At 45.3% G+C, this 72,089-nt stretch overlaps 1 protein-coding gene and 1 pseudogene across 5 annotated transcripts; one reads left to right on the top strand and one right to left on the bottom strand.

The window, feature by feature from the left end:
* The first annotated feature begins 8,458 nt into the window (after nucleotides 1–8,458).
* Nucleotides 8,459–8,831, top strand: LOC113200165 (small ribosomal subunit protein uS19 pseudogene; annotated as a pseudogene).
* A 36,574-nt stretch (nucleotides 8,832–45,405) lies between these two features.
* Nucleotides 45,406–65,999, bottom strand: Pcmtd2 (protein-L-isoaspartate (D-aspartate) O-methyltransferase domain containing 2). Of its 5 annotated transcripts, XM_077800260.1 has the most exons (7): nucleotides 65,887–65,969; nucleotides 60,686–61,016; nucleotides 56,386–56,488; nucleotides 55,579–55,750; nucleotides 52,083–52,203; nucleotides 50,320–50,443; nucleotides 47,822–48,045 (listed from the first exon to the last, which is right to left on the bottom strand). In XM_077800260.1, the coding sequence occupies exons 2-7, from the start codon at nucleotides 60,990–60,992 to the stop codon at nucleotides 47,919–47,921; spliced, it is 954 nt and encodes a 317-aa protein (XP_077656386.1). In that variant the 5' UTR covers nucleotides 60,993–61,016; nucleotides 65,887–65,969; the 3' UTR covers nucleotides 47,822–47,918. The 5 variants fall into 5 exon arrangements, with proteins under 5 accessions (XP_026269285.2, XP_077656384.1, XP_077656383.1 ...); XM_026413500.2 differs by lacking the exon at nucleotides 52,083–52,203 and having other exon boundaries at nucleotides 45,406–48,045; XM_077800258.1 differs by lacking the exons at nucleotides 52,083–52,203; nucleotides 65,887–65,969 and adding an exon at nucleotides 63,866–64,451 and having other exon boundaries at nucleotides 45,406–48,045.
* Nucleotides 66,000–72,089: the final 6,090 nt, after the last annotated feature.

Genomic DNA, 72,089 nt, shown 5'->3' with positions numbered 1-72,089 from the left:
ATTACATTATGTTAAAGACCACAGAATGGGTATAATATTAGCTTTGGATGCTTTAGTATGGATATTAGTGTTGAAAGCCACAGGGCAGCTATTATATAACTTAAGGATCTAAAGCATGGATATTTCCCATAGTATTAAAGGACACAGAGCAGATATTATATTAGTAGCAATAGTATGGAGATCATTTAGCATTAGGGGCCACGAGACAGCTGTAGTATGCATAAGACATTAGCATTAAAGGCCACAGAACAGCTGTTATGCTAATTTTAGAGGCTGTGGTATACATATCATTGGTATGAACTATCATAGGCCCCAGGGAAGTTACTGTATTAGTTTTTAATGAAACATTATAGATATTTCATTAGTATTAGAGGCTAACAGTCAGGTATTATTTGGATTTACAAGCTATAATATGCTAGTATGCATATTATATTACTATTAAAGACCAAAGTTCAACTAGGCACAGTGGTGCCCAGCTGTAATCCCAGGGTCTCAGCAGGCTGAGGCAGGAGGATTGTGAGTTCAAAGCCAGCCTCAGCAAAAAACAAGGTGCTAAGCAACTCAGTGAGACCCTGTCTCAAAAACAAAAAATACAAAATAGGGCCGGAGATGTGGCTCAATGGTCGAGTGCCCCTGAGTTCAATCCCTACTATCTCACCTAAAAAAGACCACAATTCAGTTATTAGTTTTAGATTTTATATTATGGATATTAATTTTAAAGGCTACATGGTAGCTATTATATAAATTTTTGATGCTATAGTATGTATACAATATGAATATTAAAAGGCCATGAGACAGCTATTATACTAATTTTAGAGGCCACAGTATTGATAGTATATTAATGTTAAATGCCACAGGGCAACTATTATATTAGTTTTAGTAGCTATAGTATGGATATCATTAATATTAAAGATGACAGGGAAGCTGTTATAAAATTTTTAGGTACACAGTGCATATCAAATTAGTATGGAAGGCCATATTATATTAGTTCTAGAGGCCACAGTATGGATATTATATTAGTCCTTATAAAAAGACACAGGACAGCTATAATATCATTTTTAAATATTGTATTGTAATTATTATATAACTATTAAGGGCCACAGGGCAACTCTTATATATTACTTTTAGATGCTAAAGTATGGATTATGTTACCATGAAAGGCCTTAGGGCAGATCTTATATTTCTCATAGATGCTAATGTATGGATATAATGTTAGTATGAATGGCTACAGGGAAGCTTTTATGTTAGTTTTACATCCTGGTGTATGAATATCATATTGGTATGAAAGGCCACAGGACAGCTTTTATATTAGTTTAAATATTATAGTATGAATATTATAAAGATATTAAAACCATAGGACAGCTCTTTGTCACCTTTAGATGGTATAAGATAGATATCATATTAATAATAAAGGCTACAGGGCAGCTATTAGTTTGACATGTTATGTATCAGATATCATATTAATATTAAAAGACACAATACAGATATTCTGTCAGTCTTTGATGCTATATTATGGTTATCATATTAATATTAAAGGCAAGGAGGCAGCTATTTTATCAGTTTTTGACGTTATAAAATGTATTTAGTATTAGTATTAAAGGCCATAGGGAAGCTATTATATCAGATTTAGATGCCACAGTATGGCTATTATATTAAAATTAAAGGCCAAAAGGCAGCTATGAAATTAGTTTGAGATGCTATATTTGGATATAATAATGTATTAAAGGCCAGAGGGCAACTATTATATTAGCTCTAGATGCTATTCTATGGATATTAGATTACTATTATAGGCTAAAGTTCACTTATTTTATTAACAATGCTAGAAGATGCATTTTATATTAATTTTTAAGGCCAGACGGCAACTAAATATTAGTTTAAAATACTATAGTATGGATATTACATTAATAAAAATGCCATAATAGAGATATTAGTTTCAGATGCTATAATATAGATATTGCAGTCATATTAAAGGCCAACGGGCAGCTATTATATCAGTTAGATAGTATTGTATCAGATGGTATAGTATGGATATCATATTAGTATCAAAGGCTACAAAACAGCTTTGTATCAATTTAAGATGCTATAGTATAGACAATATATTAATATTAAAGGCAACAGGGCAGATGTTATATTAGTTGTAGATGCTACAGTATGCATATTACATTAATATTAAAAGCCAAGTGGTAGTTATTAAATTACTTTTAGATGGTATAATATGGATATCATATAAGTATTAGTTATCACAGGACATCTATTATATTAGAAGCTACATTATGGTATCTTTAGTATTAAAGGCCACAGGACAGCTAATATAGTGGTTTTAGATACTATTTTGTAGATATTCATATTAAAGGCCAAAGGGCATATATGTAATTAATTTTAGATAGTATACAGTGGGTTTTATATAGTATTGAAGGCCACAGTAAAGCAATTATATTTTTATATGCTACAGATGTATAATGTATTAGTATTAAAAGTCACAGGGAAGATATGTATATATATACATACATACATACACACATACATATATATATATATATATATATATATATATAAGATTCTTTCTAAATCTAATACAATATCTACTTCCTTGATTCTATAGTATGAGTGTAAAATTAGTATTAAAGGTCACAGGGAAGCTATTGCATTAGTTTTAAATGCTATAATGTAGGTATCACATGAGTAATAAAGGTCAAAGGCAGCTATTTTAGTAGTACAGAAGCTAATTTATTAGTACAAAAGGCCATAGCACAACAAGTTATTATATTGGTTTTACACACTATAGACAGGATGTTATGTTAATATTAAAAGCCACAGGACATCTATTTCATTGGTTTTGGAGGCCAAAATATGAAAATAATATTGGCATTAAAAGCTACAGCACAGCTATTATATTCATTTTACATACTATAGTATGAATATCACATTAGATTTAAGGGCCACTGTACAGCTACTATATTCATTTTAGTTTCTATAGGTTGTATATCATATTAGTTAAAGGCCTCTGAATGGCCTGATATCTATTTTTGATGCTATAATATGGAAATCATATTAATATTAAAGGCCACAGAACAGTTATTTGATCAGTTTTCCATGCTATAGTATGGATAAATCAGTAATAAAGGCCATGGGACAGCTATCATATTAGATTTAGAGGCAACAGTTTTCACATTAATGTTAAAGCCCTCAAGGAAGCTATTATATTAGTTTTAGATGCCAAATTATGGATATTATGTTAATATTAAAGGCCACAGGCTACCTATTATATTAGTTTTGGATATTACATTTTGGATATCTCATTAATATGAAAGATCACAAGACAGCTTATATATTAGTGTAACATGCTATATATTATAGATATTACATCAATATTAAAGGTCTCAGGGCAGCTATTACATTTTTTAAGTCCTTGAGTATGGAAACTACATAGCTATTAAAGGCCACAGCTCAGTTATTATATTAGCATTAATGCCTTAGCATGGATAGCATATTAGTGTAAAAGGCCACAGAACATCTGTTAAGTATAAGATGCTATAATATAGATATTACATCAGTATTAAAGGCCACAGGAGAGCTATTATATTTATCAGAGATGCTGTACTATGGATATTATATTAGTATTAAATGCAGCAGAGCAGCTATTATATTAGTTTTAGTGGACACAATTTGGTTTCCATATTAATATTAAAGGCCACAGGGCAGCTATTATAATAATTTTAGATGCTTTCCTATGTATAAGCCACAGGGCCATCATTATGTTAGTTTTAGAAGGTATAGTATAGATATCTTTAGTATTAAAAACCACTGGGCACCTGTTGTCTTAGTTTTAGATGCTACAGTATGGATAGCATTAGTATCAAAGACCACACAGCATCTACTATCATATTTTAGGTACCAGGCTGGGGATGTGGCTCAGAGGTAGAGTGTCTTCCTGGCATGCCTGAAGACTTGGGTTGGATCCCTAGTACCACAAATAAATAAATAAAGATATACAACAGTGCTTCCTGCTAATGATAATAATATTAATGATTATTATATTTTAGCTGCCATAGTGCATATTATATTAGTATTGAAGGCCATAGAAAGACATTATATTAGTCTTAGAGGCCTCAGTATAGATATTACATTAGTATTAAAGGCCACAATGCAGCTATAATATCAGTATTAGATACTATATTATGGATATTATATTACCTTTAAAGGCCACAGGGCACCTAATTATGCCAGATTTTGTTGTTGTTGTTGTCTTTGGTTTTGGTGTTTTTTTGTTTCTTGTTTTTGGTACAGGAGATTTAACCCAAGGGTGCTTAAAAACTGAACCACATCTCCAGCTCTTTTTAATATTTTATTTAGAGACAGGGTCTTGCTAAGTTGCTTAGGGTCTTGCTAAGTTGCTGAGGCTGGCTTTGAACTCACAATTTTCTTGCCTCAGCCTCCCAGGCTGCTGGAATTACAGGCATGCACCACCACGCCTAGCTATTATACCAGCTTTTGATGCTACAGTTTGGATACAATATTAGTATTAAGAGGCCAGAGGGCACAATCCCAGCAGTTTCTCTGCCTGACCTCAGACAACTGCAGATCATCTGGCTGTGAGTCAGGGACACCAGCCCTGGGCTTGAAAACAATATCAGATAATCTGCCTGAGCTGTATAAACTTGGACAAAGACAACCTGGCCTCTGCCCTGCCTTCCAGCCCCTTCGGCCCATAGGGAATGGAGGCTACTGGCCACAAAATTTATTTTAACTTAAAGTTGACAGATCTATATATGCAATATATAAAACATATGTAGGCAATATTACTTAGCTTAACACAGATACTATGAAGATTTAAATTACATGAAAAGTTCATTTAAAAATGTATATATCATTTATGTTAACTAATTTATTTCTGAAAATTATTCTTAGAGCATCTGTGAAAATCAGAATATATTAAAGAATCATAATCATTAAAAAAAAGAGGCCAGAGGGCAGCTATTACATGAGTTTTAGAGGCCATAGTACTGATGTTATATTAATGTTAAAATCTACAGGCAGCTATTATACTAGTTTTAGATTCTATAGTATGGATATTATATAATAGTAGTAAAGGCCAAAGGTGAGGTATTAAATTTGCATTAGATGCTATACTGTGCATATTACATTAGGCACACAGGGAAGTTGTTATAGAAGTTTAAGATGCCATAGTATACATGTTATTTATATTAATAATAAAGATCAAAGGTCAGCTATTATATTGGTTTCAGATTGTATGTTATAGATACTATATTACTACGAAAGGCTACAGGACAGCTATTATAAAGGTTTAGATGCTATACTATGGAGATTATATTAGTATTAAAAGTTCCCTGGGAAGATATTATATTAATCTTAGATGTTACAATATGGATATTTCATTAAAATGAGTGTGAATATTATATTAATATTAGAGCCCACAGGCAGCTATTATATTACTATTAGATGTCATATAGTAGATATTATCTTAGTATTAGAGGCTACAATATGAATATTATATTAACATTAATTTCAAACATCAGATATTTTATTAGTTTTAGAAGCCACAGTTTAAATTTGATATTAGCATTAGAAGCCACTATTGGCTCTTACATTTGTGTAAGATGCAATCATATGGATATTATGTTATAGTGACAGTATGAAGAATATATTAAATTAAATGCCACAAGTAAAGATTATTTTAGATTATTATTAAAGATTATTATGTTAGATGCCACAGAATAGATATTATATTGGTATTACAGGCCACAATGTAGATATTATATTAAAATTAAAGGACATAAGGAATACATTATACTACTGTTAGAGAACACAGTATGGACATTATATTAGCATTAAAGGACACAGAATACCTATTAAATTAGTGTTAGATGCAACTGCGTGGATTTTATATTAAAATTATAAGACCATTGTGTGGCTACTATATTAGTATTCATTGTAAATATGTGGATATTGTAAAGTCCACAGGGGAGCTACTGAATTAGTGTTAGAGGCCACAATGTGGATTCTGAATTAGTGTTAGAGGCCACAGTGTAGATGTTACATTAATACTAAGGACCACAAGGCAGCTATTATACTAGTATGAGAGGGCTTAGTGTGCATATTGTATTAGAGTCCACAGTTCTGCTATTACATTAGCATTAATGGCTACCATGTGCCAGAACGGTGGCATATGCCTATAATTCCAGTGGCTTGGGAGGCTGAGACAGGAGGATCTCAAGTTCAAAGCCAGTGCTACACAACTCAGTGACACCCTGTCTCTAAATACAATACAAAATAGGGCTGGGGATGTGACTTAGTGGTTGAGTGCCCTGAGTTCAATTCCCAGTACCCCCCCCAAAAAAAAAAAAGAAAAAGAAAAAGGCCATCACATGAATATTATATTGGCGTTAGAGGCCACAGTGTGAATTTTTTTTTTCAAATTATACTTTTTTTTTTTTTTAAAGAGAGAGTGAGAGGAGAGAGAGAGAGAGAGAGAGAGAATTTTTAATATTTATTTTTTAGTTCTCGGCGGACACAACATCTTTGTTGGTATGTGGTGCTGGGGATCGAACCCGGGCCGCACGCATGCCAGGCGAGCGCGCTACCGCTGAGCCACATCTCCAGCCCACACAGTGTGAATATTACATTAATATTACAGGCCACAGTGGGAACATCATGTTAATATTAAAAACCATATGGCCACTCTGTGGACACTATATTAGTATCAAAGGCCACATGTGGACACCTTAGTATCAAAAGCTACTATATATAATGCACTAGCATTAGAGGCTGCATGTGGATAACACATTAGCATCATCACCCCACCATATCAGTATGGGGTCCAGGAAGGCAGCTCGCCCTCTGGTGGCTGTTGGGACTCAGCACAGAAGGCAGTGTATGTGCCCCCTCCTGGCCATCCTGAGAACTGGACGAAATTCAGTAGTGTATCTAGATTATTCAAGACAATGATTTTAGAAAGATAAACTGAAATGAAACCCATTGATTCATGATTTTTAAAAAAGTAGTGGTTGAACAAATTTTTGGAAACTATATTGAAATAAATATAGGCAAACTGAAATGTCCATAAAAATTAACTCATAATAGTCTTTTGACTAACATTTGAGAAAACTAAAAAATTCTAAAAGGAAACAGAAGAAAATCTATGTAATCTATGTAAACTTAGACTTAGTGATGTGTGTGTGTGTGTGTGTGTGTGTGTGTGTGTGTGTTTTCTAGTCCTTGGGATTGAACGTACGGCCTCACACACATCAGACAGCTCTCTATTACTGAGCTAACTCCCCAGCCCTTGGTGATGAGTTTTAACTCACAATACCAATTGACAGAATAAAAATATTGATAACATGGACTTTATAAAATTAAATTTTACCAAGTTCAGTGTTGCATGCCAACAATCCCAATTGCTCAAAAGGCTGAGGCAGGAGGATTGCAAATTTGAGGCCAGCCTCAGAAACTTAGCAAGCCTCTAAACAACTTGGTGAAATCTTGTCTCAAAAAAATAAAAAGGGCTGGTAATGTGGCTCAGTGGTTAAGTGCCTCCAGGTTCATCCCTACTACAACAAAAAAAGTAAATATCTTAACAGACACCTGACCAAAGGAAATATAAAGATGGCCAAAAGGTTATTATACAAAGTGATGCTCAGCATCACATATCATTAGGGAATGACAAAACAATAATGAGGTAGCATGGCAAAGCTATTAGAACTGCTAAACTCTAAGAAGTGTCAGTACACCAACAGCTGCAGGATGCAAGAGATCAGTAGTCTTGTACACTGCTTGTAGAACATGTGGCACAGACACTTTGGAAGACAATGTGCCAGTTGTTAATGTAAGGCAGGGCTTGCAGGAGGGGAAGGTCTGGAGAAGGGGCAGGGCCTGGAGAAGGGTTGGGTCTAAAGGAAGGGCAAGAGGGACCATAGATGGTAAGAAGCAGCAGCCTTGGTGGTCTCTAGCTCAGGGCGGCTCAATCTTCAGCTTTCCATCCTGACATCCTACCACGGAGAAACTGCTACTGAAGCTGCCCAGATCACTCCACCTTGGCCTCTCCTGTCCATCTGCTTCTCACCTTTGGCCATTCTACCACAGCATCTCCTGGGCCAAGTCATTTACACAGGAAAGAGAGATAAGGGGAAGAGAGCAGGAGAACAAAGGAAGCCTAGGACATATAACAAAAAAGGCAGAATGCTCTCACTTCTTGGGATATCACGACATAAGCTATGGCCCCCTCTCCCTCCTGGGAGAAGTCTATGTTATCCCCTTTTTAAATAAACCCTGTTTGCCTTGGCGTGCTTCTCTAATGCTATACTTCAACATGTGAGGAAGCAGGACTCGTCACCAATAACCAGCAGTATCATAAGACACATGAAGATGCTTCCTAAATTTGACAAGTAGAAAAGAAAGTGTCTGTCTAAAAATGTTTATTTTTATCCGCAGAGCAGGCAAGATGGCGGAAGTGGAGCAGAAGAAGAAGCAGACCTAGCAAGTTCACCTACCGCAGTGGGGACCTTGACCAGCTGCTGGACATGTCCTAGGAGCAGCTGATGCAGCTGTACAGGGCAGGCCAGCAGAGGCTGAACCGGAGCCTGCAGAGGAAGCAGCACTCGGTGCTGAAGCGCCTGTGCAAGGCCAAAAAGGAGGAACCCCCGATGGAGAAGCCAGAGGTGGTGAAGTCACACCTAAGGGACATGATAATTCTGCCTGAAATGGTGGGCAGCATGGCTGGCATCTACAATGGCAAGACCTTCAACCAGGTGGAGATCAAGACCAAGATGATCGGCCACTACCTGGGCGAGTTGTCCATCCCTACAAGCCCGTGAAGCACTGCCTGGGCAATAAAGACACACACTGCTTAAAAAAAAAAAAAAAAAAAAAAAAAAAAAAGTTTATTTTTAGTAAATGTATTGATATAGTATAGATGAGGCTGGACCCCCAAGGAATTTTCAGGAAGCAGGGTTTTTTAAGTTGCAGTGGTCTAGAAGGGCTAATGCCTAAAAATATCTGGCCCCCAAGTCTGGAAATTCTTTAAACTTTATATTCAGTGGGATGGTTACATGTCAGTGGGTGGGTACAAAACAGTTACCCTTTGTCCCATATTCTTAGGCTAGACAGAGGTTTTGATAGCTTTTTACCAGGAAAACAGAGATAGTATCTTTTGCATAGCAACAAGCTTTCTTTAAGACAGGCCCTGTCACACCTTTTTTCTGCAAACCTGGCACTTATAAGTTGAGAAAGCTTCAAATCACAATGCCCTTGGCAGAAACCCTGCCGACATTCTTTGTAAATATCATTCTGACAAAAGAAGTTTAATTATGGCAAGGGTCTTTTAGGTGGAGGTAACTGGTCTGCTTCAGTATCTGAATTACAAAAAGCAGACTTGTCTCCTACATACTGACTTGTCTCTTACATACCTAATGATTTGAGTCCTAAGGAAATTTCATCTACAATGGTTTTAAGTACCATGAACTATCAATAGTTAATATTAAAAGATCACCATCCACCATCCTGCTTCTGTTTTCTAAAACTGATTTGAAATTTTTGCTTTGAATAATTACATCCAAATCTGGAAGGGGTATTGTGATGTATGTGTATATGTATATATGTGATCCCTTTAACCATGCCTCTGGATACCTCTGACGCTTGAGTCCTGTCAAAGATGTCATCTGTGTGTGCGGGTCTGTGGTGCTGGGATCCAACCCAGGACCTCTCACGTGCTAGGCAACTGCTCTGCCACCCAAATGCACACACAGCCCCCAGAGATATCTTAATAAATGGAAATTAATTAAAATAATTTAACATTACCATGAAAAAGTTCAAACAAGATAATTCTCTCAATCAAAAACAAAGTAAACTAAAAGTATTTTTAAAATAATGTTGATGAAAACAGCAGAAAGATTAAGAATTCTGTAGAAAACTAGAAAGAGGATAAATTAAAAGTTCAATAGTACCTAGATGTCCTTCAACTGATGAATAGATTAAGAAAATGTGGTAAGGGGCTCAGGTTGTGGCTCAAGTGGTAGCACACTCACCTGGCATGTGTGAGGCACTGGGTTTGATCCTCAGCACCATATAAAAGAAAATAAAGACATTGTGTCCACCTAAAACTAAAAAATAAATTTAAAAAAAAGAAAATGTGGTAAATATATACAACGGAATGTTAGCCATAAAAAAGAATGAAATTATGGCATTTGCTGGTAAATGAATGGAACTGGAGACTACCATGGTAACTGAAATAAGCCAACTCCAAGAAACAAAGACCAAATGCTCTCTCTGATAATGTGGATGACATTCACAATAAGGCAGGAGGAGAGAAGATTAGATATTCACTGGATTAGACAAAGGGAAAGATAAGGGAAGGAAGCTGGGAATAGAGAAGACGGTAGAATAAATTGGACATGATTTTTGTATGTTTATATATGAATACACAACCAGTGAAACTCCACATCTTGTACAATGGCAAGAATGGGATCCAAACTAAAATAAGTTATACTTCATATATGTATAATATGTCAAAATGCACTCTACTAACATTTCTATCTAGAAAGAACAAATAAAAGTTGCACAGAGGAAGAAACCTACTGCATGGAACCGGAAACCTGGAGGAGATGGGAGATTTCCTAGTAAGTACAGACATTGCAACAGGACTCTACAATAAGACTATAAATCAATCAATTAGCATAGAAAAGCTTAAACGGGTGCTTAGAGATCTCCCACTAGAAAAGACCCCAGGGTCACTGGGTCTCATGAACTGTCACCTTTAACAAATTTGGATTTTATTTCAAGTGTCCATGATCTAAAGAAAAGAGAAAATAGGTGACTTTCCTAAATTCATTTTATAATATTCCAAAGCCTGATACAGTCAAGAAATTTTATCCGCGGGACTGGGGTTGTGGCTCAAGCAGTAGCACGCTCGCCTGGCTTGCGTGCGGCCCGGGTTTGATCCTCAGCACCACATACAAAACAAAGATGTTGTGTCCGCCGAGAACTAAAAAATAAATATTAAAAAAAAATTCTCTCACTCTCTTTAAAAAAAAAAGAAAAAAAATTTATCCAATGCAGGATATCAATGTTTGTACGACAGACATTGTTTTGTACACAGCTGCAAACATACTGCCGACTGGTAGCAGTGGGCTGGCTACTCATCCTAGCCCAGGGAGAGTGGAGGGGTTATCTTAGAAGAGGGGCCTGGATATGGTGGGGCTTAGAGGAAGGGCAGGTCTGGAGAAGGGGCAGGGCCTGGGAAGGGCTGGGTCTAGAGGAAGGGCAAGAGGTGGTAGGGCCTGGGTGGTCTCTATCTCAGGGCGGCTCAATCTCCAGCTTTCCATCCTGACATCCTACCACAGGGAAACTGCTGCTGAAGTTCAACAGAGGTAGTGACTGCCTACCTGACCCGCCATCGCACTAGGCACCAGCAGCTTCCATGAATCCAGGGTCAGTAGTCCCTGGGCCACCCACCACCACTACCCACTGTGTACCAGCTGCCTTAAAGTACTGCCTAAGTGGCAGGTATTCATTACCTAATGCTGAAAGAGGAGAGGAACCAGACAAGATGGCCCACACCTGTAATCCCAGCTACTTGGGAGACTGAGGAAGGAGAACTGCAAGTTGAGACCAACCTGGGCAAGATCATGTCTCAAAATAAAAAAGAACTGGGGATGTTGCTCAGTGGTGGAGCACTTATCTAGGATGCACACTGGGCTCAATCCACAGTACTACTGCGGGGAATGGGGGGCATGGATGCATTATTACAATAAAACCCATTTCCTTTTATTCTGTCTTCATCTTCATCATCATTTTAATGCATTTTAATGTTCATGGACAATGAACTATTTAGCAGAAGCTATAAAGCACTTGATTCTAAAATGGAAGGTGCTATTTATTATAGATTAACAAATTCAAAATTCGGGATTTCTTAAATGAAGATGTAAGTCAGTGGAAAAGCTAGACTGGGCTCATAGAAACTTAACTCACCAACAGGTACCAAATTCCTTATTAAGACCCATAAAATTAAATGAATAAAATCAAGACTCAATAAGTGATACAGATTCAAATTAAAAAGCTCTGCACAACAAAGGAAATAGGAGCACAAAGAGAGACCCTCAGAATGTGAGAAAATCTTTGCCAGCTACTCTTCCAAATGGGGATTAATATCCAGAATATATAAAGAACCCAAAATACTTAATAACTAAACAATTAATAACTCAATAAATAGCCAAAAGAACTAAACAAACATTTCTCAAAAGAAAAAATACAAATGGCCAATAAATATATGAAAAAAATTGTTTCAACATCCCTGGCAATCAGGGAAATGCAAATCAAAACTACATTGAAATTTCACCTCACTCCAATTAGAATGGCAAACATTAAGAATACAAATAATAATAAATGCTGGAAAGCATGTAGAAAGAGAGGTACACTCATACATTGATGGTGGGACTGCAAACTAATGTAATCACTATGGAAATCAGTATGGGGATTCCCTAAAATATTAGAAATGAAACCATCATATGACCCAGCTATCCCACTCCTCGGTATTTGTAAAAAAAAAAAAATCAGCATATTATAATGATACAGGCAACACAATGTTTATAGCAACACAATTCACAATAGCCAAGTTATGGAAACAGGCCAGGTGTCCATCAAGAGATGAATGGATAAATTATATATATAAATGGAGTTTTACTTAGCCATAAAGAATGAAATTATGGCATTTCCTGGTAAATGGATGGATGTGGAGAACATCATGCTATGTAAAATAAACCAGACTTGAAAAGTCAAGGGTCAAACATTTTACCTCATATGCAGAAACTAGACAGAGATAAGGAAGTATAAAAAGGGGAAGATTCCATAAAGATAAAAGGGAGATCAGTGGAACAGAAGAAAGGGAGAGAGAGGAGGTATGGGAAAACAGAAAAACTGCAGGATGAAATTGACCAAATGATTCTATATACATATGTGAATAGACCACAGAGAACCCCACCTTTATGGGTATCCAAAAAGCACCAATTTAATAAAACAATAAACAAAAGTAAAACCAGTAGAGGAGGGGGAGCAGGGAGTGGGAGGAAGAAAAGCCAAGTAGAAGTATGGGGATGAAATGAAGTACATCACATTCTACACATGTCTGCATACATAAAAATGGACTCCACTATCATATATACCGAACTGCACTAACAAAACCATTTTTTAAAGAGGGAAAATAAACATGTACTGTCAATTAAACTGACTTTCTCAGCCAAAGAAAACTGTGGTCAATGAGTCTAGTTCCATGAAAGCCATGGAATAAATGTTAAATTCTTAGTTAGAAATAATACATTTACTTAAATAACTGGGACTAACACATGTACTTTTGAATTTTTCAAAATATTTTCTACTACTTTAACACTCCAATAAAAAACTGAGCCATAAGAACATTAAGGAAACAAGTAATGGGGTTCACTGGGGCCTCATCCCCTCAGGCTCAAGAACCTCCCTCAGCATTCTTCCTTCCTCCCTGCCAGGTTACCCAGAAACTACCAGGGTCACCGCGTTTAGATGAGGGGCAGACAGCCTGGGGAGGGTGCTGCTGCACAGGGAGCCTGGATGAAACAGTGAAAGACGGCAGGGGTCCGCCAGGCTGCTGGCTCTCAGGCCCAGGTCAGGTTCTCTCCTTACTCTCCCCACCTTTTCCTCACCTGCTGCCTGGTTATTGAGAAGCTTCTGGAGAACCTCCTGGAGTCTGCTCTGAGAAGGGAGTGCCTAGAATCCCTACAGACAGGACCACAGTGTCCCCAAGCTGGGTGTGTGCCCGAGACTGCTGTGCCAAGGACACTCTGGGCACCCTACAGACAGGACCAGTGTTTCCAAGCTGGGTGTGTGCCCGAGACTGCTGTGCCAACGACACTCTGGGCACCCTACAGACAGGACCAGTGTTTCCAAGCCAGGCGGCCGAGGCTGCTCTGAGAAGGGAGCTCAAGAGACGTGTCAGAAGACATGACCCCCAGGGTCTCCAACCAGTGCCTCCCTCAGGCAGCTCAAGAGAAGGGAACTCCAGGTGACCCTGCACACATGACCCACAGGGTCCCCAAGCCAGGCATCTGCCTGAGACTAGTCTCCCTCAGGCTGCTCTGAGGAGAGGAAGCTTTTAGAGACAGGACCCACAGCGACCCCAGGCCTGGCGTCCCCCTCGGGCTGCTCTGAGGAGAGGGGAACCCGGGCGTCCCTAGAGACAGGACCCACAGCGTCCCCAGGTCGGGCGTCCCCCTCGGGCTGCTCTGGGGAGAGGGGAACCCCGGGCGTCCCTAGAGACAGAACCCACAGCGTCCCCAGGCCGGGCGTCACCCTCGGGCTGCTCTGAGGAGAGGGGAACCCGGGTGTCCCTAGAGACAGGACCCACAGCGTCCCCAGGCCGGGCGTCCCCCTCGGGCTGCTCTGAGGAGCGGGGAACCCCGGGCGTCCCTAGAGACAGGACCCACAGCGTCCCCAGGCCTGGCGTCCCCCTCGGGCTGCTCTGAGGAGAGGGGAACCCCGGGCGTCCCTAGAGACAGGACCCACAGCGTCCCCAGGCCTGGCGTCCCCCTCGGGCTGCTCTGAGGAGAGGGGAACCCGGGCGTCCCTAGAGACAGGACCCACAGCGTCCCCAGGCCGGGCGTCCCCCTCGGGCTGCTCTGAGGAGCGGGGAACCCGGGCGTCCCTAGAGACAGGACCCACAGCGTCCCCAGGCCTGGCGTCCCCCTCGGGCTGCTCTGAGGAGAGGGGAACCCGGGCGTCCCTAGAGACAGGACCCACAGCGTCCCCAGGCCTGGCGTCCCCCTCGGGCTGCTCTGAGGAGCGGGGAACCCCGGGCGTCCCTAGAGACAGGACCCACAGCGTCCCCAGGCCTGGCGTCCCCCTCGGGCTGCTCTGAGGAGAGGGGAACCCCGGGTGTCCCTAGAGACAGGACCCACAGCGTCCCCAGGCCTGGCGTCCCCCTCGGGCTGCTCTGAGGAGCGGGGAACCCCGGGCGTCCCTAGAGACAGGACCCACAGCGTCCCCAGGCCTGGCGTCCCCCTCGGGCTGCTCTGGGGAGAGGGGAACCCGGGCGTCCCTAGAGACAGGACCCACAGCGTCCCCAGGCCTGGCGTCCCCCTCGGGCTGCTCTGAGGAGCGGGGAACCTGGGCGTCCCTAGAGACAGGACCCACAGCGTCCCCAGGCCTGGCGTCCCCCTCGGGCTGCTCTGAGGAGAGGGGAACCCGGGCGTCCCTAGAGACAGGACCCACAGCGTCCCCAGGCCTGGCGTCCCCCTCGGGCTTCTCTGAGGAGAGGGGAACCCCGGGCGTCCCTAGAGACAGGACCCACAGCGTCCCCAGGCCTGGCGTCCCCCTCGGGCTGCTCTGAGGAGCGGGGAACCTGGGCGTCCCTAGAGACAGGACCCACAGCGTCCCCAGGCCTGGCGTCCCCCTCGGGCTGCTCTGAGGAGCCAGGAACCCGGGCGTCCCTAGAGACAGGACCCACAGCGTCCCCAGGTCGGGCTGCTCTGAGGAGCGGGGAACCCCGGGCGTCCCTAGAGACAGGACCCACAGCGTCCCCAGGCCGGGCGTCCCCAGGCCGGGCGTCCCCCTCGGGCTGCTCTGAGGAGAGGGGAACCCGGGCGTCCCTAGAGACAGGACCCACAGCGTCCCCAGGCCTGGCGTCCCCCTCGGGCTGCTCTGAGGAGAGGGGAACCCCGGGCGTCCCTAGAGACAGGACCCACAGCGTCCCCAGGCCTGGCGTCCCCCTTGGGCTGCTCTGAGGAGAGGGGAACCCGGGCGTCCCTAGAGACAGGACCCACAGCGTCCCCAGGCCGGGCGTCCCCCTCGGGCTGCTCTGAGGAGCCAGGAACCCGGGCGTCCCTAGAGACAGGACCCACAGCGTCCCCAGGCCGGGCGTCCCCCTCGGGCTGCTCTGAGGAGAGGGGAACCCGGGTGTCCCTAGAGACAGGACCCACAGCGTCCCCAGGCCTGGCGTCCCCCTCGGGCTGCTCTGAGGAGAGGGGAACCCGGGCGTCCCTAGAGACAGGACCCACAGCGTCCCCAGGCCTGGCGTCCCCCTCGGGCTGCTCTGAGGAGAGGGGAACCCCGGGCGTCCCTAGAGACAGGACCCACAGCGTCCCCAGGCCTGGCGTCCCCCTCGGGCTGCTCTGAGGAGAGGGGAACCCGGGTGTCCCTAGAGACAGGACCCACAGCGTCCCCAGGCCTGGCGTCCCCCTCGGGCTGCTCTGGGGAGAGGGGAACCCGGGCGTCCCTAGAGACAGGACCCACAGCGTCCCCAGGCCGGGCGTCCCCCTCGGGCTGCTCTGGGGAGAGGGGAACCCGGGCGTCCCTAGAGACAGGACCCACAGCGTCCCCAGGCCGGGCGTCCCCCTCGGGCTGCTCTGAGGAGAGGGGAACCCGGGTGTCCCTAGAGACAGGACCCACAGCGTCCCCAGGCCTGGCGTCCCCCTCGGGCTGCTCTGAGGAGAGGGGAACCCGGGCGTCCCTAGAGACAAGACCCACAGCGTCCCCAGGCCTGGTGTCCCCCTCGGGCTGCTCTGAGGAGAGGGGAACCCGGGCGTCCCTAGAGACAGGACCCACAGCGTCCCCAGGCCTGGCGTCCCCCTCGGGCTGCTCTGAGGAGAGGGGAACCCCGGGCGTCCCTAGAGACAGGACCCACAGCGTCCCCAGGCCAGGTGTCTCCCTCGGGCTGCTCTGAGGAGAGGGGAACCCGGGCGTCCCTAGAGACAGGACCCACAGCGTCCCCAGGTCGGGCGTCCCCCTCGGGCTGCTCTGAGGAGCGGGGAACCCCGGGCGTCCCTAGAGACAGGACCCACAGCGTCCCCAGGCCTGGCGTCCCCCTCGGGCTGCTCTGAGGAGCGGGGAACCCCGGGCGTCCCTAGAGACAGGACCCACAGCGTCCCCAGGCCTGGCGTCCCCCTCGGGCTGCTCTGAGGAGAGGGGAACCCGGGCGTCCCTAGAGACAGGACCCACAGCGTCCCCAGGTCGGGCGTCCCCCTCGGGCTGCTCTGAGGAGCGGGGAACCCCGGGCGTCCCTAGAGACAGGACCCACAGCGTCCCCAGGCCTGGCGTCCCCCTCGGGCTGCTCTGAGGAGCGGGGAACCCCGGGCGTCCCTAGAGACAGGACCCACAGCGTCCCCAGGCCTGGCGTCCCCCTCGGGCTGCTCTGGGGAGAGGGGAACCCGGGCGTCCCTAGAGACAGGACCCACAGCGTCCCCAGGCCTGGCCTCCCCCTCGGGCTGCTCTGAGGAGCGGGGAACCCGGGCGTCCCTAGAGACAGGACCCACAGCGTCCCCAGGCCTGGCGTCCCCCTCGGGCTGCTCTGAGGAGCGGGGAACCTGGGCGTCCCTAGAGACAGGACCCACAGCGTCCCCAGGCCTGGCGTCCCCCTCGGGCTGCTCTGAGGAGAGGGGAACCCGGGCGTCCCTAGAGACAGGACCCACAGCGTCCCCAGGCCTGGCGTCCCCCTCGGGCTTCTCTGAGGAGAGGGGAACCCCGGGCGTCCCTAGAGACAGGACCCACAGCGTCCCCAGGCCTGGCGTCCCCCTCGGGCTGCTCTGAGGAGCGGGGAACCTGGGCGTCCCTAGAGACAGGACCCACAGCGTCCCCAGGCCTGGCGTCCCCCTCGGGCTGCTCTGAGGAGCCAGGAACCCGGGCGTCCCTAGAGACAGGACCCACAGCGTCCCCAGGTCGGGCTGCTCTGAGGAGCGGGGAACCCCGGGCGTCCCTAGAGACAGGACCCACAGCGTCCCCAGGCCTGGCGTCCCCCTCGGGCTGCTCTGAGGAGAGGGGAACCCGGGCGTCCCTAGAGACAGGACCCACAGCGTCCCCAGGTCGGGCGTCCCCCTCGGGCTGCTCTGAGGAGCGGGGAACCCCGGGCGTCCCTAGAGACAGGACCCACAGCGTCCCCAGGCCTGGCGTCCCCCTCGGGCTGCTCTGAGGAGCGGGGAACCCCGGGTGTCCCTAGAGACAAGACCCACAGCGTCCCCAGGCCAGGCGTCCCCCTCGGGCTGCTCTGAGGAGCGGGGAACCCGGGCGTCCCTAGAGACAGGACCCACAGCGTCCCCAGGCCTGGCGTCCCCCTCGGGCTGCTCTGAGGAGAGGGGAACCCCGGGCGTCCCTAGAGACAGGACCCACAGCGTCCCCAGGCCTGGCGTCCCCCTCGGGCTGCTCTGGGGAGAGGGGAACCCGGGTGTCCCTAGAGACAGGACCCACAGCGTCCCCAGGCCGGGCGTCACCCTCGGGCTGCTCTGAGGACAGGGGAACCCCGGGCGTCCCTAGAGACAGGACCCACAGCGTCCCCAGGCCGGGCGTCTCCCTCGGGCTGCTCTGAGGACAGGGGAACCCCGGGCGTCCCTAGAGACAGGACCCACAGCGTCCCCAGGCCTGGCGTCCCCCTCGGGCTGCTCTGAGGAGCGGGGAACCCCGGGCGTCCCTAGAGACAGGACCCACAGCGTCCCCAGGCCTGGCGTCCCCCTCGGGCTGCTCTGAGGAGCGGGGAACCCCGGGCGTCCCTAGAGACAGGACCCACAGCGTCCCCAGGCCTGGCGTCCCCCTCGGGCTGCTCTGAGGAGAGGGGAACCCGGGCGTCCCTAGAGACAGGACCCACAGCGTCCCCAGGTCGGGCGTCCCCCTCGGGCTGCTCTGAGGAGCGGGGAACCCCGGGCGTCCCTAGAGACAGGACCCACAGCGTCCCCAGGCCTGGCGTCCCCCTCGGGCTGCTCTGAGGAGCGGGGAACCCCGGGTGTCCCTAGAGACAAGACCCACAGCGTCCCCAGGCCAGGCGTCCCCCTCGGGCTGCTCTGAGGAGCGGGGAACCCGGGCGTCCCTAGAGACAGGACCCACAGCGTCCCCAGGCCTGGCGTCCCCCTCGGGCTGCTCTGAGGAGAGGGGAACCCCGGGCGTCCCTAGAGACAGGACCCACAGCGTCCCCAGGCCTGGCGTCCCCCTCGGGCTGCTCTGGGGAGAGGGGAACCCGGGTGTCCCTAGAGACAGGACCCACAGCGTCCCCAGGCCGGGCGTCACCCTCGGGCTGCTCTGAGGACAGGGGAACCCGGGCGTCCCTAGAGACAGGACCCACAGCGTCCCCAGGCCTGGCGTCCCCCTCGGGCTGCTCTGAGGAGCGGGGAACCCCGGGCGTCCCTAGAGACAGGACCCACAGCGTCCCCAGGCCTGGCGTCCCCCTCGGGCTGCTCTGAGGAGCGGGGAACCCCGGGCATCCCTAGAGACAGGACCCACAGCGTCCCCAGGCCTGGCGTCCCCCTCGGGCTGCTCTGAGGAGCGGGGAACCCCGGGCGTCCCTAGAGACAGGACCCACAGCGTCCCCAGGCCTGGCGTCCCCCTCGGGCTGCTCTGAGGAGCGGGGAACCCGGGCGTCCCTAGAGACAAGACCCACAGCGTCCCCAGGCCTGGCGTCCCCCTCGGGCTGCTCTGAGGAGAGGGGAACCCGGGCGTCCCTAGAGACAGGACCCACAGCGTCCCCAGGCCGGGCGTCCCCCTCGGGCTGCTCTGAGGAGAGGGGAACCCGGGCGTCCCTAGAGACAGGACCCACAGCGTCCCCAGGCCTGGCGTCCCCCTCGGGCTGCTCTGAGGAGAGGGGAACCCGGGCGTCCCTAGAGACAGGACCCACAGCGTCCCCAGGCCAGGCGTCCCCCTCGGGCTGCTCTGAGGAGCGGGGAACCCCGGGCGTCCCTAGAGACAGGACCCACAGCGTCCCCAGGCCAGGCGTCCCCCTCGGGCTGCTCTGAGGAGCGGGGACCTGCGCCCCTTCCTGCAGGTGACCCACCAGGAGCAGAGGCAGGTCTCTCCCGCTTGGGTCTGGAGGAGGAGGCTCCTGCACCCTGAAGGAGGTGGGGCCCGCGGGCTCCGCCCCTTGGCCACGTCCCGCGCAGGCGCCGCCCTGCGGCCGGGAGGCGGAGCGGCTCCAGGCCTCCTTCCCCCCCGCAGTACTGCGCAGAGCGTGCTCCCGGTGGTTCCCCCGCCTGCAGGGTTCCTGTGGCATCTCCAAAGCGGAAACACAAGCGAGGAGAAAAAGGCGTCCAGGAAACCACCTCCCAAGACCCTAGGCCAGGCGCTGCGGGAGCCAGGGCCAGGCGGGCAGAGGAGGGACGTGCACACCGGCAGTGCCCCCAACCCTTCCCTCGCACGCCCAGGGGCTTAAGGGCCAGAAACAGGCCGCTGCAGAGGCACCTGGGAAGTGTAGTATTTGTGACGAACTGTGGGTTGCCAGAAGGTGAATGGCAGCCCACTGTGATCACTGTCAAGGTGAGGAGAACCTGCTGCTCAAGGGAAAATTCCCAGCATCCTCTGGGAGCTGCAGGATGCACCCCACTACCATGTGGGAGATTCTAGAGAATTCTTAGAGGCCTCTGGGAGCCCCAGGCTGCATGTCCACTTGTTCCCAGAGATTCTGGACAATGTATTCTGATGTTCGGCCCACACAACCCTTGCCTTGAGGACTATGGGAGCTGTGTGCCGCATCCTGGCCCAGGAACTCCAGAAAACTCTGGATGGCATCCTGCCTTCACCCCAGAGGTCTCTAGGGATGCGAGTCACAGGCTTGCCTGGTACTCCAAGTACCCTGGGTGAAGTGTAGTCTGGCATTCTACAGTGCAGCCCTGACTGCAGAGGTTGCTGGGATGTCAGGTTGCACATTTGCCCACACACCCCTAGGAATTCTGGGTATTGTAGTCAGTTCTATTCAGGCAGCCCTCTGACCTCAGAAGTTTCTGGGAACAGCAGGCCACTGATTATTCTGGGTAGTGCAGCCCCTCCTACCTAAGTGGACCTCACATGGAGTCTCCTGGGAACTGCATGCCACAAGCCTACCAGGACACTCCTGAGGAATCTGGGTAGTAATTCAAAGCTCTGCCCTTGTAGCACTCCACCACAAGTGTCTGGGAGATGAAGGACACCGTAGGGCTTCAGGGTAGTGTAGTCTGACCTCTGGGAGTCGCAGGCTTCCTGCTCACCTTGGCACCACCCCCTGTGTAGCATTCTGAGTAGTGAAGTTCAGATCTCTGCCTGCAACCCTCACCACAGAGGATCCTGGGAGCTAAAGCCCCTTAAGATTTGTGGGAAATGTAGTTCTGTGTTTTTCCTGCTCACCAAGAAGATCCTTGGATTGGCAACCCTGAGGATTCTGGTGATGTAGCCCAGTATTTTGCCCACATACCTCTTCTTCCTGTTCTTAACCTAATACCACAAGGATTCTAGGTAGTCTAGTCAAGTGCTCTACCAAAGCAGCCCTCATCACAGAAATTTCTGGGTATTACCAGCTGCACATTCATGCAGGAATCCCCAGTGATTCTGGACAGTGTAGTCTGGTGTTTTGTCCTTCCTGCCTTCACCACAGACAATACTGGGAGCTGCAGGCTCAACTACACTACTCAAAGTTCTTCTGCCCGGGTAGGTGTGCAGCCTACAATTCCTTTAGACCTCCATGGTGAGGGTTGTGCACTGAAGGAAATTTAGACTACAATGTTAAGAATCCCTGGGGGAGCCAGAGTGAATGTAAAATCTCCAGCTCCCAGGATCCTCTGTGGTAAAGAATGCAGGACAGGTAGTGTAGTCTGTTGACCAAACTCACACAGCCTTCACTACAGAGGCTGCTGAGAGCTGCAGGCCCTAAGGATTATGGGGTAGTGTGGACTGTTGATACACTGACACAGCCTTCACTGCAGAGGCCACTGGGAGCTACGGGCCCCCAAGTATTCTGGGTAGTGTGGCCTGTTGACCCACTCACACAGCCTTCACTGCAGAGGCCTCTGGGAGCTTCAGACTTCCAGGGATTATGGTTGGTATGTCCTATTGCCTACTTACAGAGCCTTCACTGCAGAAGACTCTGGCACTGTAGAGGCCTCTGGGAGCTGTAGGCCCCAAGGATTATGGGTAATGGGCCTGTTGACCTAGGCACACAGCTTTCACTGAAGAGGCCTCCGGAAGCTGCAGGCCCCCAAGGATTATGTGTGATGTGGCCTGTTACCTACTCACAGCCTTCACTGAAGAGATCTCTGGGAGCTGCATGTCTCAGAGGGTTCTACATAGTGCAGTTCATCCTATCCATGCATCCCTCACCCAGAGGCTCCTGGGAGCTACACGCTACATGCTTGGCCAGTCCACCCTAAGGATTCAGGAATCTGCTGCTCAACCCTGACCATGAAGGCTCTGGAAGCCTCAGCCCACATGCTTTCCCTGATACGCTGAGTATTCTAGGAAGTGTAGCCTAGCGACTGCCAGTCCAACATTCTCTGCAAAAGCCTCTGGGATCTGTAGGCCACATACTTACCCAGGAACTTCCAGGAATTATGGGTAGTATAGCTGTTCTGCCCCTGCAACCCTTCCTGTGAACTGTGGGCCCCTGAGGATTCTGAGTAGATAATCAAGCATTCCATCCACACAGCCCTCACTTGGGGTTCCTAAGAGCCACAGGCCACATGCTGGCCCTGGAATCCAAGGATTCTTGGTAGTGTAGCCTAGTGACTGCCTACACAACCATCACCACTCCGGCCCCTGGAACTTGCCAGATGGCCCACCCCACTGTGAATAGACTCACTCAGCAAACCCCAGCATCATCTGGTTCCTTCCATAATTATTAATCACATAATGGAAAGAACTCTTGAGTACAGTCACAATATTGACACACTGAAAATAAGAGTAGTTCCTTAAAATCAAATGCCCACTTAATAAGCAGACTTCTCCAATTATTTCAAATAAATTTCATAGTTAGGTATTGTAAGGGTCCAGCGGAACGTCGGAGTAAGAGACCACAAGAGACTGTCTTATGCAAAAGCAGAAGGGTGGGTTTATTTGGAGACCAGCATGCTGGGGCCCGAGCTCTCTATGGCAAAGAGAGATAGAGCCCTGAGAACTGCTTGAGCAGAGCTTATATACTTTTCTTGGAGAGGGCAGGGAGGGAAGTTCATTGATGGGTCAGGGTGAGTGAGCAGTTTGCCTGCAACCGAGTGAGGGAGTGCATCCTGCAGTTTGGCAGTTGGGGACAGCACATCCTGGGAACAAGATTAGCAAACAGTTCACAGTTGGGGACAACACATCCTGGGAACAAGATTTCAACAGTGTTCTGTTAAGCATATAGAAAAACAGAGTGACAAGTACCTATTTTATTAACCTTTCATTCCCCACTTCTTTTTCTGGCTACTTTTAATCATAAAAGTGATCATTGGGGGGTGTCACATTCTGTGTCTGCTAGTGGGGTATATTGTTGTCTGATTACCATAAGTTTGACTTGTCTAATTTTGGGCTTGGAGAAAGGAAACTGCACAGTTGAGCAAATAGAGTCCTAGAGTTAGCAACAATATAAGAACTATTAAAGGACCGGCTAGGGCTGATAAAAGCGTAGTTAACCAGGGGGACTGTGTGAACCAAGACTCATACCACCCTTTTTGGGTCTTTCTCTCTCCTTGACGCTCTTTAAGGCGTCTTTTTAATTTATTTATAGATTTTTTTTTTATAACTTTAGTATGGTCGGCATAAAAACAACATTTTCCCCTTAATGCAGCATAAAGGCCTTTCTCTCTCATAAGAGGAGGTCTAACCCTCACCTGTTCTGTAAAACAACTTCAGAGAGAGAGGTTAAAGATTCCTGCAAAGCTGTGATGGAGGTTTCTAATATTTTTAAGTCCATTGCTGTTTCTAATTGGGTCATTTGTTGTGTCCTATAGACCAGGGCAGTGGTCCTTGTGTCCACCCCTGCAGCAATTCCCATTCCTAATAAGATGGCTAAAGTGAGGGATACAGGTTCCCGGAGGAACCGGGTTGTATGCCCCCCTATTTGATCTTTAAATGAACCTGTGTCATGATAGAGCACTCTGGGAAACATCTGCACCATTACATAATTAATTACATCTGTTGACCATTTTATGAAAACATAAATAATGTTTAAGTATATAGAATTATATTGTTGTAGGGACGGATAAGGCAAGGCACCTAAGATAGCACTGAAGACAGGGAATCAGTTCTATTTGGTTGTAACCGGATTTAGAGGGCATTGCTTCTGTTGTAATCAATTAATCCCTTGAATCTCAAGTTTAGGTAGTTTTAGAATTTTGTACTCAGCATGTAAGGGAAGGGGCTTAGAAGTTCACAGTCTGCAGAAGTTCACAAAAAGCAGTTTTTGTTTCTGTTATTATTATTATTTTTTCTGTTCTGGGCAAGTTAACTTTTCAAGGACACCTGGGAGGGGGAGAAGTCTTTTTTTTTTTTTTTCTTTGCTAGCTGTTACCATGGAGCCCAGTTGATAACTTTTTTTTATCTTAGAAATGTAGCTATCTCTGTGAAGCCCCAGCTCAAGGCCAGAGGCCCTGTTCACATATTTTGTGAAAAACTAGTAACGGGGTGTCTAGCTTAGGAGTGCTGATTTTTTCAGCCAGTGGCCAAGTAGAACAGGGCAACATGAAAAGAGGAAGTTTATCTATACTGAACTCTTTTATAGGGACTCTTTTGCTGAAAGTCCTAAAGTCAGCCATTGTGAAGACTTCTGGAGAAGGTCAGTTAAGACTTTTCTGTGGGCCTGGTATAGAGGGGGAGGACGGGGAAGGCGGTGCTGAAAGCAGCTCCGTGGATCTGAGAATGAGGAAGGAGAGATGTAAAAGAATAATGGGAAAGAGGTTTGGGATTTTCTTAGCAATAAAAACTTGAGTAGTAGAACAGGTAGAGCAGAGGAGAAGACTGGAGTGAGTATCCCAAAAAGCCTGTGAGGGACTTTAAATTTTAGTAACCTGTTTTTAGTAATGATAAAGCAACTTTAAAGGCCATTTTCATTACATTTTGGATAGTTTTGGTGGGACCCGGTGTGGGCACTGACAGGAGAAGAGAGGAGTGAATGGGTGGAGAGATACCTCAGTACTTGTTACTTCAGCAAGGGGACAATGGTCTGAGAACTGGCGGAGGTTTGGGTTCCATCAGGTAGCCCCTGTATGTTTACATCTTTATGACTTACAGAAGAAGTCGGTTTTTCCCCCACATAGCCGTGACTGCTTGTGGCTTTGATAGTTCGCCGAGTAAACATAGTAATTTAGGTTAGCCAACCTACATCTGGCTTGTGTGTCCCTACATCCATAATGTTTGTTTCTATTATCTATGGTATGGAAGGGATTTAATGGAATTTTAGCGGGATCCTCTTCATCAGGGATACCCAATAGAAAAGACCTATAGCCAACTGACAAATGTCTGGGTGGAGAGATGGCCACCAGGTACCTAAGGGGGCTGTATGCGAGATAGACCATACTTCCTGTCCAGTAGGATTTATGATCAGCCATTGTTACTGAACGGGCTGATGAGGGTTAGGACTACTGGTGGTCAAGGGGAGAAATTATAGCCCTATCCACTCGGCACAATTTGAGAGGGTTACCAGTCTTTTCCAATTCCCAGCCAGAGTCTGGACAGGGCGCAGGCTTGAGATGAGAGGCATGGATCCAGGAAGTGATTCCGTTTACTTTTACCGCTGTAGGTGTTATAAGTAGCACCTGGTATGGTCCTTTCCAGCGGGGTTCTAGGGATGACACCTGATATTGTCTTACATAGATGAAGTTTCCCATTTGATATCGGTGTGGAGTTCCTTCGTCCCCAGGTTGGTAGGCAGTGGCCAGCTGTTTCCACAGGTATCACTGAGTTTTTTCAAAAGCTTTAAGTCTGTTAAGCAAGGGGGTGTGGAAGGGATTGTTAGGTCTTAGAGTTGGGGTCAGGTCCCTTATTGGAGGAGGGGCATCATAGAGAATTTCATAGGGGGTGAGGTTACACAAAGAAACAGAGGGAGTATTTCTTGTATGAAACAGTGCATAAGACAGGAGCATAGTCCAATCTTTTATGCCGGTCTCCAAGCTTAATTTTGTCAAGGTCTCTTTAATGGTTTTATTTATTTATTTTTATCTGTCCTGAGCTCTGGGGTCTATAAGCAATGTAACCTCCAATTAATCCCCAGGGTCCTGGTTAACCCCTGACTTACCTGGGCCACGAATGCCAGTCCATTATCAGACCTTATTACCTTAGGCAGGCCGTATCTTGGAAAAATATCTTCTAGGATCTTCTTGACTACTATTTGCACCGTTTCTTTTTTGTGGGGAAGGCTTCAATCCATCCTGAAAATGTATCTACAAAGATTAGGAGATATTTAAGTCCATACCTTGCTGGTTTAATTTTAGTAAAGTCCACTTCCCAAAATTGTCCTGGTCTGGTTCCTCGAAGACGTCTTCCTATAGGAAGTTTGGAGGGGTAAGCATTAACCAATTGATAGACCCGACAGACTTTTATTACCCGTTCAGTTATTTCCTTTTGCTGTGAGCCGGTTACTGGAAAACTCTGTTCTTGATCCTTCAGGAATGCCTGCAATTTCTTTGAACCAAGGTGAGTGAGTTGATGTAGTTGATGTAGTGTAGGGCTTTCTGAAATTGCAGGCTGGGCTCAGTAAAGTCGAGGAGTTCAGTGTCTGTGTCCTTATGTTCCCCCGGTGTGGAAAGTGTTAACATGGTTACTCCGTTTAGGGCTGCCAATTTAGCCTCTTCATTTGCCTTCTTGTTAGATGGGGGTGGTATCTGCACAACGGTTTGTTTTCTGGGCTCAGTGAGCCATCGTTTACCGCCCCTAAGGGAATAGCCCAGGAAGATTACTTCTTGCTAGCAAATTTGGGCCTTTTTGACAGAAGCTCTATACCCGAGTTGAGCAAGCTCAGATAGTAGTGCTTGGGTCCCAGATTCACAGTTTTCCTTGGTGTCCGCTGCCAGTAGCAGGTCATCCACATATTGGAGTAGGGTGACTTCAGGGTGCATGGTTCTGAAGTTATTGAGATCCCTGTGGAGGGCTTCATCAAAAAGAGTGGGGGAGTTCTTGAATCCCTGTGGAAGTCTGGTCCAAGTTAGTTGACCAGATGTTCCGGTTTCTGGGTTTACCCACTCGAAAGCAAACAGCAATTGACTATCTTTATGTAGAGGCAAGCAAAAGAAAGCATCTTTTAAGTCCAGGACAGTATACCATTTTCGCTCGGGGTTAAGGGTGCTAAGCAGATTGTACGGATTAGGCACTGTGGAGTGAATGTCCTACACTCTGTTGTTGATCTCTCTTAGGTCTTGAACAGGGCGATAGTCCCCAGTTCTTGGCTTTTTACTGGTAACAGGGGAGTGTTCCAGGCCGATTGACAGGGCCTTAGGACCCCTAAGGCCAGATATTTCTGAATATGGGACCTTATCCCATTTTTAGTTTCTTTGCTCAGAGGATATTGTTTAATATTAATTGGGGAGGCTGAGGTTTTTAACTCCACTGTTATTGGAGGTTGTTTCACGGCTAGGCTTAACCCAGCAGTTTCTGCCCAGGCATCTGGGTAATCTGTTATCCATTTCTGGGGTAGCTTGCCTGTTTGATCAGTCTTGGGGGGTGTGAAGAGTTGATGTTCATCTTCTACTGACATAGTTAAAGCCATGACTATAGGAGTTTTTACTGAAGGATTTAGAAATTCCATTTGGGGGCCTTCAGGGTTAAAAGTTATTCTGGCCCGGAGTTTGGTGAGCAGATCTCTGCCCATCAATGGGGCTGGGCATTCTGGGATCACTAGGAAGGAGTGATGGACTTTTCCTTTTCCCAGGTCCATGGTCCTCTTAGTTGTCCAAGCCCGATATTTACTGCCATTAGCCCCTTGAATTAGAGACCTTTTAGTTGATAGAGGGCCCAATGGGGCCTTAAGGGCTGAGTATATTGCCCCTGAATCCTTTTCAAAGTTTACTTTTTTTAGTCATCCTCCAGAGTTAAAATGGCTGGCTGGCGTGGCTGTTTCTTTCTAGGGCACTCTTTGGCCTAGTGTCCTTTTTCTCTACAGTAGACATATTGATCTGAGGCCAGAGGTGGCTTTTGGCGTGGACCCAGGTATCCCTTTCTGTCTCCCTGTTTCTTAACTTTTGGCCTATTTGTTGTTGTGACCAGGACCTTAGTCAATGTCTCAGTCTGTCTTTTGTTTCTTTCATTTTCCCTCCTTTTTTCCTTCTCTTCCTCAGTTTCTCTCTTATAGTATACCTTCTCAGCTTCTCTGACTAAATCTCTCAAAGTCATATCTTGTAATCTATCTAAGCGTTGTAACTTTCTTTTAATATCTAGGGCAGCTTGCCCAATAAAGGTCATCGTGACAGATGCCTTTTGATCCTCTGCCTGAGGATCAAAAGGAGTAACTTAGTCAATGCCTCTATAATTCTCTCCAGAAACATAGAGGGTGATTCATTAGGCCCTTGAATAATCTTTCTTACCTTGGCCAAATTAGTTGGCTGTCTAGCGGCTGCTTGGAGACCTGCTATTAGAGCCCGGTGATAAGTGGACATATGCTCCCTACCTTCAAAGGTGTTGGGGTCCCAGTTGGGTTGGTTCAAGGGGAAGTCAGCTTCGATTATGTTGGGAAGTTGTGTCGGTTGCCCATCTGGTCCGAGGATATTTTTTTTTTCTTGCTTCTAGGAGGATTCTCTCTTGTTCTTCTGTCGTGAAGAGAGTGCCTAAGAGTTGTTGGCAGTCATCCCAAGTAGGCTGGTGTGTGCAGTGGGGGAGTTATCTGGAGGGCACTGAGCTGGCTTAACCTCCTCCAGTAGTGGAGAAGCCGAGTCAGCAGCAGGGGAATCACTTAGAGGGAGTTGGGGGTTGGGGAATGAAGGCAGGGGATAAGGAATGGGAGGAGAGTTCAGCAGAGTCAAATCTTGAGACTCAGGGAGAACAAAGGGTGGAGAAGGAGCTGAGGGTTTGAGAGATAGAATCGTGGGGGGAGGAGTAGGAGCGGGGGGAGGGACAAGCAAAAGTTTTACCCATGGAGGAGGAGATTTACAGAGGTCCTGCCAAATTAAGATATATGGCTGTTGATCTGGATGGCTATGTGGTCCCGGCTGAAAGACAAAGACAATATTTCTGACTTTTTAAATTAGTGGGAAGTAGAAAGATCCTTCTGGAGGCCATCCAATTCCAAAGGCGGGCCATTCTGAGGCATAGAGAGTCTGCCAGGTCTGGCGTTTTACTGAAAAAGAAAGATTCTGAGCCCTTAAGCGGTCTTCAGTCCAGTGAATGACTCTGTCCCATAATGAAAGTTACTTGAACAAAGACAGGGACAATACAAACGTGACACAAACACGGACACACAGTAAACAGTAAACGTGTAACACAAGTTCAGAGGCAAAGATTAAAAACAGACAGTGAATTCAACCTGAGAGAAAGAATAGTTGCCGGCAAGACCAGACGGGTGGGCAGCAGAATACAGATGAGGGCACTTTCGTCCCTCCCAGATGGGGGCACCTCCGTTCCCCCCAGAGTCTTTCAAAGCGTCCCTTGAAAAGACCGTGGCCTGTGGCTTCTTGACACGTCTGTCACCACCGCCAGGGGGAGCTTACGCTCTCCACTAGCAACCACACTCTGCCAACCCAAAACCGAAAAACCAGAAGCTCTGAGAGCTTTTGCTCTTCTCTGAGCCAGAAACCAGAAGCTCTGAGAGCTTTCGCTCTTCTCTGAGCCAGAAACCAGAAGCCAGACAATCGCAAAGGAAAAACAAGGAGAAGAAGAAGGAGATAAGGCGCCTTACTTACCCCCCTAAAGGAGTCTTGTTGAGGTCTCCCTGTCCGGCGATGCGCACTTCCTGGCCAACGCACCAAATGTAAGGGTCCAGCGGAACGTCGGAGTAAGAGACCACAAGAGACTGTCTTATGCAAAAGCAGAAGGGTGGGTTTATTTGGAGACCAGCATGCTGGGGCCCGAGCTCTCTATAGCAAAGAGAGATAGAGCCCTGAGAACTGCTTGAGCAGAGCTTATATACTTTTCTTGGAGAGGGCAGGGAGGGAAGTTCATTGATGGGTCAGGGTGAGTGAGCAGTTTGCCTGCAACCGAGTGAGGAGTGCATCCTGCAGTTTGGCAGTTGGGGACAGCACATCCTGGGAACAAGATTAGCAAACAGTTCACAGTTGGGGACAACACATCCTGGGAACAAGATTTCAACAGTGTTCTGTTAAGCATATAGAAAAACAGAGTGACAAGTACCTATTTTATTAACCTTTCAGTATAAACAGATTAGATTCAAATCAGGAGCACCCGATGCATGTGATTAACGTGTCTTAAGTCCTCCTCCCTTTTCTTTTCTTGTCATCTACTTATTGACAATGTGATTTATATTCCAGAATTTCCCAGTCCATGTTTTGCTTTTTTCTGGCAGTGACTGGAATTGAATCTGTGTCCTCACACATGCTAGGCACCAGGAGGCAGGCGTTGAAAATTTACTCCCCAAAGTCACATGCTGAAGGCATTTAGATTGGGGACCTTTGGGAGGTGAGTGGGGGAATCAGTGGGTCATTAAGGGAGTGGCGACATTAAAAACGAGTCTCTCTGGCACTCTCAGCCTCACCAGGGCCTGAACCCCCTGAGGACTCTTCAGAAAGGAGCCCCAGCAAGGAGGCCCTCAACAGATGCAGCCCCTGGCCCTTGGCCTCCAGAATAGTAAAAATAGATTCATTTTCTGGATGCCCCATCTCAGGTGTTCGGTTATAGCAACAGAAAAATAGACCAAAACAGACAAGAAATAAAGTAGATACACAGTAGACAAAAGTCAATTGATGCCCTACATACAGCAATGTAGGACTCACTGGAATTTGATTTTTTTAAAAAATGCCACTTATGGGGCTGGGATTGTGGCTCAGTGGTAGAGTATTCACCTAGCATGTGCCAGGCCCTGGGTTTGATCCTCAGCACCACATAAAAATAAATAAGTAAAACAAAGGTATTGTGTCCAACTACAACTAAAAAATAATTTTTTTAAAATACCACTTACATTAGCACCCCCAAAATTGAAGTACTGAAATATAAATCTAACAAAATAAAACAAATTTGTATTCAGCAGACTTTGAAACATGGCTAAGAGAAATTAAAAGAAAAATAAATGCAGAGATATTCCTTGTTCAGGAACAATTCGATCATTATGAGTGAAGATCTGCATAGACACCAGTAAAGAGGAGACAGATGACCAATCAGCACACAAAAGGAAGTCTACATATCGTTACTTTTTTTTTTTTTTTTTTGTACTGAGGATTTAACTCAGGGCATTCAACCACTGAGCTACATCCCCAGCCCTATTTTGTATTTTATCTAGAAACAGGGTCTCACTGAGTTGCTTAGTGTCTCACTAAGTTACTGAGGTTGACTTTAAACTCGCAATCCTCCTGTCTCAGCCTCCCAAGCCGCTGGGATTACAGGCGTGAGCCACCATGCCCAGCTCCACACTATCTTTAGAAGCAAATCAGAATAACCAACTATTATAGCACCACTCATCTTCTAAAATGGATGAGTTCTAACAACAGAGTGACAACAGCCAACTGTACCAGGAACTCTGATTCATTGCTAGTGTGATGCATAATGCTACAACCACTCTGGAAAGCAATTCAGCAGCTTTCCACAAAGGTTAAACATGGTCTCAACAAATGAGTCAAAAACTGCACTCCTAGGTGTTTAGATAATTGCTTTGAAAACTTACATCCAAACAAAATCTAACATGCAATTGTCCATAGAGCAGCTTTCCTCATAATAGCTGGTGCTGGGGATGGCCTCACACATGCCAGGCAAGTGCCCAAAGGCACATACTTTTAAGGAATTAGCAAGACATTCCACAGGTAAATGAGCAACCAAGCTTGGAACACCATATGGTGGGTTGCTACTCAACAAGAGAAAGGGATAACTACGGATTCATGCAAAGACAGGGGCAAATCTCACACACACACATCACTGAAGTCAAAGAATCCAGTCCAAAGAGGCTAGATTCCATTTCTGTCATTATGTAGAAAAGGAAAATTACAGAGATGACCAGTAATCTGTGATTGACAATGGTCTTTAGCCAACAGGGAGGCAGCTGGACAGGGGAATAAGGGTGATCAAAGGAGGAGTGCACTCCCGCTGAAGGTGGAAAAGTCCATGGTGTGCAAGGACAGGGTTTATGAGACCACATCTCACTCTAGCAGTCAAGGGTCTTCTATTATTGTATGTGGAATGCCATGGGAGATCAATGTGTGACAAATGCACATAAAATTCACTTCCTGAATTATTTTCCTGTGGTAATAGATACAAAAGATTTTCCTTTTTATTTTCTAAAATCTAGACAAAATGGATGTAACAAAATTTTCATTTTAACCATTTTTAAGCATAGAGTTTAGAGGCATTGCATACATTCACTTTCTTTTTTTATTTCCTCTGGTACTGGGGATGGAACCCAGGAATGCTAAACCACTAAGCCACACCCTCAGCCCTTTTTATGTTATTTTGACACAGGGCCTAAGCTGCCCAGGCTGGCCTGGACTTTCAACGTACCTGTCTGGGCTTCCAAAGCAGTGGGGAGGACAGGTGTGCCACCATCAATGTCTCACATTCTCAGCAGCCAGGCATAGGGCTTTGATCTTGCCAAATAACAGTGCTCACTATTTTATAACAGCCACTCTGAGAGGTAAAAGTGGCATCTCATGTGGCTTTGATTTTAATTTATCTAATGACTAGTGAGGTTGAGCATCTTTTCATGGGCTTGCTGGCATTGGTTTTGGCAAGGATTTCTTGGGAATGGCACCAAAAGCAACAAAAACAGAATTTAAAATAAATTGTACTTCATCAGAACTTTTTAAAAAACCTTCTATGCATCAAATGACAATATCAATAACATGGAAAGTAAACCAACAGAATGGGAGAAAATATGTGTAAAACACATACCTATGCCAAGCACAGTAATTCCAGCTACATGGGAAGCTGAGGCAGGATTGCTTGAGCTGGGAGTTTGAGGCCAGCCTAAGCCACATGCTGAGACCTTGTCTGGTCCATTTGACTTAGATTTTCCTCAAGGGCACCTGGAGTCCTAACCCTAGGCTGAAGACTAAGTGTGGAGCACTTACTTAGAGGCTGTGACCCACGTAGAAGTTCGCCAGGCTCCTGAGCCTCCCCTTCCCTCTGTATCCCTAGCAGAGCTACTGTGAGCTCACCTGACAGTACACTTGAGCATGTGGTGCTCATTACCTGCTGATTTCTCCTCAGTGACTTAGGGCAACCCTCTGAAACCATGTGCTGAGCCAGGGTTATAGCAGACCCATGGGCCCTGAGGAAGACATTTAAATAGCACACCTTCAAATCAAAACCACACTGTACAAACAAGATTTTGAAAACACAAAAACTCACAAGCATTGGTGAGGAAGTAGAAAAAATGGAACACTGCTGATGGGAGTCAACATGGAGCAGCAGCTATGGAAAACGGTTTGCTGTTGTCCATAAAGCTGACAGAATTGCCAGCAATTCCATTCCTAGACACACACAAGAACTGAAAACAGAGATTCAAACCAAAGACTTGTGGGCGGGTGTTTAGCAGCCTCATTCACAAGAGTAAAAAGATGGAAACTGCCCAGCGTCCATCAACCAATAAAGCAACCGAGGAAAAGTAGTCTATCTGCACAATAGAGTAATATTCAGACAAAGGAAGGGAATCTACTGCTCGCTACAATGTGGAGGGACCTGGGAAACACTGTGCTAAAGCAGAGGAGCCAGACATGAGTGGGCACATGTTGCATGATTCTGTTTGTGAAATGCTCAGAACAGGTAAATCCATGGAGACGGCAGGTAAAGGATTGCCAGGTCCCAGGGGTGTTGCAGAATGACCACTGAATCCTTAACAGGTAGTCAATTTCCTTTTGGGAATAAAAATGTTTTGAACCTGAGACAGTGGTTATTGTGTGTATACTAAATATCACTAAAATTAATCTTAAGTCAGTTAAGTATTATGTGAAAATCCAGACCCAACATACCCTCACCAGGGCAAGACCCTCCCGATGCTCCCTCAGCCTGGCTTTGGAGTCTTTCCACAGCCCAACACTGCCCGGGGCCTGGCCAGCCACATTTTGAACACTTATGCTCAGCCTCAGTTTCCACTTGGTTTCTAAACCCAGTGGTCATTTCATCCTTCCAGGCCCAGGTCACCTTCCCTTGGACACCTTCCCAGGTTATCAGCCATGGTCTGCTGTAATCCTGGCTCAACACATGGTTTCAGAGGGTTGCCCTACTGTTGCAGTAATTCACTTGCAGGTCAGCATGAGAAAAGAAAGAAGAAGAAGCAGAGCAAGCAAAGCAGCAGCAGAAAAAAAAAAAGTCCTTTATTGTGTACAAGTGATCTTTTTATAGTAGTGTGAATAAAGAAGACAGCCTTCCAACAGCAATAAATCAGGTCTTTCAGCTAATTAAACATAGCATACAAAAGTTTTACTTTCTAATCAGAAGTGACCCGCTTCTCATGGTTAATCTACTCTTAGCCCGGAGTATGCTGAGCTCTGCTCTTTGTTAAGAACAGATAATAAAATTTTTCTCAGCACCCTCCTAGCCCCCTTGGCAGAACATCCCGTTTGCAGGCAAGTCCTCCCAAGAACAGCAGACACCTCGTTTTCAAGCATGTCCGCTGTTACCTATCTATACCTTGACAGAATATCCCGTTTGCAGGCAGACTCCACCAAGGACAGTAATAGTAACACAGTCACGTCTGATTCTCTACATCTCCCTCCTTTTGTTTTTGTAAAAGAGCCATAGCAGAAGCGATAAGACAGGTTTCATGTTTCAGTTGCTTTCGCTTTTTCCAGCGTTGGAAGACTATATACAAAACAAAACACAAAACAAAAATTATTACAGTGTTACCTAAAGAAGTTGACAACAAGGTAGAGAAATGACTTAAAGGATTTAAATTAGCAATACTTGAAGACAATTTTTGTAAAATGTCAGATCCTGTAAGTTCCGGTAAAGTCTTACTAAAGGTGTCCATAATAGTTTTTTCCAAATTCATAATTTCTAAAGTTAAATTTTGATGTCCATTTAACCGTCTTTTAACAGTTTCCCAGGAATCACTGGTATTATACGGCACAGGAGTCACACAAATATGAGAAGAATTCCAGTCACACTTCAGAACCCTTCTGGTAGCCAAGATAGTCACTTGTTCGCCAAGCCAGGAAACAGTATGTTGTAAATTGATCACATCTGTAGCCAATTGAGAGTCTAAGTCCTTTTGTTGTTGCCATAATAAATGAGCATCTTGATGCCATGTTCTCACAAAATCCGCAGTTTGAATGCCTTGATGTAAAGCGACGCCAGCTACTGCAGCAGTGGCAGTTACAGAAGCGACTGCAAGGATTGAGGCTATAACTGTTCCTATTAATCGTTGAGAGCGATGTAACAAAACTTGAACAGCATTGTACAAATGAGTAACAGACAATGAATCAGACCAAGGACGAGTCAAATTAACAGGCACCCACAATTCTGTGCCAGCTTTAACAATAACTAAAGAATAATTATTAATTTCTATTAAGTCCCAATTAGTTCTATTTACACATTGAGTAAGATAACAGTCTATACATGATATTGTTCCCCAAGTTACATTCCATTCCCAGTTTCCAATCATAAGAGAATAAGGGAATTTAACACATGCAGAAGAAAAATAAGTCAGATTATTATGTAGATGTACTTCAAAAGGAGAGGAATGGGATACATCTGACGTGAAATTTCCAGTCCATACAGTGAGTTTCCCAGATACTGCCCATAATTTCCATATATCCCCTTGAATATTGGAAAACTTTAAATGCTATAACATTGGAGGGACCAAAGCATAATGTTGCATTTTAATTGTCTCATTACCCCAAGCATTTATCATCCCATTATGTCGATGCCATCTTAAAGTACGATTTGACCAACTTTCTATAAATTCAGAATGATCAGGACTCCAATCAACTATAGTGATATCTTGATATTTGACTACTGTTTTAGGGTGATGATCATGGCTTTTTTCCCACTCTAAATGAGTTAAAAAGGTTTCAAAATATTTAGCTGAACATAAAGGAAGATGAATTCTGACAAAACATTCTTCAGATGATAGCCATGATGGATTAACATACATATTAGAGGTAATAAATCCTGGGGAAGATATCATGACAGTAAACACAGCAGTAGGGTAACTATGATAATTAACTCCCCAAGTATTATAGGAATGAGAGTCATTATGTGCTATAAGAGGCAAACAGGAAGAACGAGCCCCTATACACAATGGGACTCCTTCAACAGCTACAGTTATATTAGAAATATTATATGGATTTTTATGGAATGGAATATCTTCAATTCCCCCACATACAGGAGGGGGGAAATTAGTATTATTAGTACACACACGAACCTCAGGTTCTCCCCAGGAAACACTGCGCACCAAAGGAGGGTTAGGAACATAGGCCCAATAAGCAAAAGAATGGGCAGAAACTATACTTACCTGGCAATTAATAACTGCAAGCATAGCTAATAAAAGATTAACAGGATTTAAATGCTGATTTGCCTTTTGGAGGGTTTTTTCAGCTTTTTTTTTTAATATTTATTTATTTATTTTAGTTTTCAGTGGACACAACATCTTTGTATGTGGTGTTGAGGATCGAACCCAGGCCGCATGCATGCCAGTCGAGCGCGCTGCCGCTTGAGCCACATCCCCAGCCCCTTTTTTCAGCTTCTTGAGTCAACTTTTTCATCTGTCCCCATGTTGGGGGTCTGCTGTTCTCGTTGCCATCGTAGAAGTTCTCTGCATTGCCAGCTCCTGAAATTGTCTGACAAATGGGTCGCTCATTCTGCAATTTGATAAGTCTTGAAGGTACCCAGAAAGGTGTTTTACCTGTAGAAATAAGAGCAAACCCCCTTCCCATGTGGTGCAACAGCCCAGAAATCCATTCTTGATTTTCATCCCTGTACCATATAGGTATTTCCGATTTTAGAAATAATGGCTGAGATTTAAACGTAGAGAAATGTTGCTGGGCTGCAGGAACCTCGGAGGCTGAGCAGACATTTAAAAAATTTAAAGTTAGTAAAGTTTTATGAAGTATAGTTTGAGGTGTATAAGCCATAGTTATATCCCCCCTTTTTATTTTTAGTATATATTCTCTTAACATATGATTTGCCCTTTCTATAATAGCTTGACCCTGACTATTATAAGGTATGCCAAATGTATGTATAATGTCATATTTTTGTAAAAATGAATATAATTTTTGTGAGGTATATGCAGGTGCATTGTCAGTTTTAAGTTCTCTAGGAATTCCCATGATAGCAAAACAAGATAATAAATGAGAAATGACTGCATCAGCTTTTTCTGAAGATAATGCTGTGGCCCATTGAAAATGAGTATGAGTGTCAATAGTATGATGTACCTATCTTAGTGGTCCAAATGACTGAATTATAACAACATCCATTTGCCAAAGGGCATTAGGATGGAGTCCCTGTGGATTAACACCAGGAGGGCAGTAAGGAATATTAAAAGGAGCACATGATGAACAGTTAGCTATAATTTCACGTGCTTGTTTTTGAGTTATTTTGTATTTTTTGTAAAGACCTTTAGTGTTTGTATGATGTAAAGCATATTCTAGATGAGCCTTTTTTAAGGGGAATAATAGCTGATCAATATTTTGATTTCCTCTAGATAATGGTCCTGGCAATGTAGAATGTGCTGTAATATGAGTAAAATATACTGAAATAGTTCTCTGTAACAATAATCTTTGTGTAAAAGCAAATAGTTTTTCAATAACAGTTTTTGGATTAATAGGAAGGCTAACTGAAGGTAAATGTGTGCACACCAAAACTGCATACTGAGAGTCAGAAACAATATTAAGAGGAACATTTGAAAAATCTAATAAAGCTAAAGTAATAGCCCATAATTCAGCAGGCTGAACAGAGGAAAACTCATGAGGACATACTTTAGAAGCTATAGGAGTCCAATATCCTACTGAAGTTTTGTTAGCATCAGTAAAAACAGTAATACCGGAAAGAGGAATTGAAGATATAGGGTTTACTAATATCATAGAATGTTTTCTAAAATATTCAAAGACCTTAGATTTAGGATATTGAGTAGTTAAAGCTCCAGAATAGCCAGCTAGAGCAATTTGTCAATTATCATTTAATTGTAAATTGTAAGAAATTCGTTGCTGAGTTATTTGAGTAATAATTTGATTTGGCTCTCTACCACTCAATTGTAACAATTTAGATCTACCTTTAATTATTAAAAAGCCTAGTTTATCCATATATGTAGTTAATCGTTTATTATACTTATTAGGTTAAAAAAATCCATTCTATTATATGATCATTTTGAGTTAGTACTCCAGACGGGGAGTGAGGAATATGGAAGACAATTAGTTGTATAGATTTTTCTAAGTCTATATAAGACAAATATCCTTCATTTAAACGTTGTTCAACTAAAGTTAATTCTTGTATTGCTTGTTTAGTTAAAGTTCTAGGACTATGTAGTTCAGAATTACCTTCTAAAGTAGCAAATAAATGTTGTAATTGATAAGTAGGGATTCCTATGGTTGAACAAATCCAATTGATATCTCCCAGTAATTTTTGAAAATCATTAAGAGTCTTTAAAGTATCTTTTCTTATTTGAACCTTTTGAGGCTTTTTGTTTATCCAAAACAAATCCTAAATATGAATAAGGAAAATCAATTTGCCCTTTCTCTGGAGCTATTTGTAATCCAAATTTAGATAAAGCTTTTAGAACTGCTTTATAAAAACAGTCACGTTCAATGTTAATAGGGGCTGCTAATAAAAGATCATCCATATAATGATATAAAATATAATGAGGGAATTGTTGTCGAGCTGGTTCTAAGGCTCTGGCAACAAATTCCGGACATAAAGTAGGACTATTAACCATGCCTTGAGGTAACACAGTCCATTGATAACGTTTAGCAGGTTGATGATTATTATATTCAGGTACTGTAAAAGCAAATTTTTCCTTATCCTTAGGTTGGAGAGGGATTGTAAAAAAAAAAAAAAAAAAAAAACAACCATCTTTTTGGGGCTGGGGATGTGGCTCAAGCGGTAGCACGCTTGCCTGGCATGCATGGGGCCCGGGTTCGATCCTCAGCACCACATACAAAAACAAAGATGTTGTGTCCGCCAAGAACTAAAAAATAAATATTAAAACTCTCTCTCTCTCTCTCTCTCTCTCTCTCTCTTTAAAAGAAAAAAAAGACCCCTTTTCCAAAAAAGACCACATGTGCTTTAAAAAAAAAATCTTTTAAATCAATAACAGAAATTGACCATTTATTTGGAATCATAGCAGGAGAGGGAAGTCCTAATTGTAATCCTCCCATAGGTTTAATACATTTATTAATTTCCCTTAAATCTGTCAATAAACGCCATTTTCCAGACCTTTTCTTAACAACAAATACAGGGGAATTCCAAGGTGATGTGGAATATTCAATATGTTCCTCCTCTAATTGTTCAGTAACTAATTGTTTTAATGCCTCGAGCTTTTCTTTTTTTAAAGGCCACTGCTCAATCCATTTAGGAGTACTGGTTAGCCAGGTTAATGGCATAGCTCGAGGGGACTGAACAGTGGCTACAAGTTTTTTGAAGGAATATTAATGTGTGCTCCAAGCTGAGATAAAATATCATGGCCCCAAATATTAATTGGAACATTGATTATGTAAAAGGCTGTTAAAAATCCAATATTTTCTAATATTTCCACACATCTGTTATTGCCCCTAATCCATTTGATGTTATTTGACATTTTTGTTTAGGCCATTCTTGTGGCCATTGTCTTATAAGAGATAACTGAGACATCAGCTCCAGTATCTATTAACCCTTCAAAATATTTTCCTTGAATAATTAGAGTTAAAGAGGGTCTCTAATCAGTAATTAAGGTTTCCCAAAATATATTTTCTTCTGTATTATTAAATCCTCCAGACCTTGATTGATTTTTAGAAGGAAATTGAAAAAAGGTAACAGCAAAATCTGTGTTATTTGTTCTCCACTGATCAAAGAAAGGGTTTGAGTAGAATATGCCATGATGAAAATTTCATCTGTAAAATCAGGATCAACAATGCCAGGAATAACATGAATGCCTCTTAAGGCAGAACTACTACATCCAACAATTAATCCAAAACTCTTAGAGGGAAGAGGTCCAAAACCACCAGTCTTTATTTTGTAAATTCCACCTCCAGGAGATATCAAGACATTTTCAGTAATTGGTAAATCAGCAGCAGCACTTTGTTGAGTAGCCGCATAAAGATTATCAATAGTTAACTTAGTACTATCCTGGGGTTGTTTGGTGGGTGACCCAACTTGGGAGTCACAGATGCCCGAAACAAATGAGAAGTGATCCCCGGTATTGTTTATGGGCCCCAGGGATGACGATCGGGGCAAAGGGTTTCCATCTTTATCTGTCTTAGAATGACATTCATTTGTCCAATGTTTGCCTCGTTTACATCCTCGGCAAACTTCAGTAGGTGTCCTTTTTGCACTGGGAGATATACTATTGTTACTATTGTTACCTTTTTTCTTACAATCCTTTTTAAAATGACTTGTTTTTCCACAATTGAAATAAGTTCCTGATTTATTGGGTTTAAGGGCTCCAGCCATGGCTGCAGCAAAAACAGAAGCTTGATGTTCAATTCCTCCCACTCCAGCACAAGCTCTCACATATTCACTTAATGAGGTGTTTTGCCCTTTTAATGGCCCCAAAATACGCTTACATTCAGGATTTGCATTATCAAATGCTAATGTTTCCAATAATACCTTTGCTATTTGATGTTGACTCACTGCCCTCATTACAGTAGTACGCAGTGTCAGATCAGGCGAGGCAGGCAGTGACCAAAGGAGGCAAATTTAAAAGGGCCACTGAACAGGCTTTATTGAGATATCACTCCAGGGCAGAACTCGATCAGACCCACAGAGGGGACAGGGGAAGGGTCTGAGGAGAAACCGTGTGGAAGCTCGACCGGACTGGACTTTTATGGGGCTTACAGCAGGAAGAGAAGGGCTTGGGACAGGAAAAGGTGTTTCTAGGGTCCCTTTGCCCCTTGGAGTTGGTCAGGGGAGTTGGCTGAACTCCAGGATTGGCCAGGGGGTCCTGCTGGTTGACAAGTGTTAGTCAGGAGATCTGGCTGATTGACAGGCATTTCCGCTGGCATCTGATTGATGTTCTTTTCTGGCTCGGGCTGCTTTGTTCTAAGTTGACACTAAGTCGCCACCAAGTCGCCACTGACCTAACACGCAGTCTAGCAAGAAAATCAGTACAAGGTTCTGTAGCCCCTTGTACAGTTTTAGTAAAGGAAGGTTGTGCTTGATCAGTGGGTATCACACATCTCCAAGCTCTTAAGAAACCTGTCAAACTTGTTGAAGATCTGGATCTGTATATTGAGCCTGCTCTCTATTGGCACAGTAATTACCCTCCCCCATTAACTTATCCTCCATAGGTCCCGGGGGATTTTGAGCCTCATTCTCTCGAGCTTGTTTTCGTGCCTCATCTTCCCATCAACTTCTCAACTGTAACCATTGAGATCCCTCCAAAACTGTTTTAGCTAATGCCTCCCAATCCAAAGGAATAAGTAATTTAGAAGTTCCCAAATTTTCTAACATTCCTAACACAAAAGGAGACTGAGGGCCATATTGAGAGACTGCAGCTTTTAAATCCTTAATAAACTTGTGTTCCACTGCAGTATAGTGAACATCAATCATTGGGGGATTTTGAAGGTTTTTGTTGTCTAGTTATAGGAAACAAATGTGGTGGATCAACAAGACCACCAGGGGGAGCTGCAAGATCATCATCATCATGTATCATAGTAAGAGGAAACGGAAAAACGTTGTTGTTCTCTACCCACATCAACTCTATACTCTGTCATTGGAAAGAAAGAAGCATTAAAAGGAGCAGTAGGTTTAAGAGAGGACCTTTGCTTTTTTAATTTCATTTTTTCCACAAAGGCCTCCATAATTTCTTTCATACTGGAGTCACTATCTGAACTTTCTGAATCTTCTTCATCACCCAGATCTGATTTAGGAGAGTCATCTATAGTATCACAAATATCCTTGTGATACTCCGATTTGTTAACCTTATTTGTTAACCTTATTATCAGATTCTGATGTATTAACTTGGCTTTCACAAAGAGAGCCCTTTTCATTATTGCTTTCTAATAATTGTAATGCTTGAGTAATAGCGCTACACAATGTCCAAATCTTCAAAGAAATAACATTCCCAGCCTGATGCTGCGTATGGAGCTCTTTCTGAACCAATTTCCATTCCCCTAAATTTAACTGGACCTTAGTTTGATACTGGAACCAGTGACAATGACATTCTATAATTTTAAAGAACTCCTTGAGTCTCTTATGAGATGTTTTCACACCTATGGAATACAATAATCCTTGTAGTAACTCCACGTATTGTTCCTTTAAGGACGGGGAGTTTCCCATGTTAGTTCTGAAAGTCCCCCTAAAGTCTCTTTCAACCTGGGGCGATACCTTTCGATATTTTGTTAGTTCTGAAAGACCCCCTTTCGTTTTCTTAACCCGGGGTGCTTACCCTTTTGATGCTGGATCCTGCCGACTACACCAAATGTTGCAGTAATTCACTTGCAGGTCAGCATGGGAAAAGAAAGAAGAAGAAGCAGAGCAAGTAAAGCAGCAGCAGAAAAAAAGTCCTTTATTGTGTACAAGCGATCTTTTTATAGTATTGTGAACAAAGAAGACAGCCTTCCAACAGCAATAAATCAGGTCTTTCAGCTAATTAAACATAGCACACAGAAGTTTACTTTCTAATCAGAAGTGACCCGCTTCTCATGGTTAATCTACTCTCGGCCCAGAGTATGCTGAGCTCTGCTCTTTGTTAAGAACAGATAATAAAATTTTTCTTAGCACCCTCCTAGCCCCCTTGGCAGAACATCCCGTTTGCAGGCAAGTCCTCCCAAGGACAGCAGACACCTCGCTTTCAAGCATGTCTGCTGTTACCTATCTATACCTTGACAGAATATCCCGTTTGCAGGAGACTCCATCAAGGACAGTAATAGTAACACAGTCACATCTGATTCTCTACACCCTCCTTCAGTGAGGAGAAATCAGCAGGTGATGAGCACCACATGCTCAAGTGTACTGTCAGGTGAGGTCACAGTAGCTCTGCTAGGGATACAGAGGGAAGGGGAGGCCCAGAAGCCTAGCGATATCCCTACTCAGTCTCCAGCCCAGGGTTAAGACTCCAGGTGCCACTCAAGGAAAATCTGAGTCAAATGGACCTGTGTCCAGGCCATACAACAGTGCCCCAGCTGTGGGTGTCACTTACCTGGTCGCAGATGAAGCCTCAGGAGCCTCTCAGGCATGATGACAAATATTTGGGTCAACTCCAGGAAGTGGACTCACATTAGCACTTTACATGGGACTGCAGCAGAGGTGTCTGCACCTCACTTCACATCACATATTTCTCACCCTCTGGTGCTGAAGATCCATTCTAGGCCTGCATCACCCCTACTGACCAGACCTGGCTCCACAGAGGCTCCCCACAAAAACCTGAGTCTGTGGACACACAGGGCAGGAAGGACGCCTACCTGATGCAGAGAGGCTTTTGCCTTTGGAGTCTGGGATTGCAAGTATTTCTTCCTGCCAGCCCCCAGGGAGCTGTCCCCAAGGCTCATTACCTAGACCCAGACTGGCCTCCATTTTATCCTACTTCAATATTTCAGTGCATCCAACACAGAACTATCTCACTATACCCCTACTGGGTAGATAACCCCACACCAGTCCCAAGCCTGACAGTTAGGCCCTGCTGTGCTCTGCCGGGCCAGCCTGGAAAGGGGTGGGGCATTCCAGGAGGATCCACGGAGTCTGGGGGACATGGGGCACATTGGCAGAGGCAGGAACACCGTTGTGTTGAACCATGTACCAAAACTCACATGTGGAAGTCCTCAGCCTCAGCACATGTGAGGGTACCCTCATATGGAAATAGGGTATTTTTTAAAAAATATTTATTTTTTAGTTGTAGTGGGACACAATACCTTTGTTTTACTTATTTTTATGTGCTGCTGAGGATCAAACCCAGGGCCTCACATGTGCTAGGCGAGCACTCTACTGCTGAGCCACAACCCCAGCCCTGGAAATAGGGTATTTGCCGATGATCAAGCTAACATGAGATCCTCGGGGCTGTCCCTAATCCACTATGGCTGTCTTTACTAAAAGGGAACACACGCAGGGAAAACATTTGGTGGGGAGTGGAGCTCTGCTGCCACAGCCAAGAAACTACAGAAGATGGAGCAAGGCCTGGAACAGACCCTCCCCTTGTGCCTCAGTGTGGGGCAAGGCCCCGAAGACACATGACTTCCCCATCTGGACTTGATACCTGTGAGACAGCAGCTCTGTGGTTCTGAGCTACAAGCTTGTGGTGCTTTGCTGGGGCAGCCTTAGGAGAACACAGGTTCATTCTGCTCCATCCACTCTTCTTCAGACCACAGCTGCCTCCCTACACCCACCCCACAAGAAGGTGGGAGTGGAAGCAGGATCCTTCAAGGTCACAGCACTGTCAGGAGGTCACTTCCATTTCTTCTTTTTTTTTTAATATTTATTCTTAAGCTTTAGGTGAACATAATATATTTATTTTACATTTATTTGGTGCTGAGGATCGAACCTGGTGCCTTGCACATGCCAGGCAAGCACTCCACCACTGAGCCACACCCCGGCCCCAGAGGTCACTTCCATTTCTACCCAGAACTCTGGCCTCAGCTCTCAAATCTTGGGAGGGCAATGGGAGGATGAGGATGAGGACAAGGAGGGACAAGAGGTCAGCCTCCCTGGAGTGGTCACTGAATCTCCACCCTGCTGCTTCTGAAGCACAGAGCTAGACAAATCCTACCTCTCACACCTCCTCCAGTCCTAACCCCTACCCTAACCCTTGATCCTGACCTTAATGTTGATCCTTGACTCTCAACCCCTGATCCCACTCATCAAGGCCAGCAAGCAAAAATGTCTTCTTCCTGTAATTACGTTAGAGCTCTCACCTGGGTCCTGCCCATTGATTAGATCCCCAATATTTAAAAGTAGGTAACTTTCTGACCATTTTTGTTGCTTTGGTGGAGCTACAGATTCTCAATGATCCCTACCTGTTTGTTTTCCACCACACCATTCAGCCTGTTCCTGTTGGGACCTCAAGTTCAGATCCCTGGATCCATTTGGTTCACTTATTCTTTACATTTTTATGTTTTTCATGTAAGTCTCTGAAATAAGATTTCACCTTCATGGTATACAACTTCCACATAGCACATTCTTAAATATTTACATACAAATATAAAATTTTATATGGACTGCACTAATTGAAGTAAATAATAAAAACTTTCCTGTACTTTAAGACACATGCTATCCTTTCACATCCTCAGAATAAGGGGAAATTGTGTCAAAACATCTAACAGACATTCTTCAAAGTATGTTTCGAGTTGCCTATTCATTTATTAACTAGGAACAGTGGTTGGCCTTCCCTACATCCACTATAAATGCTGCAGAACCAAGCAATCCAAGTACCTGGTGAGAAGAAACATACACTAATGAAGGGGAAAGGAGTATTTTTTGAGATTTTTTTTTTTTTTTGAAGAATGCAGGACACAGGACACAGAAGCAATGCTGAGAGTAAAACATCATAACTACCTTTATTATTCACTGTGTTTATTCATGTATGTCAGCTCATTAAAATCACTGTTTCAAATTTCTTGGATTTCCAGGCTGGAGAAAGGATTTTTATGTACATGCTGACTCTCATATTACATACTTGTTGTGCACAGATCTATGGCTTTTACCACTTTTCAGGTAAGTTGTGTGAAAACACAGAACCTAACAGTAAAGAGCCATCAGGACACGATGGTACGGCCTTGCTGACAATACAACTACAGGACGACACCTCTGGAAACAAAGTGTGTGTTATGGTGAATTCTGGTGTGAGGTGCTTAATCACAAGAAAACTTACTTACAATTTTCCTTTACACCAACCTATTTCTCACATATATTACAACTATATTTTTAACTGAATTCTGGTTTAAAAATCACAAACCAACAAAATATAAACACAAAATGCTAGAAAAAGTTTAACATATAGGGGAAACATCTCTTATGTATTATAGTGATTTTTATAATCTAGCATAAAGGCAAACGTGGTTTTTTAAAAATGCACTCCATATATAATTATAGGGGGGAAAATCAGCCAAGCCACCTAATGTAACATTTCACAGGTATCATTCTTTAATATCATGTCCACAGATTTCCATGTACATAGAAGCCTACACATCAATGAGAATAGTGTCAACAGGATCTGCAAACTACAAAGTATCAGCAAGTAAACTTAAATCATGCATTTCTCTCTGAAACAATGAAGCCTGGTTCTGAGTTAAAAGGCAGGTAAAAACTATAAACTGACTTTCCTTAAAGAGTGTATATTTACCAATCTAGGGCAATATGTTTTCCCAGCTACACATGCAGACTATATTGTGTTAAAAATCAAAAAGCAGAAAAGATCCAAAATAACCAGTCAAGCTACGATACCTAGAGAGACAGCAAAGTCTTCCCTGTGAGTCAGCTCGTGCTGGGGAAGATGAACCAACACCGGGACACTTGACCCTACGTCAGCACATGCACTCATTATTAACAGTTTACACTAGTCTATTCTTGGGTAAAAAAAAAAAAAAAAAATTCTTTAACAACAGCCAATGTTTTAGAATCAGCAATGGAATCAGTAACTTCAAATCATTTTGCCATCTGACTGCTAGACCCACAACTTGATAGAAAGCTCTCAAAACAAGGCCTAGAGAAGGTGGATCTCACAAATCACTGAGCTGAACTGTTCTAATGCAATGGAGCTACCAAAATACATACATCTGTTAAGAAAACTTACAAAACTAACAAATCTCTTTTTCTCTAGAATTATAAAAGATAAATCTATGAATCAATACTCTAATGTGATCACAGAGAGACAGCAAACTGAAGTCGAGCAGCACAAGCTGTCTGCAACGCTCCCTAGTCTACTTTCTACCTGCTGAGGACTGGGCAAGCCAACACCATGGAATCCATCATGGTCTTTAAAGACGTGAGATAAACCATCATCCCGATGGGCAGGGCAGAAGCACTTTGATGTATTACTTACACATGTAAATAAAGAGCTTGTTTTGTTTTCAGGATATGCTTCAGGAAATCACATGACAGTGGTTCTTTACAATTTAGGTAGCAAAAGGGGTCAGAAAAACACTCTTGGAAGTTCTTTGAAATTCCAAAAAGACAGCTGGCAGTTTGATGTTTTTATTCCTGCTCCCCCACACACAATTTTTCCTTTCAAAAATTACAGTTGACAACTCACATAAGATTTAATTAAGTTGATTAAAATAAGGGAGGGTGTTTCAATAATGTCTCCCCTCTAGAAAACCAAGTTCAACAAAACTCAGTGCCAGTAATTAAGAGGCCAGTACCATAAAATTCAAACCTGGGCAGTGGTACATCACACTGAGAAAAGATTTCATATATTTACAAAGTTGAGCTTCACCTCCCACAGGCAATTCTGCTTCAGGTGCACTTTGATGTGTGCATGCACCTGCAGGGGATTGGGGGGTGGGGGGCCAGTCGGCAGAACATCGTCTCTGCTGCACTTCAGTGTTTTAGCAGAGCTAAACCAAGCCTCCTGACTTGAGGAAAACACTCTTCTATGCAGCGTATATCCTGTCAGATCATGTTTAAAGAAATCACAGCACTGAATCAGAACTTTAGAGACACAAAGAAAAAGAAAACTACGACACGGATGAGTACAGCAGTCCCCTTCCCACGGCATCTGCTCCCAGGAGACACCTCAGACGGTACAATCAGACTCCAATCGGCTCTTCCTCGCTTTCTCCCTTCAAATAGAAGTTTATTTTTCTCTGTAATAAAGCAGGTAGTATTTCAGGGGGTCTGGCAGAGGGAGGCTCAGGACCTTCTGGCGTAGGAAGTTCACTGGAGGGTCTGGCTTGGTCTCTGGCAGGGTTTTCTCTTCTTCCCTCCGCTCTTCTTCCAAGTCTTCACAGCTGTTGTCATCGGAGGGGTTGGAAATACGACTAGCAAAGACCTCTTTGTCCAAAAAGACAATTGTTTCCATTCTACGGCGGCGGACCCTCCTTCGTTTACACCGAGGTGTGTTCTTCAGTCCACTTCCACTTCTGCTCGCTGCTTCCTGATGAATGACCTTCTTGATGGTGCCCCTGATGGCAATGCGGGCCAAGTCCTGGAGGCTGCGGACAGCCAATGGTGCTGCAAACAGCAAGAGGGCAAGAGGGTCTGAGCCAACACCACAAAGCCTGAAGGTGCGAACCTAATGGCACCTGAACTCACTGGCTATTCACAAGCACTGCAGAATGGGAGCACCTTTTAAGCAAGTGTTGATAAGTGCTCTCATCTGCATTCTGGGGTTTTCCCAAAGCAAGTTCAGGTACACTAATTTTTAACAATGAAAAGGAGAGAAAGTAATATTGCCTGGCTCCGGTCATTGGCAGAATTAACTGACAAGCTGTCACCATTTACTGTGTTCATTCATGTATTAACCCATGCAGGGTTACACAGCAGAGCTAACATTCTTCCATCTATTTTAACACTGTTCTAGCAACTTATAAACTGAGTATTTGTTCCGTTTCTTGTTAAAGTAGATAAGAGGAAATTTTTTATTAAAGTGGAGAAAAACAAAATCCCCAGAGTACAACAAGGAAAAAGATCATCTGGCACCTGGGGCAGAGTGACACTGGCACACAGTGAACATGCACAGCAGCACACAGGGCTCTTCTCATGGCCACCCAGCTCCTGAGACACCACAGGGACAGCTATCCCTAGGTCTCAATCCCTCCTCCTGCCACCCCCAGTGTTGTTCCCTAAGGCTCCAATGTCCACCATCCTCCTTTCCTGGCATGCCTGTGTCCCTGGTTTCACATCCATTCTGAGGCTTTACATAAGAGACCAGCTCCCCAGGTTCTAGTCCAGGCCCAAACAATAGCCTCAACACAAAAGGGACACCTCAGGCTCCCATGTCCTTCCTCAGAAAGGTCTGCACCCCTGAACCTTTCTCACTGCAGAGCCCACAGCATCCTGACTGGTTCTGGTCTTTAGCCTGCCTGCTTATCCACCCAGCTGAGAGGTGACCCGAGTGGGGCATGTCCAGCTACACACCCTCAGGTACACTGGCTTTATCTTTGCCAGTTTCCTACCCCACTGTCTCCATTGGCTTTACTTATCTAGGAAACTCTGGCCCAGGAAGACAGAAGCTCAGAGTATCTTTCTTACTTTGGGAACCCTAAGCACCATTAGGTGACTATGCACCACCAGCACTGGCTTTGAAGGCCTCCCTCAGAGCAAGCATCTCAGACAGCCAACTTGCCATCAGGACTGTTATCCAGGGCTGATTCTGCCTCCCACAGAAACACTTTCAATAAGACCAATAAAAAGTCTCATAAACACTCCAAAAGAGCCCTTGCCCTCCCAAACTCTGCTCTAGCAACCTCCCTTACCAACAGCAGCATCTGCGAGAAGTTTCCATGCTGCTCAGATCTCTAGAACATGCATCTGACAGACTCCCCCTGCAGGCAACATGCTGCACCTGAATGTCTGGTGGCCCTCCACAGCCTCCTGGTGAACTCAGATCTACCTACACACCAGTCCAGCTTCTCCCAAATGCCCACGTTCGACCACATTGGGAATATGCACTTTTAACTTTGCCCTGCTTCTGCAAAGACCTTTCCTCCCCTCCTCCTCTCTTTAGGGAATTCCTTTTTACCTCAAGACCAAGCACAACCACCACCTTCTATCCAACCTTCCTTGGTCCCTCTAAGCCCCTTCTATTGCTGCTTCCACTGTTGCTTGTTATCAAATTTTAAGGACCAATCTATGTCATATGACTAGAAAAGTATAATTACTTGATAATGATTCCTCTCAATCTGAAAAATATTTCTGGAAGGAATTTGCTAAAGTATACTGTCTTTGGGTATTGGAACTATGTGTGATATTTTCTTTCTCTCTTTTTTAAATCACATCAGCTGGAACTCTCATTTCTGTGTGAACTGTTTAAATCATAAAATCCTAGGAGAAATGCTACTCTGGCGTCAGCTCCTCTTCGCTCTGCACCCAGAAGAAGGGAAATGCAAAGGCTCACAGCAAGCCCCACCCACAATGGCAGAGGAGCATGGACACTGTCCGTCCTTGGTCTGCCCAGGTGGCAGCAGGTTCAAGTGTGATCACTCTCTCCCGGTAAACGAGTCAAGCGGTTTCAGTGTTCACAGGCAGGACCAGCTAGCTCCCTTTCTGAGAATCCACTGCTATCAATGGCATGACCAGTAGCAGCCCTTAACAGATTTAAAAGAAGCCTAAAATAACCTAAGATGGGAAACAAACAGGTTATAATTTTTAAATGCCTAAAACCCCCTGTACAATCTTAAGGTTCCAGTGGGGAGTGAACATCCAATTTTCTTATAAATCTTGTTTCCTTTTGAATTTCTAATGAGATTAAAAGATCTGTACGTCAAATACAGTGCATTTACTCACGTAGCTGGACAAGTCTGGACTTTCCTGACTCCGAGTGGCAGGGCTGGACCAGAGGAGCGAAGGAAACAGCCAGAATCTTTTTGGTTTCCCAAGCAGAAGGGCCTATGCGCGTTATCTTGGTCAACTATCCCAAAGACAAAAATGAGAATATCCAAAAAATTTGTCTACCAGATAGCTTGTGAGTGCAATCATTCTAATAAATAAAACAGATACACTAAAGTAAAACTGCCTGACAACATGGACCATAACATGGTATTGCATGAGTACAGCTCATGAGTATTCCTAGAAAAATTCTTAAGATGGAATTTACCCAAGGCCCCAGACACACCTCTGTTTACAGAAAGTATCTGTGACAGAGAAACTAGAGAAAGGACAGTGGGAGAAAATAACCAGAGATGAGAACAGTGGGGATTCTCATAAGACATCTTTCTTGGGCTCTTCGAGGTTGAAGAGGGGCTAACTTTAGGAACAGTAACTGAAAATGCACAACCCCACCCCAGCCCAGCCACACCCAATCCTGAATCCTGGCCACAACTAGGGTGCAGGAAAAGTACCAAGGGCAGGCATGGCTGCCCCTGGACTCTTCAACTTTCCATGTCATTCTGGACACCTGGGCGACTACTCTGCTCCTTCTGGAGAAATGTCCTGACGGCCCCCCACAGTGCACAGGAATTTGGTGGTGATACACTGTAGTGTTGACTGTCAAGACATTTTTTCTGAAATAGAGGATAAGGGCCAGAAAACCTAATCAGACAGCAAAGCTGCCACCTAGGCTAGTTTCCAAACAGCCTAAACAGGTCACGGTACTATTTTTGATCATGCTAAAATTAGATGTTAGTCTTTTGAAAATATCTAAGCTGGCAAATCCTATAAAAGGTTAAGTAGCCATGTAGTGTGTGTGTGTGTGTGTGTGTGTGTGTGTGTGTTTTGTACTGGGAATTGAACTCAGGAGTACTTAACCACTGAGCCAACATTCCCAGCCCTATTTTGCATTTTACTTAGAGACAGGGTCTCACTGAGTTGCTGAGGCTGGCTTTGAACTAGCAATCCTCCCATCTCAGCCTCCTGAGTGGCTGGGATTACAGGTATGTGCCACCACACCTGGCCCATGTACTATAAATATCAACAAGTTAATTACTTTCTCATATACTAGCAAAAAGTTTTTTAATTTTTTTTAGTTGTAGATGGACACAACACCTTTGTTCTGTTTATTTTTATGTGGTGCTGAGGATCAAACCCAGTGCCTCACACATGCTAGGCAAGTGCTCTACCACTGAGCTACAACTACAGCCCTTTGATATTTTTAAAAAGAATTTCTAGCTATAATAAATATAAAATATTTAAATATAATCAATGAATGATGTGTGAGACCTTAAATAAAACTATAAACCCCCATTTCATATTCTAGATGAACAGAAGAAATATTATAAATATCATAACTATGTCCACAATCCTCAAAATTATGTGGAGATAAAATGATTCCAATGAAAAATCTAGTGCATTTTTACCACAAAGCAGAGTGATAACATCACCTGTGTAAGCGAGAAATGTTCACAACAACACTGAGCGGAAAGAGCAGAGGAGACAGGTGCCCAAGCCCTCAGAGGCAGTGGCAGCCAGCACACGGCACTCCCACTGCACTGCCCGCACTGTCTGAAGCGGCAAAGCTTACAGCACACAGCCTTGAGCAAGCACTTCTACTTGTGAGGAAGCAGAGCTTTTGTCTTTTGCAGTTACATACTAAAATATCTGTGAGATTGTACCTGGAGAAGATACAAGGACAGTCACATCACAAAGAGGAGTACACACAGGCCTTCCTGGGAGCACTGTCAGTGACAGCAGAGGACGAGTGAGCCAAAGTGCCGTCACTAAACCATATTCATTCTATACCAACAAAAGGTTTTAGAAATAGACAACAGGAAGGGGCAAAGAATTTCCAGATACAGTGAACACCAAATACTTAGAAATAATAGATACAATATCTACAAAAAATAAATAAATAAAACTACAAAAACAAATCCTGTTCACACATGGCCGGGTGGGCAGACAGTGGGAGCACTGAAGGAGGGTTAGGAAGAAGTTTGCCTGCGTACTTTTTTAAGCAAAGAGATTTATACTAAAAGCACACCACACAGTGGTCACCACAGGCAAGGGTACGAGGGACAAGCCCAGGAAAAAAAGTCCCTGTTTAGACTTGGAGCCTCGTAACCACTTCAGGAAGGACACACCTAGAATGGTAACCCCTAAAAACTGAAAGGAAAGGAGTAAGCTGTGCGTCAGAAGTAAAATCTCAGCCGGGGTGTGGCTCAGTGGTGGACCACTTGCCTGGCTTGTGGAGGCCCTGGGCTTGAGCCCTGGCATGGGGTGGGGGGCGGAGGGATGGGTAGCAGTAAGATCTGAACAGGTCTGAACTAGTTTGGGTGGCACTGTCACTGCAGGTAGACAAGCAGCAGAGAGAAGGGTGGCACTGTGGCCAAGACTGGCTCCTCAGAAAGTCCCTGGTTCTGAAATCTGCCTGGAAGCTGCCAGTACGAACCCACAGTGCACTCTATCTCCACACCAAGCAAAACTGTCTGGCTCCACAAATCCCTGCACACACAGCCCCGTGTCAATGAGCACTCTGGGCCCCAGCTGTGGCCTCTCAACACCAACTCCCACCAACATATCAACCCTCAGGTCAAAACCTTACAGACTGAGGCTGCAATGCCTTTTCTCACCAGAAAGCAGCAGAGCCATCACAGAGGCAGAGGGTGTATCTGGCCCGAGACAGGCGGGAATCACACCAGTACTAAAACATGAGGCCCGTTCAATCTAGGAATGCATAAAGATGGCAAAATGCAAGCAAAACCTCAGTGATCACTACCTTTGGCAGATGTTAGAGGATCAAATTATTGAGAAATTAATAAATAAAAGTTAAGAATCAAAATTTATCCTCTCTCTCTTGTATAAAGTTACCTTAGGGGAATCTAATTAGTAATGAGAGGTTTTCTCTTCATAGAAGTACAATAGCTACTAAATAAAGAAGAAATGATAAAATCAAAAGGGTATTATTCTACAGTTTCTAATGAAATAATCCATCAGGTTCTAAATCATGGCCACAAGCATCAGAAAAAATAGACAACAGGTCTGATGTGCCTACACACAAAAGTCAGGCTGGCTCTCTGCATCCAAGGCTTCTGCATCCACAAATTCAACCAACCACATATCAAAACACTCAGGGAAACAATGTTACCAAACATGTACATATTTTTTTCTTGTCATTTATTCTGTACACAATACAGTATACAACTATTTACAAAGCATTTACATTGTATCAGTGTTGTATGGGACCAGAGGATGTACATCAGCTATATGCCAATGACATGATATATGATTTTTTTAATATTGATTTTTTAGTTGTAGATAGACACAATACCTTTGTTTTATTTATTCATTTTTATGTGGTGCTGAGGATCGAACCCAGGGCCTTGCACATGCTAGGTGAGTGCTCTACAGCTGAGCCACAACCCCAGCCCGATACGTGATTTTATATGAGAGGCCTAAGCATCTGCAGATGTGGGCATCCTGAACAGAGGATGGGTACCAAACAATGACTGCATATTTCAATACCTGGCAGATGTTCCTGTGCTCTTCTCCCCAAAATATATCGAACAGCACCCTAATCAGGTCTCTAGATCCAACCAGCAACACAGAAAAAACAGAGGACAGCAAAACCTAGACTGCAGGAAAGTCTACAGGACACATCAAGGCAAGTCCTTGAACCAATAAGCTGCAAAGAAAAAATGAAAGTGAAAGATGCAAGAACCTCTAGACCTAAAAGCACTTCAGAGTTGTACAAACCAAAGGCATCACACCAGCCTTAAACACGATCCCGTTTCAAACAACCTATAGGGAAGAAATTTCTCAGTCAATAAGGAAAATCTGAAAATGAACTGGATATTTGAAGATATTAACAAGTTACAATGGCTACTGGCTATTAATGTTACAAATGGTCTTATAACAATGTTTTTAAAAACAGCTTTTATCTTTTGTAGTTACATACTAAAATATTTACAATTTTTAAACTTAGGGGCATTCACTAATGTCTTTATAATAAAGAGTAATAGTGAGATAGTACACAGCATCTAATGCTTGAAAGTTGTAGCCAGTAATAAACAGTTCAACAAGCATTTCGGTGTAGGCACCAAAATGATACAGAATAGTGGACGACTTAGAATCACTTTCCTGGACTCTGATAGGTAAAACAATGTCAGTCATAACCAGTGTGTTCAATAATCTTTTTGAAAGAGGAGCAGCACAAATCAAAAGAATTAAGTCAGGTGCGTTGGCACAGGCCTGTGATCCCAGTAGCCTGGGAGGCTGAGAAGGGAGGATCACAAGTCCAAGGCCAAACTCAGCAACTGAGCCAGACCCTCAGCAACCTAATGAGATCTGAGACTCAGTCTCAAAAATTAAACAGGGCTGGGAATGTAGCTCAGTGGCAACCCCCCCCCATCCCCGGGTCAATCCCCAGTACCAAAAAAATAAATAAGTAAAATAAAAGTATTACAAGAATCATATGCTAATAGTCATTAGATTAAGATTATGAGCAGTTCTTCTCAGTTCATATTCTCCAGATTTTCTAAAATGGGTATTACTTCTGGAACAAAATAAATGCTAATATTTAAAAATTGCACAAAAGTGCACAACCTCCTAATTTATAACATTTCTATTTTTTCCTGGTTCTTTGTAACTGACAGAAATTTCTCCTAAGGACCAATTCACACCTGACTGACATGCCCATTTATTATAATCTCTTTTCCCAATGAAACACAGTACCTAAACACACACAAACATGCATGGCCAAACCAGAGCCTTGGAACAAGACTCCCAGGAAGCAGAGATTCTTATAAAGTACTCACCACCAAGGTACTTAACAAGCAGACTAACAAAATGAAATAATTATGATAATTTTATAAATTACAATTCTGGTATTAGAATAATTGTAATAACAATTAGAATAACTAGGGTGAGGAAGGAAGGAGGAGAAGAGGGAAGAAAAGAGGAGGGGAGAAAAGGAGTGAGAAGGAGGAGAGAGAGAAGGAAAAGAGGAACAGGGAGGGCCACACATCTAAGTCAGAGCTGGCCCAACACCATGCCTGTGACTGCCTGTCTCCTAGCTCACGAGATGGTGGAAGCTGTTACTAGAGTATATCTACATAAAATGCAGAGGAGACCTTGGCAGACAGGGCACAAAATGTCAGCTGCAGGGAGCCTGACCTTCTCCTCCAGGGGCATGACCAGAATTCCTCCAACCTTGAGAAGACTCTTCATGTACTCTTCATGTTCTTTCTGCACACCTGCCCCACAGTACACCCGATCATACTGAGAACAATCTGGGGAAATCTCCAGGCAATTGCCAGTAACAAAGGAGGGCTCGCAGAAGTCAAACCTGGAAAGAAAAATGTATTTTCTTTAAGTGACTGTACCATACTGCCATAAGACCATACAAAAATTCATATTGATCTCAGATTATGGTTCACTGTACAACCCAGAGAACTATGAGCCAGGAGCTGAAGCCACGATTCCAAAACCCACACAGTGCAAGTAAACACCATGAGCATGCCCCAAGTTTAAAGTGGCCTATAGTCAAGGTCGGCTGGACGGCTTGATGAGGGAGAGAAGGAAAAAGCACATTGTTTCCCTAAAAAGTCTAATTCCTAAAATAAGAACTTCGATGCCTTATCCTAAAGTGGCAAAAAGTAGTTATATAAATTGTTTAAAGACAAAAGGAACAACTGTATTTTACAAACAATTTTGTGATAAAAAGTTGTTTATACTGGAAACACGAAAATTTAGCAAGAAAAATTTTTGTTTTCTTCTCGTACTAATGAAAAACTGTCTTTACACAGGAATCAGAAAACCTAAAGTCCTTACAGAATATAAAAACAATCAGAAGAGGCACCCGGATGACCTGGGATCATCCCAACACAGCTCAGGCATGCTTGCAGGCAGCTGCACACTCAAGCCAACTTCTCTCTGACCAAAGTTCAAATTCTATTTCACACCCTCCAGTGTCTGACGTACTTGTCGAAGCTATCACTTGTTCTGATGAAGAAGTCCAGTTTCTGCTTTGCATACTCTATAACATCTGAATGTAGCTCCACCCCATGGTTCACACCAAAAGGACCTAAAAGGTTTCAGAATAAAAAAGTTTTTAGCACTAGAGAAAGAACACTTGCTTGCTTTTTCTACTTCATTAATTGCAACACATCTAACTTAGCATGTATTATATATAAACTCACAAGGTTTTTGGTTTTTGGTTTTTACAGGAGATTAAACCCACGAATGCTCTACCACTGAGCCACACCACAGCCCTTTTTATTTTTTATTTTGAGACAGGGTCTTGCTAAATTACCTAAGCTAGCCTGGAACTTGTAATCCTCCTGCCTTAGCCTTCCAAGTTGCTAGGACAGGTGTGGTTACCACATCCAGCAAAAACCCAAAAGGTTTTGCTGTCTTAGCACAATGGCAGGCCTAAACCCCTCAAGCCACTTTTTCCATGTATACAGCAGCCCCATTCACAACACAGATGCTCAGGTCTCTTTGCTCTCAAACAAGAATCATTTGAAAATGGGGTGGGGGAGCCAAGAGCTCAGGGTCTTCCTACTAAATTACAGAGGAAAAGTAAACATGCAAATGGGACAGATAGAGGCCTCAGCTGTGCTTGTCCAGAGGCAGCATTAGAGCAATTCTGTTTCCCACTAAGAGGTCCCCCAAAACACTTAGATATAGGCATTTTAATAATTCTCACAAAACAGGTTTTAATTATCGTTAGAATAAAACTATTATTAAAAGGCACAATGAGACATTTTTTAAATTTATTTTTTAGTTGCACTTGGACACAATACCTTTATTTTATTTATTTATATGAGGTGCTGAGGATAAAACCTAGGGGGAATAATTGTAATAACAATTAGAATAACTAGGGTGAGGAAGGAAGGAGGACATACTAGGCAGCACTCTACTGCTGAGCCACAACCCCAGCCCCACAATGAGACATTTTTTGTATCACAAGAAATGTATCCATAAGTTTTTTTGTTCGTTTGTATGCTTGCTTTCTGGATGTACTGGAGAGAGAACACAGGGCCTGTGCATGCTAGGCAAGCATTGAGCCACATCCTCAGCCCTTTTTATTTTATTTTTGAAGACAAGAGTGTGTCTAAGATGCCCAGGCTCACCTTGAATTGTAATCCTCCTGCCTCAGGAGATTGTCAGAAATTGCAGGAGTGTGCCACCAATTCTGGCTATGTTTCCACAATTTGAAATAAAACTGTGAGACTATTCACAAGCCCACACGATGAGGAAAAGCACTCCCTCCTGTAAACATGCTTCTAGATTAGTTTGGGGCAAGCAGAGAACACTTTACAAGCAGCTTACACCTCTGTACACCAAGTTCAACCCAGGCTCAATTCAGCAATGCAAAGGAAGACAGAGCACGAGGGCAGGGCGTGAGCACCTTCTCTGCACACTGTTCTGGGTGGTGCTTACCTGGAGGTGGACATGGATATAGAAGTCCACCAAACTCCATGCTTCACCTTACCCATCACTAAAACTCAACATGAGCAAACCCCTGAGCATGTAGGATTTTATAACTAGACATACACACTGCACTCACAGTGTATGTGGCACTGTTTGAGTGGTACTCAAACCCACAGCTTAACAGAAATACTGATGAATGAGCAAATGTCCGTGTACCTGATATCTGCACTTTGGCTCCTGGATACATCTGGACAGCCCTCTCCCCAGGCCAAGCCTCTACTCTTTTCTCTTAGTATCTCTCACACATCTTTAGCTGCTGCTAAACATTCCCTCATCAAGACACTCTTCCTGAGAAGTACTATGTTTGCTAGTTACAACATCAAACCTTAAAGTGTTTCAAATTTTAAGACCCTTGCCAATCACTGACTTGAATCCGCATTAGTCTAGCTTGTGTGCACTTGACCCCCCTTCCTTTTCTCATTAATCCCCCAACTTCAGCGTCAAACATTCACTAGACCTGATTTTCCAGCACTTGGGAAGCAGAGGCAGGAGGATCCCTTAAGCCCACAAGTTCCAAACCAACCTGAGCAACCTAGCAATACCATATCTCCAAAAAGAAAAAAAAATTAGAAAATGCTAAGTAGTTACTTCTATTTAGTAGTAGATATAGGACATGGTCCCTATTCCCAAGCAGCTCACCCACCAAACAGCAGTAACAGATCCTCCACTAGCAGAGAAGCATGATATGGTGGGCAGGGTAGTGCCTCAGGACATGGTACCACACATACTGTGGTCAGACTGCAAGACCCCTCCAAGCAGAGCAGCTCCCACATACAAGCCCCTCCTTCAGGCATGTTATCTCATGAACCACCATCCACCCCTCACTGGTAAGAAAGAAGTAAAGGAGAACTGTGGCTAAGGGGAGAGGAGCTTGCAGAATAGCACAGGGAGGCAGGTGAGATAGGATGAACCAGGGGAAGGCAGTGGGGTCAGGAGGGCCACCGCACCAAAGGAGACCCAGACCTAGTGTGCACAGGTGCTGGAAGGCCAACAAGGTCTGATCTCTGGAGTAAGGTGTGTGAGGTGGCAAAAAGGCCAAATACACTGGGGCATCTGGATGCAAATAGCCAAGATTCTGAACTGAGCTGCTTTGCCCCACTCACCACAGCAGAAGACACACACTTTCCTGCAGACTCAAGTGTAATTCCCAATACCCAGGGGACCCAGAAAGGAGAAGCAACAGTATCTAGGGTGTCTAGGATACAGCATCAAGCTGCAGGCACTCTCTTCTTTACCTCTAGGGCATCCAGAGCAGCAGGCTAGCCCAGGCTTGCTAGAGTCAGGCTTTCCAAGCATCTTTCTCCTATCAATAGCATTTCTAATCTAATCAGTTTTAAAGTCTACTTCCCAAAAAAACACCAGTTTAGCCAAGGTTCCTTCAGTTGTTCTGATATGAGGAGGGAGACTATAACTGGCAAGTTTAAAAATGATAAATCAACTGGGCACTGTGCTCTCAAAGCATGACAACCACAACAATCTCAACCAAAACAAACTGAGGTAAGAAGATTGAGTTAAAAACAAAACCGTACACACTTTAAAAGTTGAAGACAACTATCTATAACCTAGAGCCAAGTGACCAGTCTCAAATTTCACCAAATTTCAAAGTTCACAAACTTAAAAAAGAATCCAAACTTTTTATTCCATATCCACAAAAAATCAATTGTGACTTAGGGTTCTCCAGAGTGACAACAATTACAAAAAGCAGGGACTCTGACATACATGGTGGTGAGTTCTCCCTGACTTGTAAGCCGTTCTTAATATTCAGAATTTCATACTGCAAATACTTAGACCACTGTGAACATCCTTGTTTTGTTTTGAAACACAATCTGGCTGCATTGCCCAGGCTGGTCTCAAACTCCTGGGCTCAAGGGACTCCACTTCCTTGGCTTCTCAAGTAGCTGTGACTACAGGAGTGTGCCCACACCCAACACACTATGGATGTTCCTGATGTTTCTTTCATAACCACAAACAGTCCAACAGCAAATGCCGTCAGATCCAATATCAAAAAACGCCAACTGTAGCCACACCACACCGGCCTCATCCAGGGTCTCCCACTCAGCTTGCTATAGCAACCCAGCCCAATTCCTCTTCAGACTATCTCTCATAGCACAGAGCCACTCCTTCCATTTCCCTGGCAAACATATCCCACCTCACTCAGAGTAAGAGCACACATCTTTCCCCCAGTGTAGCATTTTACACAGGGCAAACATTCAGTAAACCCTTGGATATCTGATCCCCCCTCTAATATTATAAATATTAGAAATGGCCTTATTCCCACATGATTGCCACAAATTGTTCAGGAAAATGAGCTAAATGGCTTCAAGTAAGATAACCTATGAAACTACTTCCATTCCTAAAGTTTATTTAAAAGTATATAAACTTACAGGTATTACTCTTTTAGTATCAAACTTAAAACAAACAGAAACTACTTAGAAGAACTTAAACTACCAAGGACCATAATGACTCTCAGGGGAAAGGAGTAAAGGGAACACAGTGGTTAAGTCAAGAAACCACAAGTTCAAGATCTACCCTCCTCTCCTGGTGGTGCATCGGCATGACAGACTGCAGGCTGAAAGTGAGAAGAGACAGGAGAGAGGCCCTAAGAACTTGGGACTCATGGGTGCATGTCATCCGGCCACCCACCATACCATGACGACACTTCTGGCAAGTGTCGGGGAGGCCAAGTCTCTCACAGGACATGCAGTTAGTAGACTGTACTTTATGCCCAAAGAGAGCAACCTCAGGCAATGATCCAGGAAGCTGCACACTCTCCTTCTACACTCACCTAGAATAAGGCCCACCATGGAGCTGAGGTAGCCAGTGCCACTGCCCAGGTTCAGAAACGAGAGCCCAGGCTGCAGATCCAGGGCCTCCATCACCTCTGAGTAGATACATGGGGCGGAGAGGTGAATGTTTCCATGCTTCCATGCCAAGTCCTTGTAGGCATTTTCTTTAAACTCTTCAAGATAATAATCTGCACGATCGATAGCTCGGAAAGCCTGCTCTACCAGTTCCGTCCGGATATACTGGGCTTCCTTCAGATTATCAATCAGCTCATCGTTGTCCTCTCCAGCACTCACCGCACCGCCCATGTTCAGAATTACACTCAGGCAAGACTAGAACCAAAATCAAAGAATTATTTACATTAAGAATAAGATCAAAACAATAAAAGATCTAAATATACCAAATTCAAATTCTCAACCTCTGGAAATAATACAGATGAAATGTTTTGTCTAACTACCCAACCCTCCAGATTTAGATGAAAGATACCAGATTTAGAAGAAAAGCCCAGTTCAATTAGAAAGTCGAGCCAATAATACTAAAAAAAAAAAAAAAATGATGTTTATCTGAAATTCAAATTTAAGTGGTGTCTTAAATTTTGTCTGGTAATTCTACACCTCTACACACAAAAAGACCCACTTAAGTCAAGCACATCCAATGTGTTCATTTGGGTATTCTGATGTTCAATTTTTGGACAAAATATCAACAAAACTTTCTTCCCAAAGAGAACACATTGTGGCAAACACCTATTGCAATAAGCACAAAATGAACTTCAAAGCTGAAGCTAGGGAGCAGGATCAGCAGCTACCAGAACTCCCCTCTCCCACTTTTGAATGCACCATGCAGTTCTCCAACTCTCCCAAAAGTGCATTTCTTACTTTCTCCCAAATTACTTTCAGGGAGGAAAATGTGCAGCACCTGCCTGTCACCTTTCAGCCCAACTTCTGCAACACTGAGTCCTCATCTACTGCACAGGGAAATGCTCTTTCACCTGGAGTGCTCCTACTCCTCCTAAAACAGTTCATCCTGGCCCCAGGCACCTTTTCCAAAGCCTAGCTTTACTTCACACAAGATGGTGACTCAGGTGCAACTTCTGGGGAAAAGACCACCCCAGAGAGAGTAATTCAAACACTCTGCAGTGCTCCCTCTCAGTCCTGTGGGTCTCCAACTATAGAATGAGGGCAGCAAGGAAACACTGGGGCAGACAACTGTAGAAGAGCAGTTAGCCAGAATGAATACAAACACCACCTGTGTGAATCTCCAGCCTCTTAGAGCAGGTGAACAAAATGTGTCTCTTCTATTTACCTATCTCCATGATCAATATCTGAGGGCTGAACATGAGACTTCAAACCACAATTCAAATACTACACATCAGCCCCATTTGAAGCTGTTTCAGAGCCACAGTTCCATGACAGCCATGCTAGACAACTTAAACGGGGATTATGTGCTAACATTTGGGTTTAATCCTGGATGAGCGGCTTCATTCTGAAGCAACACCCCTATCTAGCCTGGCAGAGTCAATTGTCACAATCAGTGACAATTCTGTTCACTGATCAACAGTGGAGTCCTGCATTGGGACTCTTAATGGCCTATTTAGAAAGCCATATACCCTACTATGTGTCGGGTCAGGAAAGCCACCTCTTTACCCCAAAGCCTGTATGTAATGCTCTGTCACTGTATCTCAACACTGCTCTTTTCTTTTTATGAGATAGCACAAACTGTACATTAGGCATGCTTCATTTTCACTAAGTACCATTTATTTTGAACTTTTCCTCACTTTGAAAGTTTATTCCATATCAAAGGGCAGCTATTTAGAAAAACAGCTACCACCTTTCTAGTGGTGCCACCTGCCAGATGTGACCTCACATAAATGAGTTGGAGAAGAGCAGTTACCTGGCTCACCATCATAAAGCCAGGGCATGCAGTCAAAACCAGGACCTTGTGGTCTTAGCCCTGTGTTTTTTACACCAATGCAACTGACAGAGTAGCAACACTCTTTACCTGAAATGTCTTGCTAACCCTCTGACCATCAGGGCAACCCTACCCACAGGTACAGTGGGTGTGGTACTCTTACTGGCTTTATCCTATAATCCAACACTCCTTCCTAAGGATAGATCACTGCTAACTGCAGACATGGATGTAATCAGTCATCATGCAACCCACCAAAAATACCCACAACATGAAGATGTCCTCACCAAACCAAATCCTACCACTGCAACAGTTAAATCCAATTTCTCAAACTAATGGAAAAGCACTTTTAGGATGCTGCCCTTGATTGTACTTTACTGTTTGCTGAAATCCTTAATACAGTTCCTGCCCAGTAGTGACCAACAAGAAGAAGATGCACTGAGCTACAGCCACAAGGGAAGGTCTGTGACTGTGGCTATATCAACACGAGTAGAGCTGTGGTTATGGAAGTGGGCATTCCTAATTACATTGGTCTTGGCAATCTTCACAAGGAGGTCCCATGGTCCAATCTGGAGGTCATTTCTTAAAGGAACTATGAAGAGGATGAGCTGGGGATAGGGACTCAAAAGCACATATCCCGAGGGCAGAATGATGGAAAATGGGCTTCTCTTGAGAACCAGAGTCCTTAAAAGTTCCTATTCATGGAGAAAAGCCTAACCAGTGGTCCATGTTGGAAACAGTTACTACTAAACACACAGGAAAGCTTTCTAAAAACTGGAATTGTAAGGAGAGAGAGAGAGAGAGAGAGAGAGAGAGAGAGAGAGAGAGAGAGAGACTGGTTTCTAAGAGAGAGAGAGAGAGAGAGAGAGAAACTGGTTTCTCAGAGAAAAAGAGAGCGAGAAAAACTGGTTTCTCAAAACACTCTCCCAGCCACATCCCAGTTGAGGAACCAGTGGGGCCAGGGAAAACCCCACCACCTTAAAAGGATAGGCAGCCACAATTCCTGAGCCTTTATAGGCATCCAGCATCCCTCACTCTTGAATGACAGGCTACCAAGTGCATTTGCTTTAGCCATTTCTTGCTGACAAGAACAAAGACAACCTCTGTAGGCACAAGAGTGGCAAGAGGCTGATATTCAGCTGACAAATTTGAAGAGAAGAACAAAGGAACCCAGCCCAGACAAGTTCTCCTTGTCACTACTTAAGACCTTTTCCTACTGCTCAGGCCAATTCTATTTTCTGAAAAGATTCAAGGTAAAATTTGTTTCAAACTGTACCTACTACCCACTCGCTTCAGAACTACTTATGCAAGGACAGGCTGTTGTGGGCCTTGAGTAAGCTGATCCCAACTAGCACAGAGCAGGGGAGGACACGACCCACAGGACGTAATGTGGGGCAGGGAAGAGGCTGGGGAGAGAACATCATGGGGAGGAAAGATGCTGGGAAGAGCCTCTGGGGAGGGGGCGCTGGGGAGGAGGCACTGAGGAGAAGATGCTGGAGAAAGGAAGACTTTGGGAGGGAAGACGCTGGGGAGGGAAGATCATGGGGAGGGGACACTAAGGAGGGAAGATTATGGGATCCTAGGGAGGCGATGCTCCGGAGGGAAGATTATGGGGAGGGGGCACTGGGAGGGAAGATCATGAGGAGGGAAGCTTATGGGATCCTGGGGAGGGATGCTGGGGAGGCAAGATGCTGGGGAGGCAAGATGCTGGGGAGGCAAGATGCTGGGGAGGCAAGATGCTGGGGAGGGGGCACTGAGAGGGAAGATGCTGGGGAGGCAAGATGCTGGGGAGGGGGCGCTGAGAGGGAAGATGCTGGGGAGGCAAGATGCTGGGGAGGGGGCGCTGAGAGGGAAGATGCTGGGGAGGCAAGATGCTGGGGAGGCAAGATGCTGGGGAGGGGGCGCTGAGAGGGAAGATGCTGGGGAGGCAAGATGCTGGGGAGGGGGCGCTGAGAGGGAAGATGCTGGGGAGGGGGCGCTGAGAGGGAAGATGCTGGGGGGGGGCTGAGAGGGAAGATGCTGGGGAGGGGGCGCTGAGAGGGAAGATGCTGGGGAGGCAAGATGCTGGGGAGGCAAGATGCTGGGGAGGGGGCGCTGAGAGGGAAGATGCTGGGGAGGGGGCGCTGAGAGGGAAGATGCTGGGGAGGGGGCGCTGAGAGGGAAGATGCTGGGGAGGGAAGATCACGGGATCATGGGGAGGGGATGCTGGGGAGGGAAGATCATGGGATCCTGGGGAGGAATGATCTTGGGGAGGGAGCGCTGGGAGGGGAGATGCTGGGGAGGGAAGATCATGGGGAGGGGGCGCTGAGAGGGAAGATGCTGGGGAGGCAAGATGCTGGGGAGGGGGCGCTGAGAGGGAAGATGCTGGGGAGGCAAGATGCTGGGGAGGGGGCGCTGAGAGGGAAGATGCTGGGGAGGCAAGATGCTGGGGAGGCAAGATGCTGGGGAGGGGGCGCTGAGAGGGAAGATGCTGGGGAGGCAAGATGCTGGGGAGGGGGCGCTGAGAGGGAAGATGCTGGGGAGGCAAGATGCTGGGGAGGGGGCGCTGAGAGGGAAGATGCTGGGGAGGCAAGATGCTGGGGAGGGGGCGCTGAGAGGGAAGATGCTGGGGAGGCAAGATGCTGGGGAGGGGGCGCTGAGAGGGAAGATGCTGGGGAGGGGGCGCTGAGAGGGAAGATGCTAGGGGGGGGCTGAGAGGGAAGATGCTGGGGAGGGGGCGCTGAGAGGGAAGATGCTGGGGAGGCAAGATGCTGGGGAGGCAAGATGCTGGGGAGGGGGCGCTGAGAGGGAAGATGCTGGGGAGGGGGCGCTGAGAGGGAAGATGCTGGGGAGGGGGCGCTGAGAGGGAAGATGCTGGGGAGGGGGCGCTGAGAGGGAAGATGCTGGGGAGGGGGCGCTGAGAGGGAAGATGCTGGGGAGGGAAGATCACGGGATCATGGGGAGGGGATGCTGGGGAGGGAAGATCATGGGATCCTGGGGAGGAATGATCTTGGGGAGGGAGCGCTGGGAGGGGAGATGCTGGGGAGGGAAGATCATGGGGAGGGGGCGCTGGGAGGGGAGATGCTGGGGAGGGAAGTCATAGGCTCCTGGGGAGGGGTGCTGGGGAGGGAGCGTCGGGGAGCGGAGGCGCTGGCGGGGGGAGACTCCCGGGAGCCGCCAGGACGCAAACGTTCCCCGGAGAAGGGGAGGGGCGCGGGGAGACCAGGAAGACGGCTGGCGCTCAGGAGATCGAGGAGAGCAGCGGGGCTGCAGGAGGCGGGACCGGGGCGGCGGCGGCGGCGGCGGCGGAGGCTCTACCTCCGCGCTCGGCGGCCCGCGGGTCTGGGCCGCGACGGCAGCTGCTCGGGCGCGTCCCTGGCGTCCGCGGCCCGGACGCCGCTCCGACCTCGGCCGCCGTAAACATCCGCCGCCGCCTCTGCGCCTGCGCGCGACGCGGCCACACTGCGCCTGCGCCGCGGGTTAAAGGGGCAACGGTGAGGGCGCTTAAAGTGGCTACGCCTCCGTGGAGGGGGTTGTTTTGCAGGGCTAGCTGGCTGAGCCTCACCTGGGGTCTTTGCCTTCTCGGCCTAGTGACCTCGAGGGCAGACGACACTGGGAGGGGTGTCGGCGGGAGAAGGGGCCTCTGTCTCGGGGCACGAGGGAGAAGCTGTGGAGCCGGAGCCCGGCGGCAGGGGCGGTGGGGCCGAGAGGGGACCGAGGTTGGCTCCAGGACATCGCCCCTGTGCAAGTGACTCGCAGGGACAGAGGCAGAAATGAGGAAACAGGGCGTCGGGGTGCGCCACGTGTGGTGCAGAACGGGAAGGACTAGTCGCTGCAGCAGGACAGAGCTGAGCTGGGCTGGGGTGGCCGCCTCCACACCTGAACCAGCTTTTGTGTGGGCCTCTGCAGAGGAACACGCTGCCTGAGCCTGGTTCAGAGCCACCTGTCCAGACTGCTTTCAGTTTTGTTCTTTCAGTTCAAGTGAGAAATTGAGGCCTGTTCCATGACCTCTCCTTCGCGCCAAACGCTTGGAGACTGTAGATTGAAGATGGTAGCATCATGTGATGAAGGAGCCTAGACTCCTGAGTCAAGACGTGTAAGAGAGTCATTCAGTCTGCAATGAATTGTGATATGAATTAGGGGGGGGAATGATGATACAGTTTAACAAAGAAACAGTTTATGTGGGAAGACAAAAGACCCAGAATAGTTAACACATTAATGATGGAAAAGAACAAAATTGGACAACTGCTGCTACCTGATTTCAAGACTTATTAGAAAGTTACAATAATCAAGACAGCGTACTATTGGGGGGAGGGGGGGAGAAATGCCTAGATGAGTAGCACAGAATAGAAAGCCCTGAAATAGACCCACACAAATGTTGTCAGTACTTCTTTGATAAAGGAACAAAAAATTCACTGGAGAAAGGGCAATCTTTTCAATAAAAGATGCTGGAACAGCTAAACATTAACAAACCATAAAGGGCCAGGGGGACAATCTAGATACAGATGTCACTTTCCACATGAAACTTCTAGAAGATCATATAGGAGAGGATCTAAGTGATCTCGGGCCCAGTGATGAATCTTTAGATGTGTGAGCCCATGAGAAAAAAATTGGCAAGTTGGATTTCATTTTAAATTCTGCTTTGTGGAAGAAACTGTTAAGAGAATAAAAGCCACAGTGTACTGAAAGAAAATATTCATCACTTATTTGATAAATGACTTTTAAAGAACTCTAAATTAAAAACAATAAGAAAACAATATAATTTTAAAATTTACAAAAGCTCTAAACAGATGCTTCAAAAGAGTAAATATATAGATGGATGCTCAATATCATAAGTTAGGGAATTGCAAATTTATAAAACAATGAGGTACCAACACACATCTATTACAATGGCCAAAATCTGATACACTGACACCACCAAATGCTAAGGAGGACAAGGAGCAACAGCAGTTTCCATTGCTGGAGGTAATGCCAGATTTTCAATAAGGCCACTTAAGTAGACAATATGGCAGTCTTACCATAAGGTCCAGTATTTGTGCCCACAAATAAAATGACTGTTATGCATACACAACAACATATATCTATGACAGCTTCATAACTTGGAAGTAGTTAACACAGTCTTCAAAGGGTCAATGATAAACAATTGTGGTATATCCATAAGCTAGAGTATTTTTTTTTAATATTTATTTTTTTTTAGTTCTCGGCGGACACAACATCTTTGTTGGTATGTGGTGCTGAGGATCGAACCCGGGCCGCACGCATGCCAGGCGAGCGCACTACCGCTTGAGCCACATCCCCAGCCCCAAAGCTAGAGTATTAACCAGTGATAAAAAGAATGAACTATGGAATCTTGAAAACACATGGATAAAGTTTAAATGGTCATTGCTAAGTGAAAGAAAACAGCATGAAAAGACAACAGGCATTCTGTGGAATTCCAATGACGTGACATTCTGAATAAGTAGAATGGTCAGTGATTACCAGGAACCAGGGCAGAGAGAATGAACAGGTGGAGCATGGAAGATTTTTAGGACAGTGAAAGAATTCTGTATTATCCATATAATAATAGATGCCTGTCATTATACACCTGTCAAAATTCACAGCAAGCTCAACACCAGGAAGCACCCCTAATATAAACTGCAGACTGTAGTTAATAGTAATGTATTGGTATTTCAGTTGTAACAATGTGTAACACCAATGCAAGATGTTAACAAGAGAAGCTATGGGCAGAAGAGAAAGAGAATCTCTACTATCTGCTTGTTTTCGTAAATCTAAAACTGTTCTCAAAAATAAAGTTTATTGTAATATGTGATGGTACATGCCTATGATCCCAGCAGCTCGGGAGGCTGAAACAGGAGGATTGCAAGTTCAAAAAGCCAGCCTTAGCAACTTAGTCAGGCTTTGTCTTAAAATTTTAAAAAATAAACATAAAAAAAAGACTGGAGATGAGGCTCAGTGGGTAAGTGGTCCTGGGTTCAATTCCTAGTACCAAAAATAAATAAGTAAAATAAAGTTTATTATTTTTTAAAAGCTAAAGTTTTTTTTTCCAGACACCCAAAATGCTGAAAGAATTTAGCAACAGAAAGGTACAACATGAAATGTTAAAAAGACTTTTTTTGGCAGAAAGCCAATGGAACCTGGAGGAAATATAGATCAGTGCAAAAGAATGAAGTATGGGTAAGTATTTAAGATTGCTTTCTTAGCGCACCTCAGTCCTGAGGACTCCACTTCTCTATTCACCTCTGTGTGCTGGTGGTTTTATGATGGGCAAGTGTTACTTCTGCAGCTACAATAATGCCAAAATGTTTGTCATCCTCTGAGAGTCATAGACTGCACCTGTTCTTAAGGAGGAGCTCCCAATCCAGACAAAAAGCAGCAGCTGCCCTGGTCATGTCTGCTTAGGATCTGATGGTCAAGGGAGGCCACGTCAGGACTGACTGCAGGAAGGGAGAATAAAAAGCCCCACAAATGATGTGCCAGCAGCTTTCCCCCAAAGTCCTCCTTACTCCCTTCTGCAGGGAAGTAGTGCCACACAAGGACAGGTGTCCCTGGGCCAACCACTCTGTAGCCTCAGCCTCTTCCCTGCCCCACTCTTCTGAAATCTCCTCTTGATGCTTTTTGCTTGAGGTCTCAAGTGTTCTTGTCCTCTGAAATACTTGCCCACAGACATCAAACAGTGCTGTTTTGCCAGTGCCTCAGAGTATGGGGGCAGTAGAATCCTAAGGAAGGGCTTAGAACTGGGCAAGGCTGAGGCCACAGGAATGACAAGATGCAGAATTTGCCACAAGGTGTCACCACTGCCTAGTTACTGTGTTGAGAGGAGGAGACAAATGAGGTCATTTTAAAAAGAAGAAAGTAGTTCTTCCCCATTTTAATCCTTTTGTGGCCAGAGAATGAAATTCACAGTCTTCAGACAGGCGTCAAGGCTTCTCTGCTATACATACCACAGTTACAACAAGCAATGCTGATGGGAAAAATACCAGTGGACTCAGCATGTTCACATGCAGAATGGTTGGGAAGGAGCTCTTAATATTTTCTCATCTTGAACCACTTTAATAGAAAGCAATACACAGACCCTGGAAAGAGCTCTGCAAGGACCAATTTTTTTTTTTGTATGAGGGGGATACTGGGGGTTGAATTCAGGGGCACTCAACAACTAAGCCACATCCTCAGCTCTATTTTTTTTGTGTGTGTGTGTATTTTATTTAGAGACAAGGTCTCACTGAGTTGCTTAGTGCCTCACTTTTTGCTGAGGCTGGCTTTGAACTTGCAGCCCTCTTGTCTCAGCCTCCCAAATTGCTGGGATTACAGGCATGCACCACCACACCTGGCCTACGAAGACCAATTTTAAGCCACTTGTCTATCTCTGATGACCCTGTTGGTACACAGTCCTTACAAAGAAGTAGTATCAGGCTGGGTCATAGTTCAGTGGTAGAGTGCGTGCCTAGAGTGTGTGAGGCCTTGGGTTCCATCCCCAACACTGCAAAAAAAAAAAAAAGAAAGAAAGAAAGAAAGAAAGAAAGAAAGAAAGAAAGAAAGAAAGAAAGAAAGAAAGAAAGAAAGAAAGAAAAGAAAGCAATAGCGTCAGATCAGGCTCAAGGCTGTCCACAGGACTCTGTAGTGGAGATGCCTTGAGGAGTGGTGTGTCTTGAGAGGTAGGAACCAGGGCCTCAGTGGCACTGCTGTCCCAGACAGGAAGCTGGGGTCCCTCCCCTCCCCCTGCACCAGCCTTTCTTCCACTGCCCACTCTGCACTGTCTCTTGTGAATTCTAAGAGGGAAGTTCAAGAGGAGGTAACCTTGGAGATGTAGAGCCATGCCAGAAACCTCTGCCTACAGCTGGAGGTGGACCTGACCTCAGTGGGAGAGGACAGCCACAACAGACAAGTCCACTCCCTGGGCTCCAGGCAGGTGGCACCAGACTTGTGTGTGCAGGGAGGCTGAGGGTGGCAGCTGTGGTCAGAGTGGACCTCAGCTGAGAGCTGCTGATTAGCTGATGAGAGGTACAGAAAAGAGGAAACAGATCTGAGGGCATCCTCTGAGGGTCAGAGGTGGTGAGTGACCTGGGCCACTGGTCTTATGTGATTGGGAGAGGCACACAGCTGCCAGCTCCAAGTTGACTCCTCCCAGGCAGCCCAGGGCCAGGGGCTGAGTGGAGAGACACATTATGGAGGCCCACTCCTTGTCCTGTCCACCCAGACATCCCCAGTGACTCAAGGCTGGCCCTGGACCACCCTCCCCTCCCTCCCTCCATTCACTCTACACTATGTATGTCCACAGCAAGGGCAGATCCTGCTCTGGATGCTGGGGCCCAGGGTTAGTGTGATGAGACTCTGGTCTCAGGAATCTTGGGCTAACAAAAAGCCAGAAGCAAGTCAACAAAACCACCCACTGCCCACTCTCCAGTATTTCACCTCTCACAGAATGTCAGATAGCAACCAAGCCCCACTCACCCCTCACTCCTCCACTCTGCCCTGGTCCCTGGTCAGCCCCACAGGTTCTGCAGCCTCCTCCTTCACATCAGCTTCCTTGCCCCTGCCTTGACACCAGGAGGGCTGGCCCTTGCATCCCTCAGGTCCAGAGAATTCCCTGACAACCCTCATGCCCATTTCCCCTCCCTGCTCTCTGGTAGCTCTTCTCACCAAATATATCATTCTCCAGATGAGCCAGAGAATCTGCCTCCACTTCAAGGCATCTTCCATGTCTCCAGCCAGCTCCACTTGCCCTGAGGAACATTCAGGGCAACCCAGCAGGCAGTGACATCAATTGCTCTTTCCTCCAGGCACCCGAATGGTGCCCAGATACTTACCGGTTCTCCTCAGGCAGGGGCAAGCCAGGCATGAGCTCTGGGGCTCTCCACTGCACCTGGGCTCTCCCGCTGGCACGGGGACTATGGCAGCTCCTTCTTCTCTGGCCCATCAGACATCCCCCCCATTAATGCTCATGGGGATGCAACTGGCCTAGAACTCTTCCTCCTGCAGAGACAGGCCCTGGGGGCATCATCATGCAGCACCTGGGGCCAGCAGGCAAATCCTGGTTGCATAGCCAACACTCTGTGTGACCTGGAGCAGCTCATTGGGTCTCTCTGGGCCTCAGTTTTCCTGTCTGTATAATGGAACCGTCATACTGCCTGCATTGTGTGTGGCTGAGGGGTAGAAGGAGGCTGTACATTTTTAAAAGGCTCAGAATCAGTCTGGCCTTGTTTCTATCCTGTACCTGATCACAGTGGAGCAGGTTAAGGCTTCTGTGTGTGGCAGGGGAGCTGGAGCAGCTATTACTGAGTCCCTCTAGGTTTGAGTCTCAGATTATCATCCTATGGTCAAGGGTCCCCAGCAGTGGTCCTGGGGTTCATGGGTGGAACTGGTGAGCAACCTTGGTCTTCACAGCTCTGCAGGCAAGTCTCAGATGGGCTCCATGTGTTTTTAGTACTCGGCACAGCCAGATTTGTCTTCTGCTATTTTGACAACCTCTACAGAGAGAGCTATGACAGAATTAAAGACAAGGAAAATACTTTGACAGGTTGTGA

This window comes from Urocitellus parryii, chromosome 6, assembly GCF_045843805.1.
Source record: "Urocitellus parryii isolate mUroPar1 chromosome 6, mUroPar1.hap1, whole genome shotgun sequence".
NCBI classification, from domain to species: domain Eukaryota; kingdom Metazoa; phylum Chordata; class Mammalia; order Rodentia; family Sciuridae; genus Urocitellus; species Urocitellus parryii.
The sequence above is the reverse complement of the archived record's forward strand: the minus strand, read 5'-3'. Positions and strand labels throughout refer to the sequence as shown.

What these genes read in the sequence shown, in the direction of transcription:
- Pcmtd2 (XM_026413500.2), bottom strand. Translation starts at nt 60,992, where the DNA reads ATGGGCGGTGCGGTGAGTGCTGGAGAGGACAACGATGAGCTGATTGAT. An exon ending in CATGGTGGGCCTTATTCTAG is followed by an intron (nt 56,489 to 60,685) that starts GTGAGTGTAGAA and finishes GAAACCTTTTAG; the next exon opens with GTCCTTTTGGTGTGAACCAT. An exon ending in TCATGCCCCTGGAGGAGAAG is followed by an intron (nt 50,444 to 55,578) that starts GTCAGGCTCCCT and finishes TCTTTGGGATAG; the next exon opens with TTGACCAAGATAACGCGCAT.